The sequence below is a fragment of the Corapipo altera genome, unplaced genomic scaffold, assembly GCF_003945725.1.
Source record: "Corapipo altera isolate COAL_440 unplaced genomic scaffold, ASM394572v1 1, whole genome shotgun sequence".
NCBI classification, from domain to species: Eukaryota; Metazoa; Chordata; class Aves; order Passeriformes; family Pipridae; genus Corapipo; species Corapipo altera.
The window spans coordinates 42,641,470-42,713,558 of NW_020884873.1; the positions used below are offsets into that span (position 1 = coordinate 42,641,470).

Genomic DNA, 72,089 nt, shown 5'->3' on the forward strand with positions numbered 1-72,089 from the left:
TGGGGTTCATAGTGCCCTCAGACTGATATTTCTCATTGCTTATCCAGAGAGGCACCAAGGGAGACCTGGAGCAAATCTAGGGGGTCTAGTTTGCTGAAGTGGCAGAGGTGAAAGACATGGGAATCCAAGGCAAATTTTCCACAATCCCACAGGTGAAAGAGAAAGGCCTAGGGGGATTAAACATACTCTGATTTACCAGGTGGTTGCATGGATGGTGTCATGACCTTTGGTTTTTATGACCATGTTGCAAATTCCTTTTTCTCTCATGGAGGAACAAGTCAGAGGAAAATGCAGGTCACAGTCAATATTTATTACAGCATTTATTAATTAAGCTATTGTTATTAATAGAAGATAACTATTCACACAGTACATTTCCCTCACACAGTTCACTTAAACACAAATGCACAGCTACTAGTCAAAGCCAACCTCGTCTGCTCACTCAGAAGCAGAGGGTTATATTGATGCATCAGTGGCTTGTACATAGATGTTGAGAATGGTCCCTCCAACAGTCCTTTGTTTTACCAGCTGTATGTGCAGTCCTGTAGCACTCATCTGCATACAGTAGCCTCCACTGCTTCTTGATGTCATCTGCGCTACACAACCCATTGTTGATGCTAGCACAAGCTAGTGGCCAAGTACAGATTCAAAAAACTCATGTCCCAGGTTTTTCAGTCATTGTGGATTCAAAAGGATTGCTAGACTGTGGAGATCCTGAAATATCTTCTTCATATGCTACTTCTAGCATGTACTTTTCCTCTCTTCAGATTGCTGTTTCCTGGCTATTATTTCTCCATCCACACTCACAAATACCTATAGAGCCCATCCACACAAATTCATACTGAAAGGGTTTTTATGACAAGCATGGGTTCCTGTATCAGGAATGGGGACTGCTGGCAAAGATCAGGCCCATTTCGAGGTGGTGAACTTGGTGGCACCTCAGTAAAGTGGTATAGGAGTTTGCAGTTAAGTGAGGAAACAGAGGTCAGTAATTGTTAGCCCAAGAGGCAAGGTGGTGGGAACAAGCAAGCCCTTGAGAAGGATTAAAGAGAGCAAGAGTTCCCACCCATACGCAACTGCACACAGCTTGGGGGAATAAGAAGGGCTGTGCATGCAGACACAGAACTATGGCATCACTGGAACAGTTGCTAGCTGCTGGGACAACTCAAATGACAGGACATCACTGATGGATGGACACAAGATCTGTAGAAAAAACAGAAGAAAAGAGGAGAGGGCATTGCTGAATATGTGAAGGAGTAGTTTGAGTGTGTGGAGGTCTTTGGAATAACCAACGAGACTGGGTGAGGACTCATGAGTCAGGGTCAGAGAAGAGACCACTGAGGGTAACACTGTAGTTAGGAAGTGAAGGAACCTTTTTTAAGCAACTCAAATCAGACTCTGGTTCTTATGGGAGACTTTATCTTTTCTGAAGGGGGCAACACAGCAGGATCACAATCTAGGAGGCATCTGGAGGTTGTCAGGGACAACCTCTGACCACATATTTTAGGGGTACCAACCATGAACTTGAACAAGAAAAACTGCTTGGCAATGTGATAATCAATGGCAGCCTTGGCTGTAGGGACTGGGAAACAGTGGAGTTCAAAATCCCAAAGGAGGAGGAGAAAGGTGAATATACAGACCTCATCATCAGGAGAGCAAGTTTTGCCTTCTTCGAGGAACTGATACATGGAATCCTGTGAGAGAAATCTCTGAAAGCAAAAAGAGTTCAAGAGACCTGGCAGGTCATTAAGGGAAACCGCCAAGTGCAAAACTGGTCTATCTTAATACTCAGGAAAATGATCAGATGTTCAACAGACCACTTTTCCTAAACAGGAAACACGGCTATGCTTCAGTGTAAAAAAGGCATTATACAGGAGGTAGAAGCAAGGGCAGGCTACTAAGGAGAATACAGAAACATTGTCCGGTCATGAAAGGATGGTGAGCTATTCAATGCCACCTTTGCCTCAGTCTGCACCTGGCCAGGTGCTTCATGCTGGCCTCTGTGCTTAGAGCAAGGATTTAAGAAGAGAACCATCAACAGTGGAAAGGAATAGAGTCAAGTATCTTTAAGAAATATTTATTCATACAGATCCATGGGATCAGGTGATATGCATTTGATTGCCTGCCATCATCACTGTAAGGCTGCTTCACACTATTTTTGAAAGACTGTAGAAATCAGAAGAGGTCCTGATGACTGAAGAAAGGCTAATGTTGCATTCATCTTAAGATCTTGTTGATTGGAGGAACGGCAATCTGGTCAGACACAATTTGGTCCCTGGGAATATCACAGAACATGTCCTTTTGAAAGCTATTTCTGGGCACAATAAGGTAAAGAAGGTGATTGGGAATAGGCAGCATGGTTATATCAAGAGTATACCATAGTTAACAATTCCAGTGCCAAATGCTTTTTACAACGAAAGAACATCTGTCAATGTGGAGAGGACAGTGGATGTCATCTGCCTTGTCTTAGGCAAGGCCTTGAGAAGATCTCCCACAGTATTCTTGTATCTATGAGATACAGTCTAGCTGTTTGACAGCTGTTTGGCTACCCAATGTTTCTACTCCTCGGCTGGGATAGAGTCAATTTCCTCCACAGTAGCTGGTATGGGGCTGTGTTTTGGATTTGCACTGAAAACAGTGTTGGTAACACAGGGATGTTTTAGTTACTGCTGCGCAGTGCTTACACAAAGTCTTTTCTGCTCCTGACACATTTCCCCTTTCAGTGAGGAGGCTGGGGGTACACAAAAAGCTTGGAGGGAAGGCAGCCAGGACAGATGACCCCTACTGACCACAAAGATATTCCAGATCATATGATGTGCTCAGCAATAAAATTGGTGGGGCCTGGCTGAGCATCAGTCAGTTGGTGGTAACTGTTTTCTTTTACATCATCAAGAAATAATTCTTGGATTTTATTTTCCTTTCTCTTTGTTTGTTTTTTTTCTTACATTTTTTAAATTTGTTTTTAGTTATTACATTGTCTTTATGTCACCCATAGGTTTTCTTCACTTTTACCTTCTGATTCTCTCCCCATAGAACTGATGGGGAGTGAGTCAGTGACTGCTTAGGGATAAGTTGTCACTTCGGGTTAAACCACAGCAATTGGTTAAAAAAAGGTCTGCTTCTTCAAACTAACTCCATACTGGGTTGTGAACATAAAAAAAAAAAAAAAAGACTGCAGCCACTAAGTCAAGGGAAGTGATTCGTGGACCCCCACTGTGTAGGGCCCCACATTCAGTTTGGGACCTCTCAGCACATTAAAGACATTGACCAACCGAAGAGACTTCAGCAAAGAGCCACAAAGATTACAACTGTCGAGAGTATTTGCCTTGTGAAAAGAGGCTGAGGGACCAAAGCTTGCTCACCTTCTTCTGAAGAGGTAGCTTCAGGGCAACTTAGGAACCACCAAGAGGATAGAGCCAGGCTCTTTACTAAGTTGTGATAGGAAAATGACAACCAGTGCCCATAAATTGAAAGATGGGATATCCTCACTCATACAAGGAAAACATTATAATTAAGCACTGGAGTGGGTTGCACACAGGGGTTGCATGAACTCCATCCTTGGAGGTTTCCAAAACCCAAGAGGACAAAGCCTTGAGCAATACAGTCTGATTGTTGACCCTGATCTGACCAGGAGGCTGGAGTAGATGAGCATGAGCACCCTTTCAATCTGAATGATTCTGTGAAATATTCTTTTTCCCCTCCATCATTTGTATGCTGTGACAAATCATGGGTAACTGTGAATGAGAGTGCACATAACTGCGAATGGAGAAGCTCCCACTCCAATCCATGCAGCAGCAGCTCCAGAAATCTTATCTGGCTTTTCAAACTCAATTCTTACTTTCATTTACAGGTGGGAACCTTAAAAATACTTACAAAAAATAAGCATTTTGAGAGAAGTGTCACTTTCCCTTCACTGACACTCAAAGTATGCCAAGATTACAACCTGTGTAATTCTAAGACCTCACTGTAGTGGGATGATCTGCTTCTCACAAGGTTCACCTTCCTTTCAAAAGAGAAAAGAAAATCATTAATTTTCCCACAAAAAAAAATAGTGATGGCAATCATGGTAAAATTTCATCCTTAGTTATACTAGAGTTTCAAAACAGAAGATATATTCCAGCTATACTATGCTTATATGGGGTTTATGGTTTAAATTGTAAATATCTCTGAAACCTAATTTAAAATCACTGGCATTTTATAATGATCATCCAAAGACATGAAAGTCTGCAAAGCAACTGGAGCATTCTTAGGCTTTACAACAAGATTCTTTTAATGTAATTATAGCAATTAAGATCCTACTATTAATAATTTTCTTTTCAGATTAACAAACCACTTAGGTAGTATAATATAAAGAGACTTCTAATTAGTGACAACATTGTGATTTTTGAAAAATGTTTAATAATGTGTGATAAACGACTGCCAACTTGCATTAAGATGTTTTAGGAATCCTGAATAGATCTGATGTTTGATAATCCTATTTTGAAGACATTATTTGAATTGCAAATTGAATTTAAAGAAAAATACAGCATTCTTCTACCAAAAGGAATCTTTATTTGCAGTGCTGGGCAGACCTTTAAAAGCATAGCAGCATCTGATTAAAAAAGTCTGTAATTTGTTGCTATTTGATTTATCTGGCCATGTGATACAAACCACACTGGTGACAGAAAAACTTCTCTTAATAATCTCAGTGTATCAAAATCTTAAGTGAACTATCTGGTTTAAACAAAGCATCCTCTCAATAGGTAAGATAAGCTAAACCAGAAGAAATAAATAAATATAAGTTATTCGACTTAATTAACATCAGAAAATAATAAAATGTTGGAAATTAATCTCTATTTAATTGCTCCAGAGCAATGTATCTATATTTGGTATTTATGAAATTACCCCTTGCTGCATATGAAACTCCTGGATTCTTGATTTTTTTAATTACTTTTTTTTCAAATGTCATATGGGTTTAAGGAAGAGTTATTCTTCAAATTTTAGACATGAATACTGAGATACAGAAAGGTCAGATTTTTCAAAAGAGTAAGGTTTAAAGAATGTTAGCTGACTCTTCTTTGAAATTTTTATCCCCAACGCATTATTCAGAGTCATGTAACCTTTTCAGGTTGCTGAGCCTGGGGTGAATGGTTGCTGAACTACACGGTATAGACAGGCTTCAAACTGAGAAGTTTTTCAGAACACAATTTTTCAGAAGCTTATATTACTATAAAATTATAATTAAATTCACCTCTTCTTTAAAAAATATAAAAAGAGAAACTCCAGACTCACATTCTGCAAAAATTCAAGCATTCATTACACAGATTAGAAATATTAGAAAAAACAAACAAATAAACAAAAACAAAACAAAACAAAAAAAAGACCAGCCATTTTCAGAGGACATTTACAAAACAGAGGAAATTTAAAATATACAAGGGTATATTTTCTTCCAGACCTTATCCACTAGTGAATAATAAAATTGCCAGAAATTATAAAAATTGCCCAGTTTATATATTCGAAGTGTGACTACACTCACAATTATCCCATATTAAATGCAATGGGTAATTATACTTAAGCAGGAGTTACTCCTTCAGAGCAGGGTTTCTGCACAAAAAGGGATATATCAGAAAGAGAACGTTTCTTGTCAAAGCTGTTCTGTTCTATACAAAATATTTTAAGTACATACTTGGTGAGACAGAATGCTTCCTTACCCTAGAGGTTATAGGATTTGTGTGGGAGATTCACTATAAAAACAAAAAATATTAGACAAGGATGTCCTATATTTCACCTACAGTTGAAGACCCTAACCACAAGACTATCCATCAGGAGACTCATACATCCACTTAGGCTGAAACACTTGAATTATCTGGCATTAACAACAAACCCAACTTCTTTCTCTCCCCTACCATTCTACCTCCATTAAAAAAAAAAAAGGCAGTAACAATAAACTACTTTTAAAAGGAGAATTATGCTGCGTAGGATGTGAAGCAGCAAAGTTTTAATCTCAAATGGTTGATGCTTAATAAAGTTATAACAAGGTGAAAATAGACCCTGTACCAGGAATAGCCTTGGCTATTGTACTGTATTTTTGTCACATTTTTGTAGGGGAAAAACAAGCAAAGAAGTGAATGAAAAAAGCATTGAGAGGTAGGCGTGTACATGGGCACACTGAATGCTGGTTCTCTTTTCTTGTGCACCTTCTTGTATATACTCCCTTAGTAACTGACAAATACAAAATGCTATATTAAAATATTTTTTTTGAGAATGGAAGGCAAAACATGGATGGGAAAAGTAAACTAAGACTTCAGTCACTCCATATAAGGGAGTGAGAAGAAGACAGAAACCAAATAACAGAGCAGCAAAGGGTAAGAAAAGGCACACATAGAAAAGAAAAAGGAAAATGTATGAAAATATCTAATCTGATGAACTCTGTTGTTCATACTGTTTCTTTTTATTAATGTCTTATGAAACCTTTAGTCTTTACCAGTAAAGGAGTACAGCTGATGTATATATAAAACAGTTGTAAGAAATTGTGTTGTAATATTTCATACCTAATACACACAGAAGACCTACATCATTCAGACAATGAAGAAGTCAAAAACACAAATGAGATACAACTTCAACAGTTTCTGTTTTCTTCAGCACTCATGTATCGTATTCTATCCAACAGCTTTTGAGACAGCAATATACCCATTGTTCATTAGATGTAGATACTTGACCAGTGAACGACAGGGTTTTCAGTGTTTAGCTTACATACTGTAAAAATTTTACTACTTTCTATTGAACAAGCAGAATCTAGACAGTACTGTATTTCAGGACATGCAAACATGCTGATAATCTTTGGGATTCATAGACTTCTTTCTTGGTCTGTACAACAAACAGCTTCCCAGTTATACAGTATAGAAGACATGAATTCTAGTGTCTTGTGAACAACCAGCCCTCTATGTTTGTCTCTGCCTATCCATCTTCAAGACCCAATCCCTAATCCCTTCTGGCATAATTTTGTTGTAAAGTTGTCTCACAGTTCTATTTAATAATCCTTCCAATTCTGCTTCTACAATGATGTCTCCTGTTATCTGGCTCCCTCATTTTGAAGTGCCATGAAAACTTCTCTGGTCCCAGCTACACCATCGTGCCCTTCTCCTTCTGCTCTCTCTGGTGTTTGATTTCTTTCACAACGAGTTCAGATCACTAAGCTGACAGAAAACTAAATAATCAAAAGATTAATACATTTCTTCTTGTTACAGAGTTGAACTGTCTACTCAAGGAATTGGAGAAGGACCAGAGATGGCACAAGGAAAGTCATAAGACTGGGCAAAGGGCAGAAAGGAAGGAAGGAGCAAAAATCAGAATTGCTGCTTTAACCAAAAACGGCTGATAGTTAGGATCAGATGTCTTCTCTAAATGCTCCTTAGTCACATAACTACTGAATGATTTTTTTAGTCACATGGAAACTGACTATTTCTCCCCAAAACACACTTGTTAATGGTATGCAAGCCATCAAACCACTTGAAGTCAATGGCACTATCGTGGCTGTGTAAAGCTAAACACATAGACAAAGTACTTGTAGGACAAAGCCTAAGACAGACCAAATGCAGTAAGCACATATAAGCATCTGCCTGTGGCTGAACTCATGCCTTTGTAGGCTCTTTGCCCCAGAAAACAAAAGTCAAGTTTTCTGAAAGCTTTTGGAAAATCTTTTTTTATTTGTTTAAAATGCAGTTTGCTTTACTTCTCGAGACAATGTCACCTTTTTTGCAGTGAATACCACTCCTGCAGATCAGATCTGTTGAGCCATGCTTTTCATCTGTTTCAGAGCTAGCAAACCTCTACAACAAAGGCCTCTAAGTCAAACAGCAAAATGCAACAGCCAAAGTGAATTGCATGCCACAGATATAAATTACACCTTTTCATTTCAAATGAAAGCACAAATGTAGGGAAATTCTCTCTGTGGTTGACTTATGAATCTCAACTAGCATTCTCATCTGCTGGATTAGGGCCTAAACTTGTATTTAGAGGCAGCAAGTTCTAGACTCATAGCAAGGCCATATTACTATATGACATTATTATATGAAGAAGGATTAGAGTGCAGTAGAAAATCTTACAGGACTTAAAAAAACAGAAGTGGCAAGCCCAAGCAGGAATTTTACTTATTGTAGTTTAGATAATTGTCCTAATTTTAGTTTTTCTTCCTTAATACCATGCATACCATCAGAAACTATAAAACATTCCCACTGAGACTAATCCTTTGACAAGATGTAAGTTGCTGGGTAAGATCTCAAGTGGGTACCTTTTCAGTTGGGCTAGAGTGGATTTGATCAGTTGCAAAAAAAGGTGTTTGACCTAACAAAGTGACAACTTGGAGACCTATGACCCTAATGACAACCAAAATTCATTTAAGAGAAAAATTTGTGCTTGCAGAGCCAAGCCAGAAGATTTTTTTGATGGCTCTAAAAGGAGCCCGTTATGCAGAAAGGCTGATGATCAGTGTCTGTTTCTTAAGACTTAACAGGCTTGCTTTTCTCAGAAATGGGTGGCAAGTATTGCAAGATACTGTAATTACTAACAGACATATAAAGAATTCAATTACCTATTAATGTTCCTTGGCATTTGTAGTCATAAAAGCATGATCTCATACACTGTAACTACTTTCTTTCAGCAGTGTTAGACATCATCTCTGCAAGCCTCAGCCGAAGTTATTAAATATACATTATAGCAAAAGAGTTGCTATGATTCTGTCCAGATGGTACTTAAGTTATCCCTCTCTAGACATATACAATCTTTATGTAAATTATTACTAATGGAAAATCTGAGAACCACAGAACCTTTGCTGGAGCTTTCTTGCATGGGAAAGAAGCCAAACAAGTGTTCACAACATCATATGGTCAGCAGAGCTCTATAGGAAATTAGTTCCCATCCCTTAATTTTTTGAGAGTATAAATAAAAAATTGTGTTGCTTTGCATTGGAACGAAACCAAGAATGTTCCACGTGAGAAACCTGACAGAAACAGGCTTTGCCCTTTACTGAACTAAGTACTCCCACAGTGAAAGCATTCACCAAGGTTACATTCTTCTAGTCTGAGCCAGGCAGAGCAGGGTCTATGATTTTGTGATCAGATATTGGTCTTCTGCAACTCATGTAAATACCTTAATCCTAAGTGAGATGGAAATTATTTTCCTGTGTTCCCTACTGTGATAAGAAATTCCATTCCTAGTGTTTGAATTCCTGTAGAAAGTTTTGATTTCAAAGAACTGGTCTGTTCTCATGACAAAATAAAAAACTGTTTGTCATAAAATTTCTAAATAATTCTAGTTTAAAAATTTTACCTCTGGACATTGAGAGACCTCTGACATAATTCACAACAATAAAAAACTGTTAAACTCATTGACTTAGATACCATGCTAATAGATAAACATCAAATTTTTGATCTCTCTCCAGATGGAAAACACAAGTATGTAGATAGCTGTTCCAAATCAAAGTGAAATATTCAAATCCAACTGAAATTATAATAAGGAAGAATGGCGGCAACAAAATTCCCTAAAATAAACCTGTATTTGCATTTTGCTATTTTTTCATATCTTTAGATGTCAAAAATCAAATCACAGAATATACAAAATCATTGAGGTTGGCAATGACTTCTGGAGGTCATTGTCCAAACCCCTGCTCAAGCAGGGCCACCTACAGCACATTGCACAGGACCATGTCCAGCCAGCTTAAGAATATCTTTGGAGACTCCACAATCTCCCTGGACAACCTGTGCCAGTGCTCAGTCTCCTTAACAGAAAAAAAAGTGTTTTCTGATCTTCAGATGGAGCCTTCTGTGTCTCATTTTGTGCCCATTGCCTCTGGTCCTGCCTTTGGGCACCACTGAAAAGGGCTTGGCTCCATCCTCGTTTCACTCTCCCTTCAGATATTTACAAACATTGAAGACTCCCCTGAATCTTCTCTAGGTTAAACAGTCACAGCTCTCTCAGCCTTTCCTCATGTAAGAGATGCTCTAGTTTCTCAATCACACATGCTGTCCATTACTGGGCTCTTTCCAGTATACCTGTTGCTCTTTTGTACCAGGGACCCCAGAACTGGACATAATGCTTCAGATATGGTGCTGGATAGAGGGGAAGGATCACCTCCCTCAACCTGCTGGAAACACTCCTAATGCAGCTCAGGAGATCATATGCCTTCTTTGCTGCATGGGCACATTGCTAGTCCATGATCAACCCGGTGTTCACCAAGACCCCCAGGTCCTTTTCTGCAAAGCCGCTTTTCAGCTGTTCAGCCCCAGGAGGTACTGGTGCCTGGGGTTGTTCCTCTCTAGCTGCAGAGCTCTGCAATTCCTATTGTATGTCCTGAGGTTCCTGTCAGCCCATTTCTCCAGCCTGTCCAAATCGCTCTAGATGCCAGTATGACCCTCTGGTGTGTCTGTTACACTATTTTGCATCATCAGCAAACTTACTGTGGATACACTCTGACCCAGCACCCACTGATGAAGATGCTTCTCTCATCTACCAAGCCAGTCATCTTATCATAAAAGGCTATCAAGTTGGTCAAGTATGACTTGGTAAATCCATGCTAACCACCTTTTTGTTCTTTACATGCCTGAAAACAGTTTCTGGGATTAGCTGCTCCATCATCATCACAGGGATAAAGTTGAGGTTGACTGGCCTGTAGTTCTCTTGGTCCTCCTTCTCCTGCTTGTTTTTGAAGATAGGAGTGAAATTTCCTTTCCTCCAATCTCCAGGCATCTCTCCCTGTCACCACGATAGATCCAAAACTATCAACTGGTCTCACAGTGGCATCATCCAGCTTCCTTGGCAGTCATGGGGACCTCCCATTAGGACCCACAGACTTACATACGTCCAGTTTGCTTGTGTATGCCCTGACCTGATCCTTTTCCACCAAAGGTATGTCTTCCTTGTTCCAGTCTTTCCCCTTGGTCTCTGGGATTTCTGAAGGCCAGTCTTATTAGTAAAGACCGAGGTGAAGATGTCAATGCCTTTTCCATGTTCCATGTCATAAGGGCCCCTTTGCCATTTAGCAGCAGGTCCACATTTCCCCTACTCTTCCTTTTGCTACTTGTGTGCTCAAGAACTCCATCCTGTTGCTTTTGACATCACTTCTCAGGTTCAACTACAGGTGGGCTTTGGCTTTCATGAACGTATCTTTGCACGCTCGGACAGTGCCTCAGTATTCCTCCCAGGTTACCCATCCCTGCTTTCACCTTCTGTAAACTCCCTTTATATGTTTGAGTTTTGCCAGGAATTCCTTGTTCATCCATGAATGAAATATTTATGGAAACTTACTACACAATAAGCTTTTCAAAGAACAAGAAGTGTATCTCTGGATTTACTTAGTATTTTTCTGATACCATAGTTCTAATTTTTTATAATATAATTTGTTATTAATTTTCAGTAGGTGTTGAGGGTTTGGGTTGCTTTTTGGTTTGTTTGTTGTTTTTTTTTTTGTCTAAGTAAATTTACCTCAGCTAGAGATTTAATAATTCAGGAACCTTTTTCAGGGTGGCATGGTTGTAACTATTGATTTTGTGACTGGGACTGAAAAGCAGAGAGGAAATAAAGAATTAGCTCCATTCTCTAGTACATAATTTCTGAGTTATATCCAATAAATTACTTAAAAGCCTAAAAGTTACACATTATAATGCTTAGTTTCTATGCCAGGGGACCTAAGGTACATAGAGTTCATGGAGCAGTCCCATAATTCAGAACAGACTCCAAGCCATGAAGCACACTGAGCAAAAAAGAAATTATAGTCAGCAAACAGCTGTCTCCCAACTTAGTGGAATCTCTTATACTTGATAGAAAATATCTCTGCCTGTTGGGAAACACAACCTCTTCCTATCTCAGGTTTTTCAAAGAACAAAGAACAGGTTATTTTTTACTTTTAGAAGAAGTCTTCTTTTTATTGCTTTCTCCCATTTTCTTTATCCCCTAGTACTCTCCACAAGGTGGAAGATACAGGTTCAGGTTCCTCTTCTGATCGGAGGAAGCTTTGATTGTCCCAGCAAGTGCCATAATCATGAAGCTACAGCCCATTTTCCCACCATTTTGCTTTCCCACTATTTCAAGAATCAAAACGTCACAGGGACAGTCAGGGAGAACAAGGAAGAGTATGACTGCAGCCTGTACTTTGGATAACAAGTCTCAGCTGTAAAACTGTAAGTTTATCCAAAATCTGGCCAATGTCAGTCTTGGGACTGCATAGCCAGCTGGAAGACCTACACTGACACTACTTCGGTGGAGCCTTTTTTCTCTTCTGTACAGTGGCACTACTTCAAAAGCATAGTTAACACATCTCATTTGACTATGTAGCCAAAGTCTAGTAGCTAGGTCACAGTCCTAACAGATGGAAGCTGTAGTTTGATTCCCCATCAGGCTGAGGAAAGTTTGCATCCTTTTAACTCAACTTGGGGGAAAGTTCACTATATACTTGGGCTTTATAGAAAAGCAGGGCAGCCTCTTCTTGCTATATTCTTTTTAAAAAGCAATAGCTGTTACCAAACTTCACAAGGTTCTTAAATCAGCCTTTATTTCATGCATGGTCTGAAACTTGCTAATACATTAAGCCTCTTTGAAGAGTGAAATACAATGAAGTTTAGTCTCTAGATCTTGAATAGGCCAAGCATGAAACAACTATCAAATTACTCTGTCAAAATTCACAGAATCTCAAATCTGAGACAGTAAAAATGGAGAACTAAGTATACACTTACCTGGGAAGCAGATAGTCAGCAATGCCCCAAAACTTACAACTTTTGATTTCTGGACCCAAGTACCCTTCTGTTTTTTTATTGGACCCGCCACAAGGCATTCCACGTAACTTTCCCTTGGTTTATTCAAATAGATATAAAAAGGCAAATGTTATTGCTTTCTCAAACTGAAATGTTTTTTGAACACTAGATTAGTGTATTAGGTCACTTTGAGGCAAGACAGACTCATATTTATATTACATTTCAGATTATACTTACAAAAAAATCTTAAAAGCACTTCTAACATATGAAGCACTAAGTAAACAGCACAACTAGAAGAATTTAACTGGAAGCTAGTCTGAAATACTTGCTTCAAAAGTTTAAACAGAAGAACTGTTTGTTAAATAACAGCTTTTCTAGAAACAAATTTTCAGCACTGCTAAGTCATTATGATACTATCTCTCATTCAAGGATGGACTTATCCTACATAACTAATGCTTGGAGAAATATAGTTACTCTAAATACATTTATCATAGTGGTATCTGAGTGCAAAGGAAATTGTAAAACCAGGAAAATGATCCGATAAATCATCCACTCCCAATGTTCCCCGAAGTGTGCATCGTAGAAGTATTAGCCTTTTCCCATCTTCTGCCTGTTGTGTTCATTAACACTGTTGTGGAAAGTTAAGGCTGGGATGCATCTTGCTCTTTCTTTAGAAAACACTAATATTTAAATCGGGTATTCAACAGTTCCTACACAGTTATGAGAAATCCCAGCTCTGTGCCCTGGCACATGTCAATACTGCGCTCCTGGAAACTTCTGAATCCTTAAGGAGAAGAGCCATACAGGATCACATTCACAGGACAGGAACTTATTTCTGTCAGACTAATTAAAACCATAGAAAACACAAAAAACAGAATCTTAAAATGCACTCTTTATTGATCCAGGTCTCAGAGGAAGTGTGTTCCAACAGCAATCTGCTCGTTTGCAAAACAGAAGTCTTATATTACTGCCTGCATTTTCCATTATATATACGAATTTGTAGGTCTCATACAAATTCATAGATAGGAAGGCTGTTAAAATTCACTGTATTTCAGTACTAAATGACACAACTGAAAAATGAACAAATCACAACCAGAGCATCTCCAGCTAAGGAGGTTTAGGAAAAACAGTAGCAAAATTATTATTAACTAAGCAGTGTTATATTTTACTAGAAAAAAAAAAAAAAAAAAGAAAAATCTCAGATCATTTTTATGCTCTTATACTCAGGGAGATAAGAATAAGCAAAATACACTTAAATCATATAAGATTTTCTTTCACTTTTTAGCTTCCTAAAATGAAAATATGCACCGACATCCATTCCCACATGAAAAACATATAATGAGGACTATGATAGTTTCAATTCTCTGCTTACCACCGTCAAAGGTGCATAGCTAGTCTTTGTAATTGCTGGTGTTTTTCACTATTATATCATCTGACAGCACATTCACTGAACAGGAATAATGTCCTGCTTAGTCCTTTGATCTTAGCCTGAGAAAGTTAGGAGCATTGTTGATATTCAAACTAAATGGTCCCAGGTACACCAACATTTCAGGCCTTCTAACTTCCCCCGTCTTTTACCCCCAAAACCAGCAGGAAGTGACCACTAAACCAGATAAAACAGAATGAGAACAAGAAAAGAAAAACAAAATTTCAAAATCAACCAAACAAAATACATGCAACAGCTCTTGTTATTCTCCTCTGTTCAGAACAGACCTATGCACTAAGCACAGCTGCATTACTTGATGGTCTATGTTCTCTCATTTTTTCCAATGTTACAGCTTGAGCCCACCCTCTCTTAGTTGCAAACTGAACTTCTTGGCCAAGGTCTGCTACATAGACTCATCTGTAGGAGCAGTTGGCCCACAACATACACCTGGTCCTAGCAAAAAGTCAGAGCTTTGCTTTTATCAGTTAACAGACAACAAACAGACCTAGTCTCATTTTTGCTTTGTTGCCAACATCTTTCAAAAAGTCATGTCAGAAAAAAAAATTAAACACTGAAAGATAAGCATATTTGGCCTCTGGGGAAGAAACAAGATGACCTAAGATCTACTTGAGAAAAGTTGGTATGTGTGGAGAGAATAGATTAGCTTCTGCAGATGAATGACCAAATAATCTACCAGATTAATCACCACCAATGCCCAGGGTAGCTCTAAAATCTATATGAAGGTTTATTACTTTTTCCAAAAATCAAAAGAAATATGAAGCATTAAAATATTTATGGAAGTATTCAGTCTTGCAAATACTTTATTTTTCTGTCATTTTACATTACATATACATTATAGGTAAAAAATATATTATCAGTGACATTCCAGGACTGAACACATGCATATGAGTTTGAAAACGGGGATCAGAGCCTAAAATTTTTTCATAATGGTCTCCCAGTGCCAACAGGAGAAAAAAACCCTGCTGTTCAGTTCAATGAAAAGAAAAAAAAATCTGTTATAAAATGTGTGGTAACGTATGATGAGATCAGGTTTTGGAGTATCAAAACCTCTTGACTGGATTCAGGTGGAAGAAAATCCACTTTGGCAAAACCACTTAATTTCCTGCAGATGTAAGGGGGGTGAGAGGGAGCAGAATTAGGCCACAGAACCTGCATCAAAGAGCAGTTCTATGTAGTCTCAGGTGACTGGGCCGGGCAGAAGGTTGGCAGGGTGGTCCTGTCCCAGTCACCACGTGCCCCAGCTGCCATACCTCTACCAGGGCCACCACCTGCACAGAGCCCCTCTGCAAATGGGCACAACCACTGCTCCTCCACGGCCTCAATGTCACCCCTGCAGGGTGACATTTTAACTGTGTTTCCAAAGATGTGCACAGCCTGTCCCCAATATAGCCCAAGCACCTGGCAGCCTCCTGGGCCGCTGGCAGGCAGGTGGAGCCAGCCCTTGTGGACACGGCACTGCCCAGGAAGTCACCGTGATATTAGGAGCAGTCTCAGCCAGGCGAGGCAAGGGAGTACCAGATGCTGCCTCCCACTTCTCCTCATGTCAATAAACCACAGAGTAACAGAATCGTTAGGGTTGGAAGGGATCCCTGGATCCTACTCCAACCCCCCCCTGCCAAGGCTGGGTCACCTAGAGCAGGTTACACAGGAACACATCCAGTAGAACTTTTTGTATTTTAGTTTATGGCCATTGCTCCTCACTCTGTCACTCAGCAGCACCAAAAGAGTCTGGCACCATCTTCTTGGCATCCACCTTTCAAATATTCATATGCATTAACGAGATCCTCTCTCAGTCTTCTCCAGACTAAACAAGCCCAGTTCCCGCAGTCTCTCCTCACAGGAGAGATGCTCCAGACTCTTAATCACCTTTGTGGCCTCTGCTGTATCCCCTCCTGTAGCTCCTTGTCCTTCTTGTTCTGAGGAGCCCAGAACCGGGCACAGCACTCCAGATATGGCCTCACTAGGGCCGAGTAGAGGGGCAGGATCACCTCCCTCGACCTGCTGGCCACATTCTTCCCGGTACACCCCAGGATACCACTGGCCCTCCTGATGGCAAGGGCACACTCTCATTACAGCCCGAGATTTCCTCTCTTCTCATCCTTCGGGAGGCTTCGCGTTTCCAAGCGCCTGTACTCCAAGGCAAGCGGCTGCAGCAGCGCTCACCGCACCGTGCCCCGCTCTGCCCGTCCCGCCGGCAATGACTCACGGCCGTGCCCGGGGGCGGGGCGTGGCGGGACCGGCCGGCGCGGATTGGCTGCGGAGCCGGCGCGGCCGGGCGCGGATTGGCTGCCGCGCGGCCTTTGTTCGGCTGCAGCCACTGCCCCGGGGCAGCGGAAGTTTGAGCGCCGCGGAGCGCGCGAGCCGCCTCACGGCAGGACCGGCCGGCCCCGACATGGACCTGGAGAGCAAAGTGAAGAAGGTAAGGGAGGCTGCCCGCCGGGTCACCTGCCGCGCCGGCCGGCGTCTGCTCCGCGGCGAGCGGCGGACCCGCCTCGTTTCTGCCGCCCCCCGCGGGCTCTGCGCTGGGGTCGCTCCTCGGCCTCCGGGTCAGCCCTTCCCATTGCCTTCTGCCCGGGCTCCGCCGCCCCGACTCAGAGGTGGGAGGAAGGGGAGCTGCCTTCTAGGTGACCTCCTGGTGCGGAGACGGCTGAGCTGCCCCGCTGCTCCGACCGTAGGTAATCGCCGCAGTTTGTGTCCGAGGTGGTCATGTGGGGACGTACCATTATATGCAAGTAAAAACATGTATTCTCCCCTCCCGCCCCAGTAAACCTCTCAGAGCTGATAGTTGTCTTCAGGTTTTGCTCATTGTATGTAAGTATGAAACTTAAATTGCAAGCAGCCAAAGCGCTGTTTATGGACGGGCTGAAGGTTAGTTTCTGACCGATGATGTGACTGGCTCCTTACAAGTGCATTGTCAGCGTTCCTGTGGATTACCTACCTGAGACAGAAACCTGGGATTGATTTCTCTCTCTTTTTAAAGGCATATTGACTAGTTAGTTTGGAGTCAAACTGGCAAGAAATATAAGGTTAGTAACAAACACCAATAGGTAATCCAGTTGTATTATAATCTCTCTCTAAAACTTGCTATTTAAAGCTTCCTATATAAAACTGACTTCATGTGGGATGCACATATAAATCTTTGCTTCTGGTACTTTTGCAAATTAAATGCAGTGCTAAATCACTGACATTTTTCTTTATAGTAGCCGTTCCAACACTATTTGATAATGGCAGAAGGAGTTTTACATATTAACATGGGTTAAATCTGTACATAATAATATCACTGATGTATGAAAACTAGTCTTTTGAAATGCATGTTGTATGAACACTTGTAGATTTTATTCCTGGATTTCTATATTTAAAGGTAGCAACTTGTTTTAAAATACACATATGCACTTTTGTACACCTCTATGCTTTTCCAGCTTGCAGGTCAGAAACTGACAGGGGTATGGAAGTAGTTGTGCAGCATGGAAAGCTACTTGTCATGGCTGAATCCTAGTGAAAAAGTTAGAGCTTGCTTCAAGTGATAATATCACCTGGATGAGGATCATGGTTTGGAGAAACTACATATATCAACCCCTTGTTAACAGTGCATTGATGGGTGTAGCTAAGTATTATCGCTGTCTTTAGAACATAGTTGTGTGCACAGGGTTGTTCCCCTCATATGACTCCTTGTATGTAATGAAAACAACCTTACTGAGTAGATTTGCTTATATTATCAAAGCACTATTTAAAACTTAAAATTGATGGTGTCACAAGGCTTGTTAACTGATAGTTTTTTGAACTCAGGGAGGTGAGAGATGCATATTTGTGGAAGATAGAGCATTCCTACTCAGAATTTCTCCATCTAAAGAGAAAGTGAAATGCTGTGAAATGACTGATAAAATTCTGCTGAATGCTGGTTTGAGTGAACTTGTAGTTGCTGAACATCTGCTTTAAATTTCACTGTAATTATTGGGCAGTTGTGTGTGTTGTAAGTTTATTTGACTATTTTTGCCATCTTTTTCTTTAGTCATCTTTTACTCTTCTTCATCATCTTCAAAGTTTCCTGAAGACTTTTCTGAACCTGCTCAGACAGAGACAGAAGCTAGCAAAGCTCAGTTTGTAGAAAGTAATTTGTCTTTTTGTTCTGTTCAGCTTTAGTGTTAATACACAGAGATGTCTATGCTGGGAAAAACTTTACATTTTCTTTGTGTCTACTATATGTATGTTCAGAAGACTACTTCTGTTCTTCCCCTATGTCCCCTCGCTTGTTCACATCTCCTCCTCATCTTCTTTCTCCTTAAAACTTGGGTGAAGCTCATTTCCAAGAGAACAGACAAGGATCAGTGACAAGTCACTGCAGGGAGAACTGGGAAGCTTTGTTATGTACCAGTGCGTTTGGTACCAAATCCTTTCCTTCTTTTCTATCTACCAATATTTACTTAATCAAGACTTCCTAGATTTTGTGCACTGGAAAGAAAGAGTGACGGCTCGCATCAGCTCTGAAATAACTGTGTCTTCAATTCCCATCCTTTAATTCCAATTCTCAACAAACCTGTTTATCATCTTTTTGCTTCTCTCTTTTTTTTTTTTTGTCAACTTCCCTCTTTCTTGAAAGATGGAAGAACATTCTGAGAAGTTTCCAGTCAAGTTCATCAAAACCAGTAAACTATTTGGCTTGAAACTTGTCCTGAGCTGGAGATGTCCGTGTCAGATGTTTTTAGTCCATCAGCAGCAATGAGTTACTTTACCATGTGTTGTAGTTCTCACATATCTTTTGCACCCTTGGGCAAAATAACTGAGTCCTTTTACAAAATGTGCTTGCAACCTCATGTAACATTTTATTTTGTAGCAACTTGTGCCTATTTACTGCCTGGCAAATAGAGGTAAACATTAGGTAGTGGCTGACCTGCCTGTTGGGTAGGAAGTTCCTAGAACACTGGGCAGAAGAAAGCAGGAATTGTCACACTGTCCAGAAATAAGCTGTCATTCCCTTGCTTTTCTGAACTCAAAGTCTGAATTTAGAAGTTGACTATTGGTTAGCCCCAGTGTTCAATGGAGCAGAGGGAAATTAATGCCTGGTGGAGCAGTGTCCAGTGTAGACCCTCAGACACTCAGCTGATACTGTAGAAAAATTTGTTTCCCTGCCCACAACTGCTAATATATAACTGCACAGGATAATATACTGGGGTGTTTTCTGTTTCTGGAAAACTCAATAGATGAAGTTTCCAAGGTGACATTTCTAAGGTTTCTCTAAGTGTCAGTAACCCATGAATCCATTCTTTAGTTGTAAACTGCTTCATTGTCTCTTTGGAAAACTGCTACATACATTTATATCTACAAGTCTAGGTTTGTACAAAGGAAAAAAGCACTCGGTAAAAGTCTGTTTTCATTGTTGATATCAGGTTTGGAGGTTTTTCCCCCAAAATTTAACAGTTCTAGCACAGTTCCTCTGACTGGAATTGCCTCCCTCTAGTACGAGACCCCTAGGGCTCAAGCAACATACCTGTCTTTCAGCAGGAAGAGTTGCTGCCCCACCTGACACTATTTCTAACCCATCTTTTAGCAGTGGATACCTTATATATTTGCTCTTACACAGTAGTCCTGTGTAACATACCCTTCTGTAGTGTTTATCTGTGAGGAATCTGAGGACACAATTACTTCAGCTCAGACTTTTAATTCAACTTCTTTTTGGTTTCTTTTATGTGCTGTAAAACTCATCTTACTGTCTTAATAAGTGGCTAGAGGAACCAATACTACCATGTAGCCAGATGTCTCTCCCAGTCTGAATCCTGGGCTCTGGACAACCACAGTCTGCCAGAAACAGAAATTTCAGCATGAACTTTATGCACTGAGGAATATATATGCAGAACGTATGCAAATATTTGGAATAACATTTAATTTTTTTGTAATTAGTTCACCAATCTTCTTAGACACATGAGATGACTGGCAAATGTCTAGGCAGTGAATACTGTCTTTTTGGCTGCTTTGTGAATAGTAAGCCTGATACCTTACTGTCTCTTATAATTTCCATTTAAAGGAGAAGGAGCATTTAAGGATTACTGTACACTTTTCTCCTTTTTCTCACAAGGAATTGGATTTGCTCTTGCATTTGAGGATCATGAAGATAGTGTTTTGTACAAAAAGAGATTGCACAGCAGAGCTGAAGGGTAAAAACAGTAGCTCCAGCTTGAGAAGTACTTGTGCAACAAACAGACCACTGTTTCTCCCAAACACAATATATGCTGTGTTCTCAGACCTTGCTTTGAGGGTATAGGGAAAACGAAGACTTAATGCTTTGTGTTGAAGACTCTAGCAGAACTTTGTTCTAACAGTCTGGATTCCTGCCCTGTCTGTCACCTCTGTGAACTTGGTAAAATGAATCAGCAGGTCACAGTCATGCTTTGCAGTCCTGCTGGTAGCATGGTCTCATGCTTCATTAGAGAAAATAAGAATCTGGCAGTGAGTCTGTTCTGTATAAGCTTTCACAGTATAATACTTGCTTTATAAAAAGAACTTTGATTGTGATGGAGAAGGGGTGGGGGAACTTGGGGGGAAGAGGTGCAACTTGTCTAATGTGAAATTTCTGTGTGGTTCTTTTTTTATGGTGTGAGACTTAATTTGTTCTATTACAGGTGGAAAAGCAAACATGGAATGCTTTAGACGTTAAGTCAACAACTGTAATGATCTTTGATAAATGAATGGTGAATAAAGTATGTATAGGAGCAAAGTCAACTTTTTTGTGTTTTGCAAAGCATGATTTAGTAACCTGCTGGACTGCACTTCCTGTTGAGGTCACTGTTTGTTTTGGTGTTACTGCCATGGAAACCCTTTATAGTAGAGCTTTTTTTTTTCTGTTTCTTATATGTAGTAAGATCAAAGAAATGTAGTTTTATTCATGGGTTATTTTTGCCTGCAAGTAGAAGTATGAAAGTGTTGGTGGAGATATAACAGGAACTACTTCAGTTTTGTTAACAAGGAAACTGAGTAACTGCTTCTTGCATATGCTGTGGTGTTTGGCTTGTTTGGTTTTTTTTCCCATCAAAATTTGAAAAAAATATATCATGTGAATAGTTTTTCTGAAACACCTATCTGAATCCACATCTGTAGTTGGTCTTTTTTGTCCAACATCCCTCGATATCAGCTTGGCAAATATGGCAAGGCTAAATTAAACTTTTTGAGTTTTTCTTTTTCATCCTGTGGCAGAAGTACTCCCCAGGTGTCTGACCATAAAATATCATTAAATGCCTGAATAGCAAGTCAAAAAAACCTCTTTGAATGCAGGACTATGTGGCTTCTAAGATCAAGTGAAACTTTCTTTGATATGGCGTAATTATAAGCCAAGTACCTAACAGTGAGATGGAAAATTAACTTACTTTGAGTTACAGTATTCTGCCATTAAAATAACAAAGATCTACTTCTGAAATTGTTCCTGGAAAAAAAAGAAATGTGTTTATTTCCCTCTAAGTAAGTAATAGTGAGTAGTGATTGTCAATGAAATTTTATTGGTAAAAGTTGCTTAAAACCACATTTAATTTTTTTACCTCAAAAATTATACTCAACATGTTATGCAAATTAATGGCTTCTTCTGAGCAGATACAGAGTTTACAGGTGTAAAGGCATTGATGTAAATATCTATAATGTGTATTTTAAAATTGTTTTACAATCTAATCTAAATAGATATGCATGTTTCATTTATATATATAACTAATATGTATGTGTATGGGATGTATGCATATGTATATATGTTTTATACAGGGGTATATGAACAAAACTCCCTAATACATACTTTTTGCTAATGTGCAGAGTTGGTCAAGTTCTTTTAGGTGCTGGAGACCTGCAAGAAGAGGAGGGCTGTGAAGATGAAAGCTTGTCACACCTGTTTTCTAGAGTCTTAAACTTGGTTAAATGAACAGGGCGAGTGTCAAGGGATGCTTCTGTCATGGCATTTCCAGATTGCACAAGATCTAACTGTAGTCATGTACTGCTCTGTGTGTGTTTGTTTTTTTTCATTTTTAAAGTCTTGTTTAACACTTTTTCTTTATGCCTGGTTTTTAGTTTGAGAGCATGCACTCTTCTGCATGACTAAAGATCATAAAAAGTGAGTATGTAGGTTTCCAGGTCCAGTTCTGAAAACCTAATGGTAAAAGGTGCAACTGGGTAAGAGTGCTGATGTCAAAACAAATACACAGAATATTGTGAAAATGCCTCTGCAGCATTGGGTGATGGATAGAGTTGTATTGGAGATTTATAGATAGTGTTATATAGTGTGTATAGATAGTATGTCAGCTGCATTCAAACATAGCTAGTGTGATGCTGGACTTTGTGAATAAACATTTGTTTTCTATACAACTGAGGTATTTTTATTACCTGTTAGTCTCTTGATGATACACTGTGTAGCAGTGTCTTAAATATTTAGATCCTGAGCTATATGATATTTTGTTCAAGACTTCATAATGAAGTAAATTCTTAGTACTTGTGTACTATCATAGGTTACTGCAGCTCCTCAATTTATTCTTCTGCTTGTCCTGCCCGGATCATCTTTCAAATATTTTTCTCGGATGCAATCACTTTTTGGCATCCTTCTTTCTGTGCAAAAGGGGCTTTCATACCCAGTCTTCTTAATTCTGGTCAACTTTTCCCTAATTCAAAATGTGTATGTAAAAAAAAAAACCAGGATCAAACTTACCATCGATTTTAATAGACATGTTAAATAGTAACAAATATAGAGTGGTTCATGGGATGCTACTCTTTGCTACAGATCTGAAATTTTTTCTTTCTTCTCAGTGTCTGTCACAGTTTTATAAGAGCATTATCCAGATATGAACACGCCTTTTGTAGTGGTGTAGTTTTGGGGTTTTTTTTCATTCTGGAATCGTAAGAAATATTATTTTTCTTTTGTTTCTATTAGCAAGATGAGATTTGTACCAGAAATTGTCAGCTTTAGCTCAGTTTCCATTTGCGGTAAAAGCTAAACTGTAGGTGAGGTGTGTCCTTCACAATGACCATCCCTCACACAGTGTCTACCCAGAAAGCTGGGAGCACTCCTCATGCTGCTGGAGCGGTGCGTGGGGGTGTGGGGATGGGTTCCTCTCTGCGTGTTGGGCATGAGCCTGCATACCCTGCTGTGGCCACAATTCTGTGGTCCTTCATCTGTCTGATTTAAGAGCAATGTTTCCTAAAGGTTTAAAGAGCTGGAATGATACATTTTAAATTTACTGTGTTATATGAATGCATAAGTTATGGTGCTTCATGTCTGTTTTTCACCTCAAACTTCAAGTGGCTGTTAGTTAAATTTGCTGATGTGTTGATATATTATGTGAATACCTGGTCTTCACTCTGCACTGGGTTTTTTTTATGTTCTCTCGTATTTCTTCTGCGTTAAGAATTGGTCATCTGTCCTTTTAATTTTTTCACTATGAAACCCTTTACTTATCACTTATGGTCATTGCTTTTGCTAACTGTGCTGTTTCCATTTCCCCCCAAAAATAAGCTGGTGTGAGTCCACTATCAGAGTGCAGTCTCAAATATACTGAGAAATATTAGACTAAATGCTTAGTTGTTACCTTTATTCCTAAATAAATGTAAATGTGGCGTTTGTTTATTTCTTGATCTCCTGTATTTTGCCAAGTCATATACTTCAAATCACTTGGTCCTGACAACTGGATTAAATGTCCTTTGACTTAAAGTCTTCTGGCTTCACTCACTATGGTTTCAGAGCTTCAAACCTAAGGAAGGGCTGCAAAGAATCTGCTTCTTCCCTTGTCTGATGCTTGTAGAGCAAGCTGGGCTGGGGAGACAAGTCACCAGAAAAATACTTGCTTTTGGCTAAAGCTAGCTCTGCCTGCCAGCTCAACTCTGTGAACAGGCTGGTGTGAACACTGTTAGTTATGTAGATACAATAAGAAGGGGAGTGGACCCCAAAATGCTGTCCTGATGTCAGCTTACTCAGGTGCCTAATCTTTTGCTTTAACTGTAGATTGCAGATTATAAAGGCAGCAGTAAGATCACACATGCAGTATTATTCTTGAAGCTGACTGTAGTTATCTTGCTCTGTACACAGATGGGCTTGGGCCACGAGGAAGGGTTTGGTGCCCCCTGCTTAAAATGCAAGGATAAGTGTGAAGGATTTGAGCTTCATTACTGGAGGTAAGTGACACCAGATGTATCCTATACTGTGACTCAGCACTGTAGACCTAAGTACATGTATGCAAATGTCTGACTGCTTTTGTTCTCTCTTTTGATTAAACTATTCAGATGCTTTTAAAAAGCTGACAAGGTTTAGGGCCAAAGCTTCTCAGATGCATTACAACAGTGTTTAAGTATCTAATCTTGTGAACATACATTTCATCTACACTGAAAAAAAAAAAGATAGTACTTCTACTGAAGCATTTGCTTTAGCTGACTAAACGTGAAGTAGGTTTGTAAAAACATGGCTATCCTTACTGTAAGAGAATTGACAGGGAAGAAGTGTGTTTTATCTCAGTGATAAAATGCATTCTCAACTCCTGACCAAATAGATAAGCTTTGATCTGAGACTCAAGGTAAAATTATTTTGAAAATATGTTGAAACTTTGTATACAGGTGCAAATGACTTAAAGGGGGAAGAGGTGGCACAATTCAAGTAACTTGGATAGTACTCAACCTTGGATAATGCACTGTTACTGTACCAGTAATTTGATGATAGCAGTAAATAGTCTGTGTTATGGTCTGTGCCATTTGGGCAGAAACTTTGTATGCCATTAAGACTTTTCTTGTTTTATTGGAACAACATCTATATATGTATATTAATGCATATATATATGTAGCTGACCCAGTTCACTTGTACTGGGTATGCTCTAAGATGTAGCTTAGTGATTCTGATTTTTAAAAAAAATCCTTCTGAAAGGGAAAACACCTGAAAAGGACATAAAACCAGATAATTGTTAGTAGCACTAGTACATGCTAACAGTAAAAATTATTACATATTGTCAATGCTGTTTAGCTAGAGTCATAACTGTATCTGCAGTAGATTTTTATTTTGTGGGGTTTTTTGAAGGTAGGCTTTGTATCCCAGTCATGGTGGCATCAGGTGCTAATAAGACCTAGGAGACTTTGTCTTTGCCCAAATATTTGACTGCAGATGAGACTGTTTAGAAAATAACCAGGCAAACAAAAACAAAACACAGCAAAAGCTTGCTATAAGTTGATAAGAATATAGCTTGTTGATTGTGTATCTGTAATATGTAGCTATAGAAATAACTTACAAATAATGATATGGAGCAAGAAGTGGTAATGCACTAATAAGTAAATGTGGTCATCTAAAGATAAAAGACACAATTTATGGAATGACTTCTTCAATATGCACTGAGTCACTGAAGGAACTTGTGTAGAAGTACTAGTAAAATAGAACACAATGTGTGGAGGTAATGCAATAAAAGAGAATTAAAAAATGCAAGAGTAAATAGTGTTTATCTATGGTTAGATGAGAAATGTATTGTTTTCTACTTGAAAGCTCTTTGTTCATAGTCACCATGATAGATGGGGAAATCACAAGTGTGGGAGGAAAAAGATTAGTCCAGTGAACTTTTTTTTCTCCCTTTTTTTTTTTTTCTTCTTTTGCTTAGCTCTCAGTGTTAGACTTTGTAATTGCTAGCTTATTCTTTAAAAGGGAAGAATTTGGTGTAAAAAGAAATAAAATGGCTGAAGTGATTTAGTCACATATTAGTATGATTGCCAAGTTAGGAAGCGTCTGCTTTTCTTTATATGTGTTTCACTGTCTTCCTGTGGTTAGGCCTCATTGTGCCAGGTCCTAAATTCATAGCTCATCAGAACACTGCCTCTCCTAGAAAGGAAGAGCTTATAGACAGCAGTGGACTAAAGAGCAGGTAAGGAAAAAGATGTAAAAACAGCAACAATTTAAGTAAGATTTCATTTGGAAATTGAATCTATATGGGATAGACCAGATAAATAAGGTGGCTGGAAGCATTCTGAGAAGCTTCATCTATGAGTCAGACAAATGTGGCACATATCTCTGAAACAGCTGAAAAGTTAGCAATTGGGACAATTCAAGAATGGGTTAGAAAACAGCTGTTTCTCCAGCAGAGCTGCTACTGGGGACTGTAAGGGTATGAATTGGAAGTCTTAATTCAGTTTTGTGTAAACAGTTTTCAAAGAAAAAAATATTAATATACTTTGCATGATGCAGGTATTTTGGGAGTCTACCACTTGAACAGAAAGATTCTTTTCACTTAGTCATTAGCCTTAAAATTTGAAACTCTGAAGTAGAACCAAACTGTAGCACAAGTGAACAGAATATTGTCTTTGTAGCATGAATGATCAAAATCAGTTCAAGTTTAATCACTTATTTTACTGTTACTCATCTGTAAAAGACAAGTGTTGAAGTAAGAATTGTAGTTAGAGAATCTGTCACTGATTGGGGGAATAACTGGGGGTGGGGATCGAGGCCAGCCAGCAGCCAAGCACCCACACAGCTGCTTGCTCCCTGTCCTGCATACACAGTGTGGGACCAAAAAGCAAGAACAAAAATGAGAACTCATGTGTTGAAATCAAGTCAGTTTAATAGGTGAAATGGGGGGTGAGCAAGTGATGCAAAGGCAATCACCGGCCACCTCCCATCAGCAGACTGATGCCCAGCCAGTCTCCAAGCAGTGTCTACTCTAGAAGTCAGAAACCCTGCCTTCTTGACCCTTTACCTCTGTCATACTGCTGATCACGATATTATATAGAATTCAGCATTTCTCTGGCTAATTTGAGTCAGCTGTGCCCCTTCCCAGGATCTTCACTTGCTGAGGTAGGGACAGAGTGCAAAAACAAAGGAGCCTTCTATTGCCAGAAGTGCTTAGCAATAGCAAGTGCTATCAAGGCTCTTTTAGCTACAAACACAAATCACAGCCCTACAGGCATTAGGAAGACGGTGACCTCCGTACGAGCCTGACGCAGCACGGTGAGGCAGAGCGGCTGCGGGCGGTGTAAGGGTGACACTGCCCTCTCCTGGGGGGAGCCGCATCACACAGCCCTTGGCCTGATCCGCTGAAACGGTGTTTCTCAAACAGCTACCAAGTAATTTCTTTCTGTATTTCCATACAAAAGAGTCTCAGCTCTTCCTCTGGGGGGTCAGATGGGAAAGAGCACAAAAAAATCCAAGTACCTATCTAGTGGCAGAGTTTTACACAGAGTTGCTACACCCTTCTTCTCTGTACTGGGAGTGTTTGGAAAATATCTCTTCTGGGATGGCAAGTTTGTGCTGTAAATTTTGAGACACTATTGTGTGAAGGTTTTATAGGTGCAGAACTGTAAATTGAGGGTAGTATAAAAATGGTGGTAAACAAAGCCTTTAGTAATTTTTTTTCCTGAATTTTGAAATTCTGATAGCCTCAGTGTTGTGAGCTGAACACAAAATGAATAAAATGAAAGACAGGGTCTACAATTTAACTGAATGATTAAAAATTATCTGCTTTATCTTAGTCAGCTCATAGCTTTTGCTTTCAAAGTTGTCCTCAGAATCATACTTCTGTCCAAGTGTAGAAGCAGCATCAGGAAGGGTTTTCTTAATTTTGGTGTTATACTTAGTTCAGTCTGCAAAACAGCCTCCACACACATGTAGCAGGGCAGGCTGGATGCAAGACTGCTACTCAGTTACATGTTGCTCTTTGGGAACATATTTCCAATTAGAGGGAAATATGAGACAAGAGTTAAAAGTTGTTAGAAGTGGCAGGGAAGGTTCTGATTTATCTTGGTCGTGTATATACCAGACAGTGATAATGGTCTCTGCTGTAGCTTGCCAAGATATGAAAAAGCTTCTGGAGACAAGAATCTTAAGCTTGGGAATGACCTTTTTCAGCATCTGGCTTCTCTGCACAGATATCCCTGGAAGGCAGGGAGAGCTTTAAGATGACTTTAAGATTCTCTGATACTACCACTGACAGGCAAGTATGAAATGCAGTTCAAAGCATTTGCAATTACTATAGCTTCATAGATGACAAGGAAACATAACAGAAGGAATCATAGAATTATAGACCTGAATGAAGGGACAGACACTTTCTCAACAGGTTCACTGGCGACACAAAGCTGGAGGAGTGGATGATAACGAGAGTTCTGTGCAGTTCTGTGCTTCAAAAGCACCTTGACACGTTGGAGAGATGGGCACAGAAGAACTGTCTGAAATTCAACAAAGACAAATGCAGGGTCCTGTACCTGGGGAAGAATAACCTCAGGTACCAATACTGGCTGGGGCCAACCTACTGAAAAGCAGCTCTGCGGGGAAGGACCTGTGGGTCCTCATGGACAACAAGCTGTCCATGAGCCAGCAGTGTGCCCTGGTGGCCAAGAAGGCCAATGGCATCCTGGGGTACATCAGGAAGAACATTGCCAGCAGGTTGAGGGAGGTGATCCTACCCAGCCCTGGTGAGGCCACATCAGGAATGCTGTGTCCAACTCTGGGTTCCTCAGTACAGGAGACATGGAGCTCCTGGAGTGGGTCCAGTGGAGGGCAACAAACATGATTAAAGGGACTGGAGCATCTCTCTTATGAGGAAAGACTGAGGGAACTGTGACTGTTTAGCCTCGAGAAGAGACAACTGAGAGGGGACCTCATCAATGTCTGTAAGTATCTGAAAGGAGGGTGACGAGAATGGAGTCAGGCTCTTCTTGGTGGTGCCAACAATGGGACAAGAGGCAACAGACAGAAACTGATGCACAGGAAGTTCCACCTGAATATGAGGAAGAATTTCTTTACTGTGCAGGTGATCACACACTGGAATAGATTGCCCGGAGAGGTTGTGGAGTTTCCCTTGCTGGAGATACTCAAGAACCACCTGGATGCAGTCCTGTGCCATGTGCTCTACAATGGCCCTGCTTGAGCAGGGAGGTTGAACCAGATAACTCACTGTGGTCCCTTCCAACTGTACCCATTCTGTGATAGGAGGAGGTTAGGCTTTCCATGTGTAGGGCACAAGCCTCAGGACTTGCCAGGTTTTTGTTGAGGGTTTCTCTGTGCTTGCATCTGCTGCCTCCTGTCACTAGGAGCTAGCATAGGAAGGATCATGGTCAGAATGATTTTTCCTCTCCATGCACCAAAACATAGGAAAACAGGAGGATGCAACCTTTGGTTGGATGCAACATTTGGTCCTGGAGAAGGGACTGGAATTGTTTGATCCTTGCAGTCAGTAGACTTCCAGGACACAGGAATTTACCACTTGAGAGAGAGGATGGAATCTGTATACCTTTCTTGCTTCTCTCTAGTGACTCAAGACCTGGAGGCAAGGCGCTATCTACTAGATCTCTGTTTTACAGATATACAACTTTTAATTCCACAGATAGGGAGGAAACTTCACAGTTTTCCATGTTTTGAATGCGAAGACCTTCCCAAATTGTTGAGAATTGTGTGGAGGAACGTTTCTACTCTGAAGTCCAGAGAACTGTGAACACATAACTACGAGTCCCTAACATCTCCTTCAGTAGGGATCTTGCCCAATGTCCTCAAGTGGAGGGGAAACGTTTTCAACAGTACAGGTGGAGAGAACAAGAAATTTTCACTGCCTGTTGTGATAGAGTCAAAGGAGATAAAGTTGCCTATACATACATATGTGTTTATATATGTATATGTCTGTGTGTGTATATAACTGCAATTGGGGTTTTTTTCTGGCACATTTGAGGTGCTAACATGTTAACGCCAAAGATTAAGCACCTAATATCAGACAGACTTGTGAAGTATAAGTTTGAGGTAATGGCATGGGGTTGCTTCAGTGAGATAGCTATATCATAGTCAAAGAAATGACCAGTCTGTCTGTTCTAAAAAAAAGTAATTGGCCATATTCCTTCTGCAGAGGGGACTGTGAGTGACAATGAGCATGATTCTGATGTAGCCCTAATTGTCCACAAGTTCTAGTGCCAAGGCCACTACACTTGTAATTTTGTAACATAGCCCCTGTACCAGCTTCTTCCAGACTCTATGTAGGCAAAGAGTCATTCACTTAACCATGAAAGAGGAAGGAGGTGGCATTATAGTGAAATGTACACACTCAGATTCTTAATTTCGGTAGGTGCAGGGGCGGGGAAGATTAGTATCTCGTTATTTTCAGTGCAAGTACAAAGCACAGTAGTTCTATGCCAGTTTCACAGTGGGTCCCCGGAAGGATCTGAGGACAAATTGTATGCTTTCACTTCTTCAAGTCCAGTTGCATGTATGTGGTGAGGCACAAAGCTGCATTATGATCATGAGATAATAATCACTAAATTTTTGAAAAACAAGGTCTGATTCTGTCACCTTGTATTAGATCTCAAAGAAGATATGATGAAGAGTTGGTAATAAAGTATAATCACATGCATGCCTTAAAAGATGAGTGAAGTGACTATGAATTTCTTTATTAGTTTATTAAACAATCTCTAGGTATTAGCTATGTAAAGGGCTCATGTTGACTGATGCTGAAGATCTTGCAAAACTTTGTTTTGATTGCTTGAAATGCTCAGTACAGCTCTTATGCTTAATGGGCAGTGCTAGTTCATGTTTGAACATTTTGGTAAGCTGGGAGATTGCAAAGTACTTAGTGTTTAGTAGCTATTCAGATAAGTATCAGCTTTGACATTGTGCGTCTTTCCTGTTGTGGAAATGAGTTGGAAGCTGTTGGACAGCCAATTATTGATTTCTTTAGATATTTCTGTTGCAAAGTGAAGTCCCTTCTGCTTAACAACCTTATTTTGCATTTTATTAGAGTGGAGTGGTTCATTTTTATTGCAGTTAGCTATTATTTTTATTTGTAGTTGGCTTTATAACTTGTTACTGTAATTTGTGGTTGCTGTATAACCACATGACCAGGGCAGCATCCACTGAACTGATAGTACCCCACATCATAAACTGGTGAACATACGGAGGGCATATGTTTGGGGCTGGCTGTGCATCACTTTACGTGACCAGTTAAACTCAGGTCCTCCTTCTTCCTTCCTTTCTTATCCCCTTGGAGGCCTGCTGTGGTCAGTGGCATGTTCTTGTCTTGTACCTGTGACATACCTTATCTTAAGGCACCTAACTTGCTTTCAAGACTGTAGAAAGCAAGATGTAGAACAAGGTTAGAGTTCAATGGGGTTTGGCATGCAGGGTTGAGAAGCAATTTATAGGTAGTAGTTTATGCTGTTTGAAGGATAACTAATGGGGTAAAGGATAGATAATGGGGTAAAATATTGCTCATTCTTCTTCAGACTCCAGGGATCCAGAAGGTTGATCTGTTTTCTTAGTCTGTAATAAGAACCTTTAGTTAACATCCAGCTTCACTAGTTTCTGTATACAGTGACTGACTACTTTGAACTGAAGTTCTGGGGAAGCTATTAATAAATAATAAACTAGCTTGTTTAATCCAAGGTTCTGCTCATTATATGTGAATTGTTTAATTGTGCTTAAGGTAATAAATTGCTTTCTCATATCCATTAGCCAAAGCAGTTGAAGCATCTTGTATATAAAAGAATACCATTTATATCTAAGTAAGTAGATATGCTTCTACCTTTTAAGGCTGTTATCCGTGAAAATTCTCTCTACAGCATGTGCCAGAGTATTTCTGACTTGGTTCAGAGCTGTTTGAAAGGCTTTGTCCATATAAGCCTTACACTTTTCTTTCATCTTCTCTTTAAATGCTATGCTTTGAACAGAACTTGGTGCAGTTACACTGTATATATGAATGTATGCACTTTTTTTCCTTTCTAAGAAATACTTGTTTCCACATGATGGCAACTCTGTGATAACCGAATATCATGCATACAGTGAAATGCATATGAACAAAATAGTATGGTGTATGTAACTGGGTGTATAAAGAGCAACTGAAAAACTAAAAGCCCAAATAAGTGATTGCTGAGGGAGTCATGTAGATGCATCAAGTCAAAATAAATCCGGTAGGTGGCTGATAATGGACATGTATGTGTGTGACCAGTGTTGAGATGTAACTGAAGGAATGATATGGCATCATATTCAAAATGCGTTAGTGTAGTGGACTGATATCTATCTGATAACAATATCTGTAAACAATGTAAATAATACAACAGGAGAAATGAAGAGGTGTTTAACATGTTATGGAATAACTTGTAAAAAGCTTCCTAATTTTTTAGGAAACTATATTTCCTAATCAAAACACTGGAAACAAGAGGTTAGGTGATGTTACTACACACACAGCTGGTGTGAGATGTCATTTTGATTGAGACGATAATTTTGTTGCTGTTTCCATGAATTTCAGAAAAATATGCCGCAACTGCAAATGTGGCCAGGAAGAACATGATATCCTGTCAAGCAATGAGGAAGATCGAAAAGTGGGGAAACTCTTTGAAGATACAAAGTACACGACCCTTATTGCAAAGCTGAAGAACGATGGCAATCCCGTGTATAAACGCAATGTAATGATACTGACCAATCCAGTGCCAGCCAAGAAGAACATATCCATCAATACTGTGACTTATGAGTGGGCTCCTCCTGTTCAGAATCAGACACTTGTAAGTCCAGCTCGCTTTTTTTCACGTTCAAGGCAGGAGTTAATGGGAAATAAAGTAGTAGAGCTTACTGGAAGGATAACTTTACCACTTGTAGCCCTCTCTTCCTCTTCAAAACTGAAAATATGGTGCCTTTTTAATGAGTCTTGCCTCTGTCATCTTGCTTCATGGATGCTTGTATGTGGAAGTTCTTAAAATCTGGGGAGATGAGATGGTTTTTAATAGCAGATAACTCTTAACTGTAAGTCCCTGGAGTCCTGATTTCTCTAACCTGCCTTTTTTTTAATAAACTTGAAAAATTTTCATGGAGTGTGGGCTTAAAGGAAAAAAACAAACCAAAACAAAAAACAAACAAACGGAAAAAAAGAAAAAAAAACCACACCAAAACCAAACCCCCATCAATTTATGTCATTGTTTAAAGTTAAGGGGAACACAGTCTTGCTTATAGCTTTTACTGTATATGGTAAGAATAAGGTCAGTGTTGACATCTAAAAGAGCAGCTCTCTTCCAGTACATTTTCAGCTGAAGTAGATGAGATGGTAGATAGCCTTCTGAGGATTTTGCTTCACTTCTCAAACTCTGATTGTTAATTTATTGTACTGCAGGATTGTGTGATCCATGCCAGAATCACGTTATCTCTGACCTACCCCTTTTCAGTGAATTAATCAAACCTTGTGCATCTAAATTGACTGTTACTTAATGTTCAGTTACTACTTTGATTTTTTTTTTTTAGGCTTGTCATTGCTTTATTAAAACTAGAGGGTTGGAGGTTTTTTACCTTTATTTAGCAAGAGTTATTTTTTCGATGGTCTATATCCCCCAGGCAGACTATTTCAGATTCTATTTTTCTAAGACTATGCTGATGATCAGTAGTTATAGATAGAGACAAGGTGCTGTGTAAATGTTACTTACTCTGAGAACTAATAACTCATTTCTGTATGTTATAAAAGGTTTAAAAGCAAGGCTTTGTCTTACTCTGGGAAGTAGTGAATTAATGCATCTGCGTTACAGTGTTTCTGGAGTTTAATGTTTATGGAAAGAACTTTGTTTTTGACAAATTCAACTGTCGCTAACAACAGTAAAGATTATTTTAGTTGTGTGTTTGCTTAAGAGAATGGGTCAGTAGTTGAAGTGCTATCTGATTCCTTCTTTACTCAGGCTAGACAGTACATGCAGATGCTACCAAAGGAGAAGCAGCCTGTTGCTGGCTCAGAAGGCGCGCAGTACAGGAAGAAGCAGTTGGCTAAGCAGCTGCCTGCTCACGATCAAGATCCTTCAAAATGCCACGAGCTCTCCCCCAACGAAGTTAAGCAGATGGAACAATTTGTGAAGAAGTACAAAAACGAGGCACTTGGCGTAGGAGATGTCAAGCTCCCTGGTGATGTGGAAGCAAGAGCTGCTGACGAGAATAACCTGAAGGATGGCGACAGGGGCACCTCATCTGCTGTAGGAGCAATGGAGGACAAGTCCTCAGATCAGAAAGCATCTCAGTATGTAAGTATAAGAAGGGAAAGATAAAGCAAGAAGGTATATTATCACCAGAGTGCTCTATTTGGTCATTTTAGCCAATTAAATTTGTTAACTTAGAATAGTGAAAATCTGGGGAGGGAAAGAAAGAAGGGGAACTGGAAAATGCTGTGAGTGTCTGCAGAGAGCCCTGGTTTCTGACAGTATTTAATGCGTTGCAGCACATAACTTCCTAGGTGTCATTTTCATCCTTGATGCAAAAACATGTTAGCTTGGAGATAGCATAGCAGTGTGGCTTTTACAGAATAATAATCAAAAAAACTGGTGTAGTTTTAACAGACTAAGTCCTACATTATTCTCCTGTTAAAGAGTTTAGTTTAATTTTAGAAGCCTGTTTTCTCTTCTTTCTTGGAAGAGCACCAAAATTACCCACTTGACAAATTGTGTTTAAAATTAAATGAAACTAAGAAATAATAAAGTAACACCTCTCCATCTCATATATAACAAGTCAAGCCATATAATGGCTGTTTTCACTAGCCCACTTTTCATATTCAGATCCATTTTCTTATCTATTCTTTGGCATCTGATTTCTACCTGGTAATAGTTCAGCAAAAATCAGTTACCCAGTTTTCATTGATATTTTGAAAACTACAGCCTTAATCAAGTATTTCTGTCATAACTTGCTGACTTCTGCTGTGCGTGTCACAGCTACCAATTACAAATACAAAATAAGGGGTAATGTTACTGAAGTAACATTAAATTAGTTTAATGGAGGTAGACATTGATTTAAGAATGTCAAAAGCTACTGTAACTTGATTTCTAGAAATGTTGCTATTATATGTATGAATCCCCAAAGTTATTTGTCTGCAGGTTACTTACAGAAAATGAATATACAACTTCTAGGTAAAGAAGAAGGTTTGCTTGTTAACATGGGTTTTGATGTTATTGGGGAGTGTGGTATGCTTTTTTTGGTGGTTTTTTTTGTTGTTGTTGTTTGTTTTTAAACTGACACAGTATATGACTTGTGGTGTGAAATACAAAATCAACACTTAAGTTTTAACTTTGAACATGTACACTTACCCTAATCAGTTCTGTGCCACTTGGCTACCTGTAGCTATTTTCTAAATTTTTTTTGCCATTATCTTGTCCTGGGAAATCTAAGATACTACGAAGTTATTTTGTCATGGTTTTATTAGGTTACTGTCATTTTGGTTTAAATCAGACTTTCCTACTGGCTTACTTTAGCTTCACCACAGCAATTCTTCACTCCTCGAGGAAGAACATTAAGTTAATGGCAGGAGGCACTCCGTCCTCTTGAGTAATTGTATCAAAAAGTGCTTTGTTTTTACATTACACCTATTTATCACTTCCAAACTTTCCTTACTCCAGCACCTGAGTATTCTTCCTACAGTTTAAGCCAGGCATGTCTTATCACTGTGGGCAATGGTTTAGAATAAGGCTTAGAAGTGTTAAATAGTGTAAGTGAATATTTGAGTTGCTTATCTGTTGTTAGGTACTGAGTTTATGCTGAGCTAAATAATCAGGATTCAGATGTGTTATTTTTAAGTACTTGGGGGAGGGGTCTGATTTCTGCAGTGATACTTCATTTCAGCTGTATAATTTATCATTATCTTAACTTCTTTTTAACAATTCAAAATTATACACAGAAGAGCTCTTAAATCCTTAACAGAAGAAATGCCATTTTGTCTATACTTTTTTCGATTGGTTCTACATCTTTGGTCATCAAATTTTCTTCTGTGTTGTCTTTCAGACTGAGTCTGAAAGCATGCGTTCCTGTAGCTGTGGAAAATTTATTTTCACTACAGGAATAGATTGCAGTTCTTTCAAACCTAATAAAAAGCAAAAAAATAACACTAAACCACTAACAACCAGGTCTCCACTATTAATGTAAATATACCTATAGTAATTGTCTCTGTGTTTAAAAAAAAAAATAAATCTTTCACCATGCCTGAAAGCTGAGTAAAAGGAAAGTAGATATTTAGCATATTTTCATGTTGTAAAGAAGCAAATCTTTATGTACCTTTTAACCACCTAGGCTGGAGATGTTGTAAATGGTAGGTTAATGAATCATGTTACCTTCCTCTGGGTCTGTGCAGCTACTTAACCTTCCAATTGACTTCTCTTGGAGTATGAGGTCTAAAGTAGAAAGAAAAGTTGCAAAGCTTTATATACATATATTTACACTTTCCCTTTCATTAGTTTCCCTACATATTCTGTTCCAAGTTGTTCTTCCTCCCCTTCTGGTGTCTTTCTGTGTATATTTTGAAACTGCCCCAGATCTGATCAATATGCCTTACAACCAAGGCACTTTATATGTATTTTATTTTTATATGCACACACAAAGCCTTTTGTGGCTGGGCTTGTCGTGATGTGGATCACAGAGGAAAAACCTTCCCAGGATGTTCAGCCCAGTCCGCAGACCAGCTGGAGTGCAGGAAATGCCAAACTGGTGATTAAACTGTAGATAAAAAAAAATTGGGGTTCAGTAACATAAATTGCCTGCCTTTTTTGACTTGATGACAAAACCCTCTCTGTAACCAGGTGTAGAGCAGAAGACTGACTACAAACTCTTTGGAACTATTTGTAGTGTAGATGTGTTCATGTGCTTTGTAGTCCCTTTTCCACAGTCACTCTTCCTGTCCTAAGATCATTAATCACAGACTGTTGGACAACAGCCATGAGTGACTAGCATCCCTAGAACACAGCTTTGTTTGAAATATTCACAGGTTTTTTTCTTCACCAGTGATGCAGGTAGGGCTTGATCTGCTCATGATGTATAAGTACAACAATTTTCCTGTCATGTGTGCTAGTCATGGTCTAGTTGGTTAACTTTGATGGAAGCTCATTATTCTCTCCTTCTTCTTGAGTATGTAAGACTAATAGAGCATAACATGAATTTTAATTGCCTGTTGGTTTTTTTTAAACACCGGACAGTAATTGCAGAATATGAATATGGCAAAATACAATATCCTTTTAAGCAACGCTAATGCCATGCCAGTATGTAGTGGTAGAATGTGCATCACCTTGAATTGCTTAGTTAAACCTGGAATATGGCATCCTGTACCACTACTGTCTGATCATGGGAGTAAACTAATACTTTAATTTCAGTCTGGGAAGGTGGAGTTTATTAAATATATTGATAATATGTAATTTCTATAAATGTACATCTCAAAGACATAATTAACTTGGTAATAACCTCTTTCCAGTCCTGCTATCGCTGCAAACTGAGCATGAAAGAAGGTGACCCAGCTGTCTATGCAGAACGTGCTGGATATGACAAATTGTGGCACCCAGCTTGTTTTGTCTGTTGCACCTGCAGTGAACTTCTAGTAGACATGATCTATTTCTGGAAGAATGGTAACCTGTACTGTGGAAGACATTATTGTGATAGTGAGAAACCCCGCTGTGCTGGATGTGATGAGGTAGGAAATATTCTAGTCTTTTCTTGTAGGGCACAAGTTTGTTTCCCTGGGAAGTGATTAATGTTTGTAGTAAAACATTTCAGTGCAGGGAGAGGATATGCCTTCACTAGCCTTGGCTGATAGTAGTTGCAAACAACCGAAACTGATACGGATACTGCACATTTAGGAAGATCCATAGTTTGCTTTGGATTTGGTGGGAATTTTGCAGGGTCTGCAGGGACTAGGATGTGGAAATGTGAGGGGAAATGCTTCCAGCAAGCCCTATTGTGCAGTTCTTTGCTCATGAGGGGCACTAGGGGGCGAACTGACTCTGGGCAGCACACAGAAACAGTCCTCCTGGGCCCGCTGGCAGCTGCGGGCTCTTAGTGAACGGCATGGAGGCTTTTGGGAAACAAACAATGCTGGAACCACGGGGAGTTCCTTGAAAATTACACAACATCCTGAGGCTAGATATAGTAAAAGAGATCCTGTTCAAATGAATGTATCTGTTTATATCTTCCTCATAGCTAATATTCAGCAATGAATATACTCAGGCAGAAGGTCAAAGCTGGCATCTGAAACACTTCTGCTGTTTTGATTGTGATTGTGTTTTGGCTGGGGAGATCTACGTAGTGGTGAATGACAAGCCAGTCTGCAAATCCTGCTACGTGAAGAACCACGCTGAGGTAAGGTCCTTACTGACATCTTAGTGCTGAGAAGGAAGGGAACATATGTCTATGGAGCTTGAAATTCTTACTTTTTCCCAGTGTGAGAATATCTGAAGAGTATAAATTGAATGTATGTTTAGGCTTGAGTCAGTGATCTTTCTCAAAACCCTTTGTTTAAAAACAAACAAACAAACAAAACCCAAACAAAAAAACAAAAACAAACAAAAAACACAACTTAAAATCAGGCAAGTATTTTGTCAACTTATAAACTTAAATAAAAGCCACTGCCAAGGGAAGAAGGTTGATGGAAAAATACCTTGATCTTAGCCAGTGGTGAAGCAGGACTTCGTAACAGAAGGGGCAAGGTAGGTAAAGATAAGTGATGCTGCTAAATGTTTAGTTCTTGTCAACTGTAGTTTATTGAGACTGGTGGGAGTCAACTTCAGCTGATCTGGTAAAAGCCTGTAGTGGCAACTGCAATCTTGGTACTTTGTTTCTTTGTATTTCTGGCAACATGAGAGATAAAGGAGAGTAAATGACAGGATAAAGCCAGAAGTTTGGAACAAAATGGTGGTTCTTGATTCATGGTTATGATGGAAACTAATCTGAGATGAGGGTCCATTCGTATTGTATCAGTTAACTAGGTGCTAGTTGAGAGTTCAACCTAATGTGCATTAGACTGTTTATATAGTGAATGGAGAGAAGAACTGTTATCTCTAGCTGGCAGTTAATAATCACCTGAGGTAGGTATGAGAATTGTCTTTTGGAGAGGTTTCTTTTTTTTCTTCTTAAAACATTAACTTCCTTAATCTGAGTGATAATTTGTGACCAACCAGATTTTAAGATGAATAACATCCAAGACTTTCTAATAGCATTTAATTATTGGGCATTGCTGTACAGCTGTCAATGCATAGGAAGATTTGTAACTAATCTCTTCAGATGTATAGGTTAATATATAAAGATCTATGCTGTTTGACATAACAAGTTTTTATGAATATTTGGATATTGGGAAATCCTAACCATCCTAACTATCTAAGTTTAGTCTCAACAGCAAATAATTTCTTATGTCCATTTTATTATTTTGTGTCCTCAACTGAATTCTAATCAGAATGCTGCTTTAAAAATAAGGAAAAAATCAAAAACTGGTTTAAAACTTTAAAAGGCTTCTTTCAACACCTCTCTTTTCCAAAATCAGCCTTTATTGGACTTGAAGAGACCATGTGTATGCTTCATTTAAGTGTTGTTTTATTTCTAAGCAGATCTGCCAAGGCTGTCATAATGCTATAGATCCAGAAGTTCAGCGTGTGACATACAACAACTTCAGCTGGCATGCTACTCAGGAATGCTTCCTGTGTTCCTGTTGCAGCAAGTGTCTAATTGACCAGAAGTTCATACCTGTGGAAGGGATGGTTTTTTGCTCAGTGGAATGTAAGAAAAAGATGATGTCATAAGACATGCACAGAACCAACCAAGCATTGCTGTGTTCCAAAGGATCTTGTATTTCTACTGTAAAATATATAGTATCAGGGCATTTGAAATTACTGAAAGTATTAAATAGCAATTCCCAAAGATTTTTTTTTTTTTTAAAATGACTAAAACTTCCTATGTAATCTTCATTTCTCAGCTATAATAATACTTTCTTTTTTGGAATACTGTTCCTGAGTCTTATTTCAAATTACTTCACATCCCAGAAATATAAGAAAAAATGCATTAGGAACTACATACACTTTAAAGGAGCTCTTCACTGTGAAGGATCTTTTTGCTGCATTTTGTCTGATGGAATAAGAAGATGTGAAAATGCTCCGGTTTATCTTGGTTTGTATGATAAATGTAACTCTTACACCTCTGGTTTCACTAATTCATCATTTTTATAGTTTCCCTGCTTTCATCAAGCACTTTAGACAAAATGATCAGTTTTACTGACACGTACAGCTTTGTTCACCTGACCTCAAGTATGCAGGGAGAATGACACTTAAAAAGAAGTTTGCCTGTAATCATTTGCTTGTTTTTGTCACATGGGTTCTTGAGGGGTAGTGACTACTCTTACATCCAGTTTTGAAAGCAGCTGGTTTTGAAAGCAACTGCACCAGTAGAAAACTCTGTTGGTTCATATTTCTCTCTTACAACTGTTCGTGCTTGGAAAAGTTTTAATTTTATGAATACTGACGTTAGGTTATGGACTGGGGGGAGAGTGTTGGTGTTAGAAAATAAGAGCAGGTCTTGCCTAGATTTAAAAAAAAAATCCACCAGGAGTAGTGTGTCACTCTTAGCCTTTCTGAACTGGCTTCTGTTTTATTTCATGAATGTTCTTTTCCTAAATTGTGCCTTCTATCAGAGGGATGTGGCACACAATACTGTATGCATTTCCAAGAATGTATTTCTGCAAAAGGATACTGCTTAGCCTTTTGATTTTTAAGTTCTTAACCAAAGCACAAAGAAGCCTTTCCCAAAAGACTTCAGTATTTGAGTGAAAAAATTCACAGCTGTGTATTACCTTTGCTTACTAGATAAACCAAATGTGGGCTATTTCTTTTTTTAAGAATTACAGATCTACAGTGAAGCGTTTTAGTAATCTTTGTGCCAAACACTGAATGGGGAGTCTTTGGCCTAAAACCATAATAAAATAGCTAATTTTTAAAAAAAGCCGTGCAAGTCTTATGTTCAGCTCTTTTAAGTTTTACGGTGGCTGTATTGTAACATTTACAAATAAAATTAGTGTTGTTCACTTGAGTTGTCTCCTAATTCTGTTCTTGTTGAATCCCCTTCAGGAGAAGCAAAGAGGAGGGGAAATGTTTCCATTCTTTTCTTTGATTTGGATGTTATTTTCAAATAACTTAAGGCCTGTGTACAGTGCTTACTGTCTTGTGTAACACTGTTAATGTGCTTATAGGTGCAAAACAGTGGTCTTGTTCCAACAAATACACAACTCAGAACTCAGTGTTAATTTATTTGTTCACATAAACTATTTTAAGACATTGTATGGGAAATTTTTAATTCACACAGGTGAGTTACTGTGCTGAGAAAGTAAAGTGCATTGTGATCCTTTGGGTACTGCAAAAATGAGAAAGTGGTGTGAGATACATACTTAATATGTTGCCTAAGTTAAGAATCAAGTTTTGTGTCCATGTTCTGGAAGCCTATACAACTTTTCTCAGGGTTCCTCAGAGTGTACAAAAAAAGTATATGTATTTCAGCTTATACCAACAGGGCTGTATTCTTGCCAGTTTTGCAGTTTTAAACCAAGGAAAACCAGGAAGTCTCAGTAAGAGAAGGTTTTTCCATTTAAGTGCTACTTAACCTGTAGCAGGTTGTGTACCTTAACCTGTACAGGATATGCTGTTACAATGCTATTTTGGGGGTTAGATAAGGTCTTATTTAATTATTATATATAAGGATGGATTAATAGTGACTGGGGTTTATGTGTCTTGAGTACATCTGTCCTCACCCACTCACTAACATCTATTCTTGAAGATGAAGGTGACCTTTATAAAGAACTCCAAAAAGCTGTTGTGCACCTTTCCCCACCCTTCCCTCACCACCTCATGTAACAGCTTTCTCCTTAATGTGATTGCTTGCACTGATGGCAGTCTTTTCAATTTAAATCTTGTTTCCTTTGTTAAACGTTATTATTGTGTAACCTTTATTTAGAAGGGTGAGCAGGAGCTACCTCAGGGCTCACTCATTCCATCAAGATAGAATTGCTAACGAATTATGTCAAACCAAACATGTCAGTAGTCCATCAGCTTCTGGGACTGACTTTTTCCATGCCCCTCCTGAAGCATGTTGGCTTGCTAGCTTTATCTGACTCTCTCCTTGAGAATCATGCTTGCTTAATCCCTTCTGGCTCTCGTCCCTGGAACCTGATGGATGTAGGTGTTTCTGCTGTGGGGTAGCCAAAGTTTAATTTCTCTTCGTGCAGTAATTGGAAAGGATCATGTCATAGGAAGGTCAAGTGTAATGTGCAGGTGATATGGAGAGGAGACAAAGATACTGCTGTGTGACTACACAATAGATCAGGAGATGATTAGGAGTGCAAAACTGTTTTTATAATGATCTTGGAAGGAATTTATGTTCCTGCAGATAACACTTTTTGTGTTAGCTGAAAGATCTGTCAACGTACTGGAGCTTGAAAACAAGCATTAAGGAGATTTCGTTCTGTCACTGTCATAATAAAAAAAATGGCAGTTAAGTGTTGAGTTTGTTTCTCTTGTATTTTTTGGCTATTTCATTAGAGGTCCCTTTGGATCTATTTATCTTAGTGAGCTAAGAATAGAAGCTGGAAGCTTTTACATAGTTCAGTAATAAAAATATATACTTTGCAGATGAAATTTTGAACTCTATGAACATTGAAGTTATTTACTTAAGAGTAGAATTTTGTTGGTAAGAAAATCTTATCAGAACTCATTTTAACAACAAAATCTCTTTATTTAAAGAATAGTTATCCTGTGGGTCTGAAAAAATGAGACTGGTAAAAGCTTTGCAAAAACTTGGAAAAAAAACAAAGCTAAATCAATGCATCTTTGAATTAGTAACAAATATTTGTATATGGTGGGCATAACCTGTAACACTTACTGAGTTTTGAATTGCATCTCAGGTTACACATATGCTAGAAATAAATATATGTTTTATACCTCTGGAAGTCTGAGGTTTGTCTCTTAAAATACTTGCTAAAGAGGAATGAGCTGAGCAACTTATCCTTTGCTTGCAGAATCCTAGGTTTTGAGTTTTATAGAACACAGTTAATGGTATCAAGCAAAATTATCTGGCTTTGAAGTAATGGCCATTAGCATACTTGAGGCGCTTGGACAATCTAGACCATCTGTTCCCAGAAGAACTGGTGAGGTGGAAGTGGCAGAATGTTACCATTTTGCTCAACAGCCTCTGCCAAATTTAGCATGGGTTTGGAATATTAGAGCTAGAAATGGGTGGCAAAGAGGAGGTTGGCAGTCCAGGAAAGGGTCAACATTTCAACAAGCAGCAAGCTCTCTAAGGGAACAGGGACATAATGGCTGTACTAAGAGGACAGGAGGAAGGGAGCTTATATGAGCATGAAGCAGTTCAAAGGCAGAAATTCATAATTTTTGCAGGGTGTCCTCAACTCTTGGCCATGCTATGCCACCAAAGTAGCCTCCCATACCTTGTGGCTTCTCAGTGGAAAGCCATCTTAAAAATCACCTCTACAAGAGCAGACCTGTGAGCCAGTGTGGTCTCCTTTCCCAGCCCAAGGAAAACACTGTCAGGGAAGATTACATATTCACGTCAATATGTAGGAATCCTTTTGTGAGGTGAAAAAGCGTGTGAGAGGCCAATAGAAAATATTTTGCTAGGTCTCCACAGTTCTTCATGTGTCAGGATTGTGGAGTGCCCTGTTTTATCCTACAACAGACAGGAACCCAGTCCAACTGCTCCCCAAATACGCTCCGAGCTCCACTGAGCATAAATGTTATTTTCATTATAGTTTTTGGTGTGAAACACAGGGCGTTTATTCACCTTCTTTTGTGTCTCTGGATGAGTGAAGTATTGGCTTCCTGAAGTGGGAAGTCTGGATTCAGGGCTCTTCTCAAGCGTTTCAGCTCTAAATTCTGCCTCACACCTTCAGGGAGAATGTCCCAGCCATCAAGCTATGGTGTCAACTCCAGGTAAGCACCCTTCATACCATATGTTGTATGTAGACTGTAGCTAAACATATGCAACTAATGATTTTTAATGTTGGCTGAAATGCGCCATTAAAATTGTATTCCTGTGCCATTAGCAGTCAGCAGCAAGTAGGATCACACAGAAGTAGATTTGGTGATTTTTGTCTTGCAAGTTGCTGCTTGCTAATGGTATAAAGTTGGAGCATCTCTACACTTAAAAAGGTTGTAACTGATCACCCACGTTCATGTATTGCATCTACTACTCTGTTGCTTCAAAGTGCTAAGGCTCTAAAAAGTCTATAGCCCAGGGCCTTCTGACTGTGCCTTTACTCAATCCTTCAGTAAATAACTAAATTGAGTTTGTTAATTAAGCATAAGGCCAAAGCATAGTACTTAATAAAGGTGAGTGCACTACTAGAAATAGGTGTTAAATAGAGAGCATATCATCTATATATCATCAAGTACTGAAAATAACATGTTCATTTTTTCCATGTCTTTATTAACAAAATGATGGGTCAAGGAGCTTTAGGGAATAACAGTCCAAAACCATATGAACCAGGCTAGGCTCAGATTGTAGATGTGTTCACTGTTCACTCAGATGTGTTCACTGCCTAACTCACAAAAACTGACCCAGGTAGGTTTTACCTCTAGTAAACACCCAGGGAGTACCTGACTGTGCCACCACCAGAGCAGCAGAGTTAGGTATTTGCTATGAACAATCACAACAAAATGTAACTGATCAGTTTGCCCCATTGCCTTCCCCATGAACAAGTGAAAAAAGAACCAAATGAGAGGATGTTTCTGCTACAAATTAAGCCCAGCATTGTTGTAAAAAACCTTTGCACCCAGTTTATGAGAAACTAGTCAAGCTTCATATATTTGTTAACTTTTCATTTGTTAAAAGAAAACTAATGTGACAGTAAAGCATCGAGAGTATTTATTGGTTGCCCTGGATGAGTTGTTTACATGAATAAAGACTTGGGTTTTTATGTTGGTAGTAATTGTACTACTGGAAGCAGTCACATGATGTTCCTCGGTTCCCCAGCAGATGCCGTCTGTGCTGCACTCAGCACATGGGCTGCTCAATCCACAGGACAGGGCCCGGAGAAACAGCAGGAAAATAAGTTTTGGACTGAAAGAGAAAGGATGTTCTGAAGGCTTTAGGAAAGCAACAAGCTGAGGATGGGGCCATAAGTTCAGGTCACAGTGCAGAAGTGGAAAACAGCGTGATCAGGAATTTGGATAGGAGGAGGAGGCACAAGAGAAGTATTTTAGAATGAACATGAGTAGAGTAAGAAAATAGAGGGGAGAAAAAGTGCAATAATCCAGGTGGGATAATGCTGAATCATGGAGACACTCTGAAATAATTTTGACTTACTATAAAAGGTAGAAAACATAGAGTTCAATTACTCTAAAAAAGAAAAGGTTGGTTGCTATGGTTAGAAATCAGAACATGAGGTAGGAAACAGGCTGCAATAACCAAGGTTGTGAGATAAGGAGAAGAGGATGTCCAGGGGACAGATGGTGAGGAAAAGTTGTTCTTGAGCCCTTGTGAGGCCACATCAGGAGTTCTGTGTCCAGTGCTGGGCTCCTTGATACAAGAGACGTGGAGCTCCTGGAGTGGGTCCAGTGGAGGGCAACAAACGTAATTAGGAGACTGGAGCATTTCTCTTACAAGGAAAGGCTGAGTGAGCTGGGACTATTCAGCCTCAAGAAGAGATGACTGAGAACGGACCTCATAATTGTCTATCTGAAGGAAGGGTGACAATAGGATGAAGCCAGGCTCTTTTGGGTGGTGCCAACAATGGGACTGGAGACAACAGACAGAAACTGATGCACAGGAAGTTCCACCTGAATATGAGGAAGAATTTCTTTACTGTGCAGGTGACCACGCACTGGAATAGATTGCCCGGAGAGGTTGTGGAGTCTGCCTTGCTGGAGATACTCAAGAACCACCTGGATGCAGTCCTATACCATGTGCTCTACAATGGCCCTGCTTGAGCAGGGAGGTTGGACCAGATAACTCACTGTGGTCCCTTCCAACCTTATCAATTCTGTGATTCAGCAGTAATCCATGCTCCTAACGCTGTATGCTTATGATATATCTAAAATGTCTTCAGTTACACTTGTATGGTGATTAATAGATGTGCCTCACTTAAATAGAAAAAGCAAAATGTTTTTTGTGTGATAATGTCTTATGCACTGTGCTGAAGTCTGCTGTCTGAGGTTAACTTTGTGATACTTCCTAATAAGCAGATCTGATTTGGAAGAGTTTCACTTCTGATTCTGAGAAATTAAATCAGAAATGAAACGCAGGGATAGATCCAGGCCAGATGTTCATGCCCTGGTAACAGTTAAGCAACACAAAAGCAAAATCAATTACCCATCTTTTAACTATGAAATCAGTATTTGAGGGCTCATAGCATCACAGATTTAAACTGAAGAGACCTCTAGGGGTCATCTAGTTTGATCCTCTGCTGAAAGCAGGATAAAATTTGTGGGTACATTAGGTTACTCAGAACCTTGTCCAGCCAAGTAGTTATCACCAACCTGCTTATTCCAACACCGGATATAATTTAGTTCTTTGTACCCCATAGCCTGCTCTGGTTTTCACTGTCACACATCACTGAAAAAGTACCCACCAGGTGCCCTTTCTCCCTCTACCTGAGATCATTGCTCCATAGTGTCTTCTTTGCTTAGGTCTAAAGCCCCCAGTACAGAGATGCAGCTGGATCCTGGGACTTGAGCCAAAGCAGCTTAGCTCCCAGAGATTTTATGATTAATTGACAATCTAATTGTATTATATTAAGCTGCAGCAGTTTATCCATTACAGACTTCAGAGAATCTAAGTGGGAAACTATATTCAAAAATGTATTTATGGCTTCTATCATCATCTAGATTTGCTCAGCAGCAGAGACTCCATACAGGCAAAAACTGCAGTCTGAGATTTTTCTGCTGCTTAATCCATAAACTCTGACTAAAGCATTTCCCATGGTTAGAGAATTCATTAGATCTCATTTGCCCATGTGAAATTTCTCTTGCCTTTTAGAGGCTGAGGCTCAGCAGAGGTTCAGCATTAATAGACAAAACTTGTTTTGCAAGTTTTTCAGACCTTTTAGGAACTTAATATTAGATCTTCATCCCTCTGCCAAGTTTGGCTGTGGTTCCAGGAGAAGAGACTGCTCTGTCTCTCTCGCACACACAGGCCGCCTACACGGAAAACACATCCACACATGACTCACTCTGAAGAGTCTTTCCAAAAGTACCTTGACTAGCATTTCAGTGTGGTCTGCACCCATTTCTGTGACACTAGTAAACTTCAGAACAGGCAGAAAAATCCATGTTCAGCATTTGGAGCATTTCCTACTGGTGTGTTTTGGTGGGGTGACTGTTCAGCATGTTGGTATTTTGGCACTAATCTTTACCACATTTCAAATTCTGGACCCAAAAGTTACAGATTCTGACAGCTAAGTTTTAGGTACTGGCATAATTTTGTTAGATTGTGTAGAAATTTGACTCAATGGAAGCTATCGAGGCTTGTCTTGTCTCAGTTGGACACATATTCATCAAAAAAAAAAAAATGGAAAAAAACCAATATCATAGCTTAAATTTCCAGCTGAAACAAGCTGGGAGGCATTTTTATTGAATAAATTTGGTAGTGTATTTAGGAGAGAAATCAGGAATAATCAGTAAGAACAAAATCAGTAAACAGTTCGTCAGTTCTTAGAAAACATTTTAATGACCTTCCAGAATAGGAAGCCAGAACATTGTGGGCAGAATACAAACAGCATCTCTCTCATTCCATGAATTCAATGTACTTTTTTTGCTCTCTGTATGATGGGCATTCAGAAGCTTTTCAGCTGCTTTTGTGGAATTTCATCTATTTCATTGCTTCTTTTTTTTTTTATTTTTTTTAATATGTTGGGGAGATTATCTCTAAAATGAATATTCCTCTACAAATTTCTTAATAGTACCAAACAAACAGACTCTTAGCCCCCTCTAATTTAATCATAATGCATGGAGAGTATCAATATAAGTTGTTTAGAATCCTTTTTATGTAATACTTTCTTCCTGTCTAAAAGCATAAGGAATCAGCATAGTTTAGGGTACTGCAGACTGACTGCAAAGCAGAAACATCTGATGTCTAATTCCAGTCTTCTGCTGAATGCAATGGGACATTGTCTAAATTCCTTGGTAAGTCTGTTCCTCAGCTAACATCCTATGTGAGATGAGTGTAATAGCAACATCACAGTGATATTTTGAGCTTTAGTTCGCAGTGCAGTTTATACAAATGGTCTTAATGGTCTTTTCTGAAATAATTTTTATCTTCATTTTGACATTCCCATATGAAACTGCCAAGCAGAATCTGGGCTTTATATTTATCAAGCCCGTAATTGTTCCATGAAGTTTAAGAAATCTGGCAGTGATCTGGAAAACTTAGGAGGCAATAAAAGGTTACTAGGAGGAATGCAGAGCTGCCTTGTATGGTAATGGAGAGTAGAACCAGTACATATTTTGATAATACAGCACAGCTCTTGTCTTTGGGGTGGGCCTTGGTTGTATAGCTCTGCCTGCATCTGAAATGCATGTCAGTGTAAACATTCTTCTAATAACACAGAGGTTCTCTTAAACATTTGTAAATAGTCCAGCAATTTTGAGAAACTGGGTAGGGCCTGGAGATGGCTAAAGAAAGAAACATTATTCTAGTGCTTCTTGATCTTACTGCCCCAAGCCCAGTTCTGATCCTAATGTAAACCACTGCCACTTGCCTTCGGGCACAGTTGTACAACGTGCATCTGAACAGACTTGGAAAGCACACACTGTTCCAGAGAGGGATGGCTCTGTGCTGCATCCAAACCTGACCCAAATGTGATACCCTAAGCTGAGGATTTGTTTCTACATAGCAAGAAAAGGTGCATTATTTGGTATATGGTAGGTGATTTGGAGGAAATACAACTTTTTTTACTAGGAACTAGTTATAGTGGAAAATGTAGAGGGAAAAAGAAAATTGTAGGATCAAATTCAGTAACATTTTTGCCAGCTTTGATTATGTACAAAAGCAATTTTGTAATATAACATGTAAACTCTATAGAGGATAGGAAAGTCTTAATTTCAACCATGCTTAGGTTAGTTAACCAGTTCATTAATTAATTAGTTTCATTAGAATTACAGTAATGCACTTCTGGGGAAAGATAACAATACCACCCTGACTTCCAGTAATAGTTTCAAAATCAGTAGTGTTCATGCAGGACCAGCACTCCTCTTCATTTTGAGGCTGATTTTTCTTCTTTTCATTGCTACTAGCTCATAGAAAGCCAGTACCTTTTCTGATTCTGTACTCTCATTTTTTAAATGAGGATGGCAGGAAATTGTCTTTGGGATCTTCTGGAGCCAATTAATAACTTTAAAACAATTTGAAGATGAAAGGTGATAAATGTTTACTCCAGGTGACTATGTTTTCAGCATTGCAGTTTCACTGAACTCAGTATAGAAGTTTTCTTGGCCAGCAATACCTGGCCATTACACGTGGGCCTTGAGGCCATCGTATGCTGCCACTCAGCTCCTCTGCTCTGAATCTTGGCTCAAGGTGCGGTATCTTGTATTTCAGAAATACTCTCATGCTGTTACTGCGGGTAACTTCTGCTGCTTAGTTCAGCCAATTGAACTCGTATACTGAGTTAACTGCAGCTATTTATTTACTTGCCAGAAGACAACATTTTAAAGAAATAAAAAATCAAATAAAATCAAATTTTAACGTCCTTTAATCCGAAATAATCCCAAATGATCTCATTAAGCTTGCCTGATTCTAAGAATTGTTTGCTATAGCAACACTAATACTATTATTCTCATTAGTGCAGGAAAAAGTTGCATCTTTCAAATTGATAAGAACAGGTTCCTACTGACAGAACTCTGTGGGAAGGGGATAGGATGTGGAATTTTAGACTCCCACCTCAAAGGAACCTGCCAGCATTCATCATTCATAGTGGTATACAGGTCTCAGTCCCATTAGCAGACGTAATAGGAAGACAGAACTCTTTGGGAGTGGTCTCTAGGGACTTCTGAAACAGGACAGGAATTAGAAGCCTCTGAGGAATGTCAAAGTCCCACCCAATTAGCTGGCCCTTATCCTTCACTTTACTTCGCAGTGATAGGCTGACATCCACAAATGAAGCAACAGTAGATCTGCGTCATCTAATCTAACAAATTATTTTCAGAGGATTTTCCACTTCACATAAAATGGACAAGAAATATGAAGATATAAGTTTTGTTCAAGCACAGTTCTTTTACACCAAGGCAGTGCCATCACCTCTTCTATTGCTAATAGTGAATAATTGCTAATAGACCCTTACAAGAAAACTAGAGAGGTACAGAAGTGAGACTGGCCAGCTGCATGCACTGTGCCCTCGTGGGAGATGAGGAGTCTCAGAGCACAGAGACGAGAAGGACAACTCTAAACTCAGGCAGATGGAACTCGCTTAGCCCTGTAAGGCCATCCATCTAAGAGAAGGTCACTCTAATTAAACCTACGTCCTGAGGACCTCACTACCACCGTCCAAGCTCGCTCGGCCCTGGCAGATGAACCTTAGGATTAAAGGATGGGTTCACTTCCACGCTTACTGTGTCTCACCTAAAAAAATCCACTGCGCAGGCTTGAAGGCCTTACCCACATTTGCAAAGCTGGGTGAGGGTCGAAACGGCCATCTTCTACAAATGCAGTCACACAAAGATCAAAAGACAAAGGCGTATACACCTGCCTCCAAAGGTGCACCCAAATTAACTCTAGCATGCTGGAACATCAGAACCATGCTCAATTCAGTGGATAGTGGACGTCCTGAACGTCGTTCTGCCCTAATTGCCCATGAACTGTCACATCTCAACATCGACATTGCTGCTCTCAGTGAAGTTCACCTTCACAAGGAAGGCAGCCTTAGAGAACATGGTGCCGGTTACACACTCTTTTGGTCAGGTAAGCCCAGAACCGAAAAGCATCTCTCAGGAGTTGGCTTCATGATCAAAACTCTATTGTTCCTAAGCTTGAAAATCTGCTGACAGTCATTCTGACCGCATTGTCTCCCTACGCCTTCCATTTTTTCCCATATCTTCGTTCGCGAAGCCTAGCCATGAATGAATGTGTAAGTATAGAAATTGGTCCATCCCTCATTAAATTTCTATTTTGCTGGAGCACATCTCCAGCACACTGACCAGTCAACATTTGCCAGCTTAAGCAGATATTTCACTACCCACCATGAGTGGGAGAGTGAAGATTTAGGCCACTGTCTTAGACAAGACCTTTCTCAGAATGAAGCTATTTGCAGTTGAACCTCACAAAAAATGTGAGTCATCTTGATTGAGCAGCACTGACAAACACCTATTTTGCGGCTGGAGTCAGAGAAGCAAATACAGAGTCCTGTTTTATATAAGGTGCAAATAAGTCAGTATGTAAGTCTTCAAAATCTGAAATGTTCTTTCCTTTGTTTTGACTAGATTTGCAATAAGTCAAACAGTATAATGAAAGTCAGAGCAGAGCTCCTAAAGCAAATCTCCTCTTTGGCCTAAAAAAACAGTAACGTAGGCAAGAGAAGTATTTTACTCTTTCAGGTCATTTTGGAAACTAAATTGGGTGGCTAAGTGAGTCAAAATTTAATTTTCTGAATATTTGTCACAAAATCAACATATTTGTTTTTGCAGGATGATAACCTGCTATATTCACCCTGTTCAAAGTCAATGTATAACACTGTTTAGACACTTCTGTTTTATCATTGTGATATGTACACCAATAGAGTTTAGCCTTCCACACTTAAACTGCAGCACAGTTTATGCAGGTCACTTATCTAGATTGCTGTGAAATAGTACTGTAAAATATGGTAAATACTGTGTGAAAAACATTTTTGTGTTGCTTCGACACTGGACATCAGTGAAAGCAGGGTTTTCTTGCTAATTTAGAGGGAAGTTAAACGGGCTCAAAAAGATGCTCTGTGTTCCTGCAATATCTTATTTTTCCATGTGTACTTTATACCTTGCCAGGAAACAACCAGGCACTAATGTTGCAATTAAATAGCAAAATGAGTAACACTGAAGATTGCAGGAGCTAATGCTGATGTTCCCGTCGGCACTTTGAGTGTCTCTCCCATGGGTTTTAAAGGAAATCTGGATTCCTAAACTTGCATTTTCTAAGATAGATGCCTAAAGTAAGCTTAGTATATCACTAAGTAAATTTAATAATATTATGTTAAATCTATTCCCACTTCAGTGTCTGTGCTTCTCCTTTTTCCTGACTGTTCAAGATCACGAAAGAAAATAACTTTCAGATGCACGGTATTCAGATGTGAGATGTGCAAGCTCTTTTTTCTACACCTTCACTTCCCTTCGGTAAAGTTGGATTCATGGACAAGTGATAAACAAATCCTTTCAAATCTGGCCCTCACATTTTGAAGCTGTAACTGCACATTAGAGCAATGGTATTGATAGGAATTTCAAGTGCTAAACACCACTAGACATACAGTATTTAATCCTGCAAACTAATGAGCACTCTTGACCTGATCCAGCAATACACTTAGAAAGATTTATGGCACTTATCTTACATTTAAGTATAGCGTTGCTATTAAATACTTTGCTGTATTAGATGAAAATGCATAATGGCAAGATGAGGTTTGTGCCACCTAATTTTAGCCGTTTAACAGTAAGATGTCAAACTGAAGCTAATCGTTAAAGCTCAGCCCGTTACTTAAGAGAGGAGGTAAAAGCATCTCCAGAGGGTGATGCTATTTTAGACATTTATTTCTGGTCACAGCCATCACTGCTTCATGAAAAGAAAGTCCTGCTTATCAAACCTGATTTCCTTTTATGACAAGGTAACCCACCTAGCTGATCAAGGGAAGCCAGTTGATGTGATCTTTTGGATTTCAGTAAAGCTTTTGATACTTTCTCTCACAGGATCCTATTGGACACAGATGGATAAACAAATCATGCCGTGGGTGAGCAATTGGGTTCACAGGTCAAGCACAGAGGATAATAGTGAATGGGTTAGCATCAGACTGGTGACCTGTCACTAGTGGGGTTCCACAGGGCTCTATCTTGGGCCTTGTGCTCTTCAACATCTTCATAAATGACTTGGACATAGGACTGGAAGACATACTAAGCAAGTTTGCAGACAACACAAAACTGGGAGAAGCTGTTGACTCCCTTGAAGGAAGGGAGACCCTGCAGAGAGACCTGGACAAATTAGAGGACTGGGCAATCACCAACCATACGAAATTCAACAAGGGAAAATGCTGGATTGTGCATCCATGACAAGGCAACCCCAGATGTATGTAAAGGCTGGGGAATGAGATCCTGGAAAGCAGTGCCTCAGAAAGGGCCCTGGGAGTCCTGGTTGATGGCAAGTTGAAGATGAGTCAGCAGTACCCTGGCAGCCAGGAGGACCAACCATGTCCTGGGGGGCATCAGGCAAATCCTCACCAGCCAGTCGAGGAAGGGGATTGTCCTGCTCTGCTCTGCACTGGTGAGGCCTCACCTTGAATATTGTGAGCAGTTTTGGGCACCACAATATAAGAAAGACAATAAGCTAGTGGAGAGTGTCCAAAGGAGGGCAAAGAAGATGGTGAAAGGCCTTGAGGGGAAGCTGTATGAGGAGTGGCTCAGGTCACTTGGTCTGTTCAGCCTGGAGAAGAGGAAACTGAGAGGAGACCTCATTGCAGTCTACAACTCCCTTGTGCGAGGAAGAAGGGGGGTAGACACTGATCTCTTCTCTGTGATGATCAGTGACACAACCAAGGGAATGGCCTGAAGTTGTGTCAGGGGAGCTTTAGGTTAGATATTAGAAGGACGTTCTTCACCAGAGTGTGTTTGCGCACTGGAACAGGCTCCCTAGGGAAGTGGTCACAGCACCAAGCCTGACAGAGTTTAAGAAGCATTTCAATGATACTCTCAGGCACATGGTGTGACTCTTGCGGATGGTACTGTGCAGCTAAGAGTTGGATTCGATGATACTTGTGGGTCCTTTCCAACTCAACATATTCTGTGATTCTGTGATTCTCTCAGTTGTACTTGCTCATTCCTCTCTCATTTTCTCTTGATGGTAGCCTTTTATCTTAGATTACATGTCTGACTTTCAGAGAGTCAAAGTAATTCAGGTTAATTACCTATTCATTTCTTCAGAATTTGCACCAATTTCACATTTAAGCTATGTATTTTACAGACCATATTTAAAACAGTAAGTCTTATCAGCTCAAAATGTTGATATAATTTAAGTGAAAAATTAAGGCCTGCATCCCTCAGTTATCACAAGTAAGCAAAAAGAGAAAATAAAAGCAATCAGCCTCTTGAACTCTTTTTTTTTTTTTTAATATTATACAAGAGGTGAAATCACTTGGCCACAAAATTGTCAGAAAGGAATAATTTCTTCTCTTCTTATCTGTTACTGGATCTGAAGTTTGCTGTCACACCCATGGTGATAAATTTATACCTAGTTCTCTTATGGAAAGAATTCAGGGAGTGAGAGATAGGTGAATGTTAGGAGTGGATCTCTTATCTAGATGTGGAGTATCAGCTAAAAATGAATTAATAACTTGTTGAAACAGAAAAGCACAGCACTTCAGTTCTTATATATCAAAGCATTTTCTGGAGCAGTGAGTCACAACTGAAGCTGAAGATTCTCAAAAAAAGCACACACAGAGCATTGTGGAACACTGTAGTTGACCTCTGAGATTAGCTCAGTTGGTCGGAGCCTGGTGCTGGTAACACCAAGGTTGTGGGTTTGATCCCTCGGGGGGCCATTCACTTAAGGGTGGGACTTTATGATCTTTGTGGGTCCCTTCCAACTCAGAATATTCTGTGGTTTGCCAAAGACCCTCTTGTGTGGTCTTGAGATCCTCTGAATACAAAATGAAAAAATGTGATAATATGTAACATCTTTTTCTCTGGAAGTACACTTGGTGCTGAAAGGAAGATGTGGAAATTTTGATTATAAAAAGCAAGGTTGAGTGGATAAAAGTAAAATTTTGCATGGTACCTGGCCATATTTTTAATATACACGTAGTATCAATAAAATAAAACTTTTATCACAACCTCGACACAATATATGTTTTAGTGTGGTGAAGTACTGCTTCACCACAAGCTCAAGTTAGCACATCTTAATTGCCTGTCAGTCAAATGGCAGTGACTGGTTGTCGGCATGGCCCTAGCCCATTGCAAACAGGCAGCTTAGCCAATCTTCATGAGTGACTACTTACAGACCCATTTTACTTAGCATTTGCAAGCAGTCAGTCACTACCAGGTCATTGAAAGCCAGTGATGTCTTGCAGTCAAGAGAGCAAACGGAATTAGAAATGGGAACCTGAAGAACTACTGATTCTCTCACCAGTGGATTTTGGGGGGAAGTGGTAAGATTTTCCAGTTTACTACATTTCTCTTTTTTTAGCTGGCAAATAATTATATTACAGTGTAAGTCTGAGTTGCTGTTTGATTAAATTTTTTAAGTCCACAAGACAGCCTGCTGGAGGAATAATGGTTAGTCACTAGGAAGAGTAACTCTTACCTGAGTAAAAGGCTTCAGGAAAGCAATTTATTTGCATCTTCCAGCTGTATTTTTTTAACCATAGACTCCCCTCTGTTGAATCAAGGTGGAAAATTAAAGTGTCACCTACCTTTTCTTTCTTCTGTTTCCCCCAAACATGGCAATATTTGAAATAACATTTTAATTTTTTTCATTTAAAATGCTTTGAATGTTTCAACATTCCTGGATGCTAAATTTAAATTAAATTTTCTCATTAGGAGAAGTAACAAAATTGAAGTATACCCATCAAAAAAACAATGTATACTAATTCTGAAAGGTAATGCACTACCCTGTAGTGTGGCTAGCCTGTATGGATGCAGAGAGGCCACTAGGGTTCCTTGTGAATGCAGGAGTCAGTGTGGGATGTAGGGCTGGGGCGGAAGTATCTGTTTGCTTTACCTAGGAGATGGATTTGAAATATTCCTGGGAGGGCATTCAGGCTCTACCCAGATGAATGTGTTCCATCTTCAAGATGGATTATACTGATAACACACAGATGTTATTTATTTGTAGAAACCCATTTCTTAGATTTTAGAAATGTCAGGGGTATACTGGGGAAAAAAAGATTTCCAGTGTGGTGCAGCCTACCCCTATTAACAAAGCATTTGACCTCTTCCATACGCTGCAATTCAAACAAGTGACTCACAGAGAGTCTAAAGCAGCTAAAACCATGCAGAATTGCTTTATTTGTAGGGCCAAGAGATTCTGGGAAAAGGCATCTCTGGAAACTACTTAATAGCCACAAAACCCGCATAGCATCTAAGAAAACTTCCAACAGCTGATGGGTTAGATCTTCAGCTGCTGTCAGTACATGTCATTCACAACATTGTAGCCTTAGGACGGTTGTAGGTAGGTCATAACAAAACCCCATTTACACCAACATCCTGTCTCCAGCAGCAACCACAAGTCAATGTCTAAGGAAGAGTGTGAGAACAAGAAAAACAGAAGAAACATCACTGAAATGTATTCTCCCCCTTGAGTCATTTTCAAATGAAAGTAAATTAGCTTTCCCAAGATCAATATGGGTGTTTGGTTCAGTTTGGTTTTATTTGGCTTTTATTTGGTAATTTTTACTGATTTCTTACCCATGGCCTTGCCCAATTTTGCTGTAATGCTGTGCAAACTTTTAGAATTCACAGCATCCTGTGTCAAGCAGTTCCCAAAGTGAACTATTTCATGAAGAGTAATAATTGTGCTCTTTTGTTTCACATCCATGTCCTTTAACCTAGACAAGAGCAGTACAGTTTGGCAGTCCATTGAGATTTTTCACAATGACACTCATTAAGAAAGCACTAAGCTTTGCAGCTGTTGAGCACTTGTTCATTTACACCTGATGCCACTTGTGTCTCCTCCTAAGGAGTAGCTGAGGTCAGTTCCATCCCTCCTGCAGGCTGCCTCTGCAATCTCTTGGACACTGACCTTTTCTGTATAATCAAGTGTTGAAAATGTTGGAAGTTTAATCTCCTTATGCTTAATTTCCACATTCTTAACAATAGTTTGCTTCCCCCACCCTTTGCTTATCTTATATATGTAGACAGAATGATTTGTCTGAAAGTGAGTTTGCTTTTTTCTTAGTATACGTAGCCCCCAAGTCCAGAGGAAGGGCAAATAAACTTTTACATTGACTTTAAAATTGTAAGACTTAACTGAAAAAGAAAAAAAAAATCTGTCTTCTTCCTTCTATTCTGCGTCTGGTCATGAACTTTTAAGGTTCTCCTGCAGAGTTATGTGGATTAAAATCTTTTTTTTATTAAGCTATAGTTGAGACTTTTGCATGGCATGAGAAAATGGGGAAAAAAAGATTGAAGAAGAACACTAAAAGTCTTGAAAGCCATAATTGAATCATGAATATTGTTAACTTCAGTCACTGTAACTTTACACAGTGCCTAGCACAACTAATACTGAGTATTATTTTTACTGTTTTATTTTTGACAGATGCTGGTCTCAGGAGTTTTATACTTCTGAGGAAAAGAAAGTGGAAAAACAAAGTCAACTTGCGTGTCTGTCCCTGGTCTAGTTGTATTCATGATCATTTTACTTGTAACAGGTTATCTCATAGCTCACCCTGTCAAATTCAAGAACATTTGCTTAGGGAGTATTTCAGGTAAAGCCACACTAAAATTGTGATCACAGTGGTGTGTCAAGTTATCAGGTCAGAGTAAAGAATCTGTGAATGTGTCCTAACTAAGTTCTTCAAGATAAACACTTCTGTAGGTCTTCTCTAAAGTCATAAACACTATAGCTTTGAGAATGAATAGGGGTATATTTAGAGACTCACTGACTTCCAATAGAAATCAAATTAATCTTCTTTCAGGTCAAATTGTACATCTCTGAATTCAGATCAACAAACATGGTTTCCATCATTTTATCTTTCCTTTAATAGATAAAAACAGAGGGTTGAAAGAGATCTCAAGATATCATTGACTCACCTTCCACTGAAACTGTTCCACACAGATGACTGTGTATCTGGTCTTCACAAATCCCAGTGAGGAGTAACCTGCAGTATCCCTTGATCATCTGATGTTACTCATTGACCATACAGTGCTAAGCAAAGCGTACTATTAACTGAAAAACACTCTCAGTTTAGTAATTTGGTAAGTGAAATCTTCTTAATAAAGAAGCAGATATTTCTTAATATAGAAGCAGATCTTTCTTAATAAAGACATTGTTTGTAGAAGTTCTTATTGTAATGCCTCCATCCCTGCTAAAGCAATTGGGCAGTCATGCTTTTCTTATACCTAACAGATGTTTCCTCATCTCAGAGCTAAAGACTTTTAATATCCTAGAAAGTACTGATTTAAAAGAACTGTAGATTACTCTGCAATGTACTTTTTCAAGTACGTAGCTTGAGGAACTAGAGATTTTGTAACTTTTCTTCCTAACATACTCTTCCTCAACTGAGACTCTTAGTAAAACAGCGCATTTATCACCTTCACAGTATGGCAGTACAGAAATGCAGTGAGGACAAGAAGCCACCACCTCATGGGTGCAATGTTCAGAGCCTCACCAACACCAGGGAGGCCAGTGTTCCCTTTATGGTCGGTGCATCCCAAATGCTGCCAGCCCATGCTGCAGAGCCCACGCTGCAGAGCCCCACTGCACCGTCTCTCAGCACCATGTTTTTCATGGCATTTGTAACCTTTTGCTAGCTAAACAGAGAAGGGAAAAACATTTAGAAATAGCCGGCTTAGAAAACTATGTAACAAATGCAGCTGCAGTGAGGAATAATGTTTGTTGGCATTCCCTGAACATATTGCAGATCATTTACAGGTCTCAGCAAAATTCCTACGGAGCGCCAGGCCTAGGGAGTGAATTAGTGTGCTTCATGCTAGTGAAGCCTTTTTCTTTAAACAAAATGCAAAGTTTAGGAACTGCATGAACTTTCCAAACGGCATTTTCTCCTTATCTGGATAAAAAGCAGTAATCAATCATTTCTGATTAGGTATTCTTAGCTTTTTCTAATTTCTTTCAGCTCCACTGTCATTGAACAATCTCTAAATGTATTTTACGTCTGTTACCCAGTTTGCTGTCCTTGAGTTGTGTACCACAGGCCCTGCCTGCCATCTGATTTTTTTTTTCTTGTAATTTGCATGAGATATGTCTGTAGTCTGGCAGGAGGATGTTCTCTGTCCAATAGTCAAGCATGTTGCAAAAGCCTCTTATTATTTTTTTCCAGCTTAGCAAAGTTATTCGAGGAACTTTCAATGCCTTAATGTTAAATGGTTATCTAGGTATCTGTTGAAAGGGAACAATGTTTCCTGACTGACTCTAAAGCATATGGATTCTACTTTATTTGTCATAAATAGCTTATTTCTGCTAATGTAGAAGAGTTCCTCAGACCAACTGGAATAATAATGTGGCATGCAGCTACAGTCCAAGCAGCCAGCCAACCACAGTATGATCCTTTATCACAGCTTTGCATTGTTCTGCTAACTACATGATGCCAAAAAATAATAATAATAAAGAGAAATCCTTTGTTCCCTTCCACTAACCTAGAAGGTCACAAAACAGACAGTTCCTTCTTGATTACACTAAATAAATAAAAGTCTGATTCACAGAGGGGAAACAATCATCTGCCAACTGCCAAACCCTATAAAGGGTAAATCTGTTTTCACTTTGTGAGCCAGATTGATGAGTCACCGAGGCTATGACTAATACCAGCAAGAATTAAAATGTACCCAACAATATAACCTCCCTTTGTACTACACAACAGTGCCTCAACAGCAGTTCCCGCTCCAACAGGTTCTAGTGAGGAGCAGCAACCACCCCAGCATCTCCTCCCCAGAACCACTGGCCCTCTCTGTCACAGCTACTGACATACATTTGCTGTATTCATAGGCATAAACTCAGTATGGGAGATAAATAATTAGGTTCTTCATCTGGGAAATTAGCCACTATGGAAATAAACACCCACCTCTTCTCCCTCCCCCCCTTCCCTGGGTAAGCCACCTTCAGAATATGCCATAACCAGAGGTTTCGCCCAGAGCGCCAGTGCCGTGCACTTGAATGGAGACAGCAGGGTTTCCAACAGGAAAACCCAAGCAGGCAGGTTCAGAGAAAGACAGGTTTTTGAGGTAAAGATCAGGGTTTAATTGGGGTCTTCTTGGTAAACATAAAGTCCAAGAGGCTCAAGAAAACTGGATGAAATGAACCGGTCACTTACTATTTTGAAAATTATGTAAGAAAAATGTTACAATAATGGTAACAACAACAACAAAAAGGGTTTGTTCATTCATTTCATTTCTTTACATTGGTGAATTTGCAAGTCCAATGCAGTGACTAACAAAATTCCTGTTAATTGTAACTGAGCCAGGATTTCACCAAATCGACTTATGCCCCCAGTGCATGTCTTAGTAGCTCATCAGAACTATCTAATGCTGTAAGCTCTTACCACTGAGACACATCAAAACCCAACAAAAACTGTCTTCAAAGCAATAAGAAAATCTTTACTTAATACAACAATACTACTTCTGATTTGAGAATTAACTCTCCTGCATACTCAGCCATGCTCAGGGTCCATGGATAACATGTAGAAATTGCACAGAAGAGTTACCTAAAGTGAACTAAAATGAAATGAGGAAAAAAAACAGTTGCCTATGGATGAAAGTATTTGTCAATCTGTAGATAAGCATCTATACTGACAGCCTGGCATTTGTGACTCTCTGCAGGAAGACCTAGCATGGAGCTGAGCCCCTAAATTTGGGAGTTGTTGATTAAAAATAGAAACTAAAATATCATCATCTATTAACTCTCCAGTCACCTGGTTAGAAATAATTTTGGCGAGGATGTGTCAATGAGAATAAGAGAGAGAATGACACTGTACTCAAACACTCATGAACAGGAAATAATGTGAATACCTGCACACTTTTTTAGGCCCTACATGAATCTAAAAAGCAGAAGAGCTTCAACCTATTCCAGACTGAAACAGCTGCAATTAATACTTACTGCTGGTTAGAGAAGGTACTTTTATGTTCTCTATTGCACTGTAATTGAAAAGTTACCAGTGGTGAACTGGAAAACAGTACCTTATTTTTTACTGAATTTTATTTGGTTTTATTTAAAATGCTATAAACTATTCATTTTTCCAATCCAGCAAAGTGCTTACTTTTATTCAAATATTTAGAATTAGTTTTCTTTTTATTACCATTTAATACATGAATATGCTAAAGATAATGGGGTTTTGTCATTAAATTTTGTGAGTCAGCCTCTGAACAAAAGAAAGAACTATTTGCACAGCTCCATACATTTGCTAAGTTTGAGTTGAGTCACTTTTCTAGAGAACTCAGAAACTCCCTATTAAAACTACTTTATTTTTTTTAATGCTTTGTTCTTCAGTGGAATGGAGTTAAAAAGTAGGCTATTCCACTTTTTTACTACAATTGCAACCTTTCATATTCAGTTATTGTAGCAATGATGACAGTTGGATATGTAATGAAATAAAAAGTAATATGCAAAGGACAGTCAGATATTTGACCTGTGCTGTCACAAAAAGGTAGAGGAAGCTCAGATACCAAAAACACCTGTCTTCCCATCATTAGTTTGGATATAAATACCTACTTTTTTTTCCTGGTGGTTCCATCAGAACAAATTAGTGTATGTCCCGTAGGAGAGAAGAGTTATAAACTGCAGTCATAATCCTGTCTATGAAACTTCTGAATAATACATATAATTTGTTATTCATATGCCAAAAATCCCAATTCAGTGTATCTATCAGCAGTATTAAATGTTCTAACATTTTTTAATAAATTAATGAAATGCTAATAATCATATACATTTAACAGTTATAAAACTCTCAGAAGCACAAAAGCACATACATACATACATACATATATATAAACCTGTACAAATGGAGAAGTCATTGAACTGGAGCTGGGTCTGTTTAAAAATCCTTCTTTGACCTTGTGCAAGTGGCTGATTTCTCTGCACCTCAGTTTTCCAGTCACAGTAAGCTCATATAATTCTCTGCCTTGGAGAAGTGTTGTGATGACAAAACATAATTATTTGAGAGGTTTACATATACAATTGTGAAGGGAGCCATAAAAATAAGTAGGCAGATAGAAGTGATTCACTGGCTGAAATAAAATGTTGCTCATTAAATTCATTTCAAATTTCATCTTCTTGGCTGTATATAGAGACCTATGGCACAGGAAATAAACCATAGGTTTACTGCTGAGGACCTGACCTGAAGAGAAATTGAAAGTCTTGAAACTGAAAAGTTGAAGTCTTTTTCTGGTTTCTAGTATTTTTTTCTTCTTTGTTTCTAGATCTCAACCGCTTGACTTAATTTTTCCATATCTCTGGAAATTTCAAAATTTTTTCCACCCCATCTCCTCCTCCCAGTCTAAATATCTGGACAGATGTGTGGGCACGGGCTGCTCATGAGAGCTGGTTGACAGAGCAGGATGGAGCACAACAAGGCCATGAGTCTTTGAAGAAACAGGGCCATGCCCCAATCTGTTTGAAGAGGCAAGATGACAGACATATTGAGGAATCTGACTTGAATTTAGAGAATATCTAGGAGTGTGAAGAGATAGAACCCAAAATACCAGTAACAGAGAATGTTGTGTCCAGTCTTAGAACTTTGTGTGAATGGTGACATACTTCTACATTATCTAGAGTGAAATAAAGTGTGTGTGTGTGTGTATAATCAAGTGTAGAGTTTAGAATTTTTTAGGCTACTATTCGTTTCATCTATCGTAGGCCTCTAAAGACCTGCACTGTAAATCCATATAACACACAAGGATGGAAGGCTTCACGCTGTATGCATGAATTTGGCCCCTGAATACTGCTGGGTTTCTGAGCATCCACCAAGAAGCAAGCAGAAAGCATTGCATACAACTGGTGTCTAACTGAGAAGAGCATGACAGTAGGATCCAGGGAAGCTGAGGAATGAGCTCTCTATATAAGGCTGACTAAAGGCTAATACAAGCAGCCTAATGGTTTCTTTCCAGCAAGCTTAAGAAGGTTACTGCAATAGCTAGAAAAGAAAAAAGAAAACCAAATAAACAGAAACAAACAAAACAAACAAAACCCCAATCAAAACAAACAAAACAAAAAACCCCTCTCTGAAATTATGCCAAACAAAAATTTAGCTAGAATAGAACCTTCTCTCTGGAGAACTGTAAACTGCACCTCTGTGCATGTGATGTAGCAAGAAACCTTAATAAAACCCAGTGATGAAAGAGGAGAGTTTGTAGTAACATTCACAAGTGGTAACAATATAAAATCTACTAGCAGTGAACTGATTGACTGCTTGATAGCACATGGTTTTCTCCAAGACAAGAGTGGTTTTAAAGGGGACAAGCTTTTAAGATCTTTAACCTTTGTGCAGTAGTGGTATAGCGACTTTGAGAACTGTCTACAGGACATGCCTTTTAAGAGAGAACAAGGTGCAGGGAGGCAGCAACAGTACTGCTGTTGTGGATATAACAGCCTAAGTTGATGAGTAAAATGCTATGTTAGCATTCTGTGATTATCTACCATGAAGTTACCAGCTCTTCCTACAGTCTGGCATCACTTAGGAGAAGGATAAAGCCTTGAAGTTTCTTTCTCTTGGTGCTTTTGTTTCTCCCTTGCCTTTGAGCAGTATGTCATGACAAGATGGTTCTTTTGGGATACTTGACAAATGAAAATGGGGCAGAGAGGGGAAAATACATTGCAGTATATAAAATTCCTGGCTTTAGCAAATGAAATGGAAACAGGGTAACATTAGCTTTCTGAATTGCTCTATATCACGAAGTTGTGAAACTACAATGGAAATGAAAAGAAAGGTAACACATCTTAGCTGCAGCCTCTAACAGGAGGGAAAAGCACATCCTTAATGTGTTCTTAAAAAAATAAACTGCAAAGACTTTTATCAAAAAAGCAGGTTCCTACAAATGTGATAAAGAACCTTGACATCAGCATGATGGCAAACTGAACCAAACTACTGATATATGCAACCATTACATGTGATCAATTTTTTTTGTAACATAACAATAGTGGAATGAAAGTTGAAGGACATTTGGAGTAACAATAGAGCTGTAGATGTAGGTGAAGCCTGTGAAAAAGAATATGAATACTCAAAGCAAAGTCTATTTGTGAGAAAATATAAAAACTGGAATTTGAAAGAACACTACAAAACACCTCATGCTAAAAAACCAGAGACAACTGACCACAACCAAAAAAGATGGCAGCAGAGCTGAAATTTCCAAGTCCAATACTGTTGTATTGTATGGCAAGAAAAAAGACTGATTAATAAGGTTCAGATTAGGGCCTGGCTCAAGCACATGGCAATGGCAAGGAAAGAAAAAGGAAATCATAAAGCAAACAGAAGAAGTAGCAATAGCAGATTGCTGTACTAACAGTTTGCCTGGAGCAATACGCAAGAGAAGTGAAGTTAATTAAAACCAACTTTGAATAGTATGGTGACAATATCAATTACTAATAGACAATATCAATTACTAATAAGCTTACTAATAAGCTTATGTATTAATGTTGCTATTGCTATTTTATATTGGGCTGATTCCTGCCAAATGATTTTTCTGCTTGGTATTGGTTTTCTGTAGATTTGATCCCTAATATAATTTTCAACCATATGACTCCACCTACAGATTATAGTGGCAGAGAAAGAAGAGCAGATCCTAAGCATATTCCTGCTTTTCACTCTGACAAGAACTTGTCAGAATGAAAACAAGCTCTGAACAAGGGCAAACTACTGCTGGGGGAAGAAGCTTAGTTACAGGCCTCTGCAGGGCAAGCATTGGCATTGATTGCTGGAAAAATATATGTTCAAAAACCGTGTCTGTACAGCAGAAATAGCTGGGATCAGAGAGGTGAACAAGTGATAAGAGTGAGGCATGGGGGAAAAGGCCAGAAAAGGCTTCTTTTAGAGCACCTGCTCACTTTAAAAAGAGAAAAATTGCCCCTCTTATTCCTTACTGACTTCAGGATAACAGGATTTTTCATGCATTCTTTGCAACCAAACTGGATTGTCATTGGGGGGTACCTGAATTTCTAAAGGCAACGACCTAGAGAGTTCTCTACATAGTCATGTCGACTTTGGAGCAATATAATTTATTGGCCCAATGCTTCAGGTAATGCTTCAAAACATTGTATAAACACATGAGAAGACCATTTACATATAATTTATTCTCCACAAGGAACATCTTTTGGCTGCATAATGTGTTCAGTTTTAACAGCACCATGCCAGTCTTGAAGACTAATGTACAGTTTATAAATTCTGTTTTGAGGGTTCAGCCTCTGCCCACTATAAACCATGGTCCTATACCAAAATCAGGGAAATAATCTGGAGTCCCTGATTAATGAAAATCATGTTTCAATAATTTCTCTTTCATTTGTGTAAATCACTGGTACATGTGTGTGCAACTGCTGCCAAATAACAGAGGATGTGGGCCTGGAAAAATTATTAATTTACCAGTTCTTCAGTAAGGAATAAAGACTTTTGTGTTTTAGCTGAAAAAGCCGTGGGTTTATTTGCCAATGCTAACCAAGAAAAGGATTCATACAGCCCTGTCTGAAATCTAGTGTTCTCTTTGTAGAGAATGACGAATCAGTAGACATGGATTATACATGAACTGCCAGAGCCTTTACCCTGTTATGAAGAGTATTCTGAGGGAATGAGCCTTGTCACAAGCACTTCACAGAAACCGTACCCAGGTGAAAAATTACACTGGTGGTCTTTTACCATTCTTTGAAGAGCTTTGCTCTTTATGTGCTTTATTTCAATAACCACTAAATGGGAATAAAGCCATGGACAGACAGTCTGAGGCATACAGTCACATCCCCATTCCTACATATTACGTGGAGAATAGCAAAATGAGGTCCTATCAAAAGAAGGCAATGTGGAGAGTAGAAGTAAATATTCTGCAAGGGAAGGACACTGCAGTGTGAGAATCTCAAGAATAGTTTATGTTCTTTGCCTTCACCTTCAAATTATTATTTGAATTTTGGTAGAGGGACACTTTTCCCCAGCTGCACCATGTGCTTGTCCAAGTCAGTTCTGTTTCAGAACAAGAAATTCAAATCTTGACAAAGAAAGATACAAAAGAAAAGTGCAAGAGCTGAGAGAACAATGAAAACTTTTATTTGAGGACAAGAAATAAAACAGGCCATCTGAGCTCAACTGCTTTGCTATTTGTTTTAAAACTCAGGCCCAATTGTTTCTCCTACTAGTTCAGCTGGCAGCCTTCACTAGCTGTTCCTACACCTTGACTCAGCCAGCAGGGGTGAGTCAGCGACACACAGAGCAGGAATAGAAGCAAGTCTCAGCGAGGAGCTGAGCACGTACCAGACTGCACTTGTAGCTAGAACTGAACTGAAATCAGGCAGGAAAGGAAAGCTGTTCACCAGCACGGTCTTCCCATTTCAAGTAATTTAAACATCCCTGTGGGAAAAGCTCTGTCTGTGAGTCAGCAGAATGCCTTGAGCGCAGTTCACTGGTGAAGCCCTATTTCTGTAATAAATGAAAAATGCACTCAGGTGTTAGAAAATAACATATATAATTTAAGAATTATGGTGGTTGGGGACCCTAAGAAGAACTGGAGAAGGAAAAACAGTTCTGTTCTCCTAACTGATGTATGGGTTATAAGCCAGCTGCCATCAGAGCCAGCCTTGGGATCAGTGAGGGCCCAAGCTGCCAGTGGTGGGGCTATATCACAAGCTGCCCCCTCTGCTCTGGCCTGTGGTGGGACAGTCATAAAGAAAATTTCTTCCAGCTCTATCTCAGCTGTCAGAAAGTGAGCTCAGCTGGTCACCTGCGTTCCCCTGCACTCGTCTCTGACCATGGTTATTTGGAAAACTGTGCATTAGTCAGATCAAATCCTCCATAAGAACCAGCTGTTGCAGCTTCACTGCTGCCACTTGAACCAGCTTGGGATGTAGCATTCATTTACAAGGTACTACATCCAGGATTTTTAATAATCACAAGAGAAGGCATTTCAATAGAATTATAAAATTCCATGAGATGATGAAAATAATCTCGAGAGCCAGGTGTATACGTATATTTCTTATGAAGAAATGCATTGTTTCTCTCCAGGTGCCATAGTATACTACAAGCTTTACTAGATTGCAATATATATTTTCAAGTTATAGTGTAGTTCATGGCAGAGAAAAACAACCAAAATGGACAAGTAGTTACAGTAGCAAATGAATTAATTACAGGTGACAAGAAAATTGTTAAAGTCTGAAACATCCAAGTAGTTAGTGATAGAAAATCTACACACTTTGGAAACTACTCTATTTGATTCATTTGTGCTTTAGCTTTCTCCACTGGTCTACCTTTCCCGAATTAATTAATTTTCTTGTTCCCAACCTTTCTCAGCCCTACACAGCAAATCATTCTGTCAGCACAAATGTATGTTGTTAAATACACATAATGCTGTATCTCTTCTTGAAATTAATCATAAAGAGAGACTATCCAATTACTTTTCAATCTTCTTGAGTCACTTTCATTTGGTAGAGAAAAAGAGAATTACTTTTTCATATTACCTCTTTGTACTCTTAAAATACATGAAATTGCAGGTGTTGATTTTCCCTGTGCTTCATCCTCGTTTTCTATTCCACCAACCCTCCTCATCACATGACAGTGAAGGGTTTCAGGGTCTCGTTTTTGCATTTGGCACATCCTTACTCTATTCCTTCATATATCCCAACCATTTTACAGTTGCACTGCAAGCCCTGCATCAGTTTCCCAGATAGATTTCCCTGGAGTTCATACGCAGTGGAGTATTGACAAGCAGCATTCCTCCCTCTGTGGGCCATGAACATCTTTCATTTTCTGATGCTTCTGTCCTTGGCAGTCTTGACTACCAGCACTTTCTAAGCAGGAAAGCTCTGGCCTGTTAGAAAGACATCTCACACATTTCCCGTGTGCCTCGTTTCCATCACCACCTTCCTCTATCCATCTTGGATAGGATACCCTGGTACATGGCCCTGATGGCTGAGACTTAGATTAAACAGAAGGAAGCTTCTTTAGTCCTCCCACAAACAGATTCCTCCCCTAGTAAGTCACAGATGTCTATGGAAAGTCTTTTCAATTGCTGGGCCCAATCCTGGAGGCCCCTTTCTCCCTCGGGACATGGCTTATAGGGCTCTGGTCATCACCTAAGGTTCCCATCAGCACCCCCAGCTCCACATGATCAGGACAAAAGACCTGAACACCTCCTGACCGAGCCTTCCCTGAACACAGCACAGTGCCCACCTGGCTGGGTATTTCCAACACTTGAGCATCTACTCCCAAAGGCCACTGCCAGTGCAATTCCTGCCAAAGTCCCACCTTAGGTGTGCTGGGTGGACATGGGGAGGAGAGAGGGACAGCCTCTGCCCTAAGCAGATCTATAAATCCTGGTCACACCAGAGGAGAGGTAATGTTTCAGCTTTTCCCCTAAAGGGAATTGGCTTTTTGAGAGATGAATATTTTTTAAAACCTGTGAAAGGGCAAATCCTGTAATATTTTCCTTTTCCTATTTTTCATTAAATCTTTTCCCCTTTGATCATACCCCAAACAGAGAGAAAAAATATTTTTAACAAAAATGCAGTTTTCTCCCACATCAAAATGAAAATTGGTCTGTGTAACTTTAGGGGTATGGAGGTCTTTCTATCAGAAAACATCTTTTCCTTGCATTAGCTAATTCAAGGGAACCTTCTAAATAGTCCTCCCGAGACTCCAGTTCCCTTTTATTAGCATTCATATACCCTTTTGGCTTTTCTCTCATGGAAGACTAATAGCTGCAAAGGTCAAGGGTCATTGTGAATATTTAGTCTGACCTGCATAGCATAGGCCATCAAATTTTACCCAGTAATTCTTGCACTGACTCCCATTAATTGGAGATAAAACATCATATATCTTTTAGCAAGAAAGGTTTTCTTGATTTAAAGGCAGCCAATGAAGAGAAACCTGCTCCAGAAATGTGTTCCACAGTATATTTACCCTGACCTACAAATTTTCACTAGAACTGATTAGGATTTTTTCCAATGAAATATTTGGCACTGAAGAAATGTGGGTATTATCAAAAGAGTATAGTCCTTGACCTTTATCTCACCCTTTTAATTCCAAAAAAGGAAAAAAAAAAAACAACAACCCAGAAAGTAACATATCCCTCAATGTATTAGACTCTTTGTTCGGATTTGCTTTCTGGATGTTCCTCTTTCCCTCAATATCAGAGCAATTGGGGAAGCAGGCTACTGATGTTACCTGTGTAATGCTAGGCAGTGGCAATGCCTCTCGTGAAGTCACATACAGACCAGACATTTTCAGACACACTCACCTGGGAATCCTATCCTCATCAGGTACATGTGCCCAAATACCAGTAAAAACCTGTGATTTCTGTCAGGCCTGTGGTCCTGCTTAAAAGTGCCATAAATCCCATTTGTGCCTCCTGTATTTGGAATATGGCTTTGGCCTCAGAAAACTCATCCATTGCTTTCAAATAAACCACACAAAATAAATTAATCTAGTGGAAGTTTATAGCTCTTAGGGGCAATCCATTAACTTTCTGGAGAAGGGTTTGCTATCAGCCTGTCGACAGATCGATGGAAAGCCAGAGCCTCTGGTGATGTACAGCCTGAGCTACACAGATTAGTTTGACCTAACAAAGCAGTGTAACATACAGACAAGGAAGTGATGATAGCACAGTCATGGTTTTGAATTTCTTTACATCCTTTCCCAACAGATTACCTTTCCCATAGATGGAAATTTAGTAACAGGAATTTATCAGCGGCTTTAAAATGGTTTTCTAAATAATTTCTTCCCTGGTTATGGTATAAACCTTAGTCTTCCAGATATAAGAAGCGGAAAGACTTCAAAGAAACTTTTTTTCAAGAGATGATTTAGTTTCTATAAGATGATTTTTCAAAACAAAAATGCTTTTTGCAGCAAATCATTTTCAAAAAAAATTAGCATAATTTCCTCTTTCAAAATATTTTTTGTTTTCATATTTGAAAACTTTTAATTTTGTAAATAAATTTTTACACATAGTCAATTATACAAAATGCTTTTTCAAAGAAATATACCAAGAAGCTTTACTTTAAAACATGTTTTTCCTAAAAATTTTAAGAACTTTTAGCATATGCAGCAATGTCAAATTGCCCAATATTCCAAACATAATTTCTGACCTTACTATGACTAAATTAATCTGCTGGTAGGAGAAATTTGCAATACATAAACCCCACAAACTCTATCACAATCTTTTGAAGGTAGAGGATAATGGAAGCCACTTCCTCAGATGCTTGCTCAGAGACTTTTTGAACAGGCCTGAGAATTCAAGCACACTCTTCACCTCTCCCCATTGTACAAGAATCTCAGGGCAAGATTTCTCCTTCTCTTGTCACCTCTGCTCACTGGATAGTGGAGAGAGAATGAGTCCAGATCCAAGCGCCCATGGTAACATAGGATGTAACAACAGAATGAGACGCAAAACCTGGGAGTTCAGGCACAAAATTAGATAATTCACATTTAAAAATACCAACTCATATCAATTTTAAGCAATGTTTCTTTTTGCCTCTTTATACAATATTTCCTTTTCTTCTTTCTGTGGTAGTGAAAATACGGTAAACTGAAAGTATCATGCCAAAAGAGTTCATAGCTCAATCACACAGAACACAAGCAGATTAGAAATGATGACAGCAAGACCACAAAAGTAAGGTCTGATGAGCCAATAAATACATTCTGGTTACAGCCACAAACATATCAGATTTTTTTGTCCTTTCATTTATATTGGCTGCTCTCAAATGACTTTGAATGGGAATATTCCTGTATGACATGAGTGTAAGTAACAAGAAAACTATATTCACTATCTATTAGACTGGAAGATAGGAGGTGATTCTTACAGGTGTCAAACAATGGTAACCAAATGGTGACTAAAACTGAACACTGAAATTAATTCTCTGACATGCTGAAAATTGCTAGGATAGACTTCTCCTTCCGCAGCGGATTTTCCTTTCTGTGTCTGATACTCCTAATAGCTATTATGCTGGGCACATTCTCACAGTCCATTGTTAAATTCAAGCATTTTCATGAACTTCCTGGTTTTTGACAGTTAATATTTTTTCCTTTTGTAAAATGAGTTCTGTGATTATTTTTACAGTGCTTATTGTCTCAACTTTTTAGTATACTATTTGAAAACAGTAAATGGTTAGAGTTTACGCCCCATTCTAAAAAATTCCCATTAATGTATGTGTGTTGGGGGACCTGGAATCTGTAACATTCTGCTGAAAGAGCAAAAGCCTACTTAGTTGCAAATAATTTATGGAGAAGTCAGTTTGGCTACCCAGAAAAATACCCCTTCTAATACTCAAAGTAACAGCTGGAAGGCTTCAAAACCACGTTCAAAATTTTGAATTACAGTGACTCAGCACAGGTCTTGGAGCTGTGATGGGCCTCACATGGTGATAAGACTCCAGAACCATCTCTGAACATTGCATTTCACAGACACATGGTGTTTTGCACAAATAATGCCACAGTAGCCCTGGCACAGACCTGCTGGGCGCAGCTAGACAGGGATGTTGCAGCAAAACCCGACACTGCCACCACTCTCATTTATTCAGTTTGACTTTGGGAACTTCTCACATCATTTCCTACAACCCTGGCTTTCTCACCTAATCACTTGAAGCTGGGAGGCAAGAACACTGTTGAAACATGTGGTTTATCCATGGGAATCATTGCTCTAGTCACAAAGACAACAATCCCAAATCAAAACTAACAATTTGACTTACATATCTCACCAAATTATCAGTTATTTGGCTGATAAGTGTTCCTCATTGTGTCTTTAATGTCCAGATCTGTATTAGACTTGTCTTGTGCCAGACACAATTTTGCAAGTGTAATGGCAACAGACCATAATCAAAACACTATTTTCTCATTCTTTCTTCTGCAAGATTTAGACTTAAGCCATTCATAAAATTTTTACTTCTTCTGCTGCAACTTATGGTGCTAAACAGCAGATCTAGCCTAAAACTTGCTGATGCCTCTCTGTGCTATGGCATGCACTGTTTCTGTTTAAAGTTACATGACATCCTCATTGCAATTGCTTATACAAAGAAATACTATTTGAAAATCATTTCACTCTTTTTAGTTGACTTTTAGCACCTTTTCAGATCTGCAGGACTATTTGACACTGGGTTGTTAAACACCACACAAAAAATATCAACATTCAATTTGAGAACCTTGGTTGAATCACAGAAATAGGATGAAAATCCTGTCTACTTAAACACAACAAAATTTTCTTTGGTT

General features: G+C 39.2%; 1 protein-coding gene across 2 annotated transcripts; it reads left to right on the top strand.

Moving 5' to 3' along the window:
* Positions 1 to 16,508: 16,508 nt before the first annotated feature.
* TES (testin LIM domain protein) lies at positions 16,509 to 40,898 on the top strand. Of its 2 annotated transcripts, none has more exons than XM_027666556.1 (7): positions 16,509 to 16,585; positions 24,209 to 24,294; positions 32,364 to 32,616; positions 33,772 to 34,107; positions 37,308 to 37,523; positions 38,030 to 38,188; positions 39,430 to 40,898. In XM_027666556.1, the coding sequence occupies exons 1-7, from the start codon at positions 16,559 to 16,561 to the stop codon at positions 39,619 to 39,621; spliced, it is 1,269 nt and encodes a 422-aa protein (XP_027522357.1). In that variant the 5' UTR covers positions 16,509 to 16,558; the 3' UTR covers positions 39,622 to 40,898. The 2 variants fall into 2 exon arrangements, with proteins under 2 accessions (XP_027522357.1, XP_027522367.1); XM_027666566.1 differs by lacking the exon at positions 16,509 to 16,585 and adding an exon at positions 17,153 to 17,192.
* Positions 40,899 to 72,089: the final 31,191 nt, after the last annotated feature.

Coding starts and splice junctions, on each gene's coding strand:
- TES (XM_027666556.1), top strand. CDS start 16,559: ATGGACCTGGAGAGCAAAGTGAAGAAG. Junction 32,617..33,771: donor CTGTTCAGAATCAGACACTT/GTAAGTCCAGCT, acceptor TTCTTTACTCAG/GCTAGACAGTACATGCAGAT. Junction 38,189..39,429: donor ACGTGAAGAACCACGCTGAG/GTAAGGTCCTTA, acceptor ATTTCTAAGCAG/ATCTGCCAAGGCTGTCATAA.